General features: G+C 44.7%; 1 protein-coding gene across 3 annotated transcripts; it reads left to right on the forward strand.

Moving 5' to 3' along the window:
* Window positions 1-18151: 18151 nt before the first annotated feature.
* On the forward strand, window positions 18152-59157 carry LOC147115650 (UAP56-interacting factor-like). Of its 3 annotated transcripts, none has more exons than XM_085990083.1 (10): window positions 18152-18260; window positions 37508-37651; window positions 39000-39157; window positions 42686-42798; window positions 43095-43191; window positions 50837-50895; window positions 53508-53543; window positions 54039-54110; window positions 54664-54790; window positions 58666-59157. In XM_085990083.1, exons 1-10 carry the CDS (start codon window positions 18200-18202, stop codon window positions 58759-58761), a joined length of 963 nt encoding a protein of 320 aa, XP_085846209.1. In that variant the 5' UTR covers window positions 18152-18199; the 3' UTR covers window positions 58762-59157. The 3 variants fall into 3 exon arrangements, with proteins under 3 accessions (XP_085846209.1, XP_085846211.1, XP_085846210.1); XM_085990085.1 differs by having other exon boundaries at window positions 18153-18260; window positions 42683-42798; XM_085990084.1 differs by lacking the exon at window positions 18152-18260 and adding an exon at window positions 18272-18356 and having other exon boundaries at window positions 42683-42798.
* Window positions 59158-64277: the final 5120 nt, after the last annotated feature.

The following is a 64277-nucleotide window of genomic DNA, read 5'->3' on the forward strand; positions in this document are numbered from 1 at the left end:
GAGGAGTACCAGGCAGGTGGTGCAGGAGTCCGCTGAGTGCATCTTGCTCACTAACCGAGGGCGATGGTTCCTCTGGGGAGTACAGCCAGAGCCAAGTCCATGGCATCACAGGTGGCTCAGCTGTACAGGAGGGGAGGAGGAAGATCGGAAAGGCAATAGTGGTAGGAAATTCGATAGTTAGGGGAACAGACAGGCGTTTCTGCGGCCACAAACGTGATTCTAGGATGGTATGTTGCCTCCCTGGTGCCAAGCTCAAGGATGTCACTGAGCGGCTGCAGAACATTCTGAGGGGGGAGGGTGGACAGCCAGAGGTTGTGGTCCATATCAGTACCAACGACATAGGTAGAAAAAGGGATGAGGTCCTACAAGCAGATTTTAGGGAGCTAGGAAAGAGATTAAAAAGCAGGACCTTAAAGGTAGTAATCCCTGTGCCACAAGCTAGTGAGTTTAGAAATAGAAGAATAGAGCAGTTGAATGCGTGGCTGGAAAGATGGTGCAGGAGGGAGGGCTTCAGATTCCTGGAGCATTGGGACTGGTTCTGGGGGAGGTGGGACTTGTACAGGCCGGACGGGTTGCACCTCAACAGAGCTGGAACCAATGTCCTTGCGGGGGTGGAGGGGGGAGGTTTGCTCGTGCTGTTGGGGAGGATTTAAACTAATTTGGCAGGGGGATGGGCACCAGGATGTAGCATTAGAAAGGAGAAACAAAGTGCACAAAGGATGGGGAGAGACAGATGGCACTAGAGTAAGAAATAGTGAGGTATTAGGTGGGATCAGACCAAGAATACGACAAGGTCTAAGACAGGTTTACAGTGCATGTGTGTAAATGCACAAAGTGTGGTAAATAAGGTTGATGAGCTGCAGGCACAAATAGCCACATGGGAATATGATGTCGTGGTGATAATGGAGACCTGGCTCAAAAAAGGGCAGGATTGGGTTTTAAATATTCCTGGATATAAGGTGTTCAGGAAAGATAGGGAAGGAAAGAAAGGAGGTGGGGTGGCAAGATTGGTTACGGAGAATGTTACAGTGCTGGCGAGAATGTCCTGGAGGGGTCAAGGACAGAATCTATTTAGTTAGAATTAAGAAACAACAGAAGTGCCATTACACTACTAGGTGTATTCCAGTGGGAAAGATATAGAGGAGCAAGTTTGCAGGGAAATTACAGAGAGGTGCAAGAACTATAGAGTGGTAATAATGGGGGACTTTAATTATCCTAATATAGACTGGGATAGTAATAGTGTAAAAGGCAGAGAGGGGGAAGAATTTCTGAAGTGTGTTAAGATCTTTCTTGATCAGTACGTTTCAGGCCCAACGAGGAAGGAGGCATTGCTGGATCTGGTTCTGGGGAATGAGGTGGGTCAAGTGGAGCAAGTGTCAGTAGGGGAATATTTAGGGAACAGTGATCATAGTATCATAAGGTTTAGATTAGCTATGGAAAAGGACAGGGAGCAATCAAGAGTAAAAATACTTAATTGGAGGAAGGCAAATTTCAGTGGGTTGAGAACGGATCTGACCCGGGTAAATTGGAATCAAAGATTGGCCGGCAAAACTGTAATAAACAGTCGGCTGCCTTTAAAGAGGAGATGGTTTGGGTACAGTCGAGGTACATTCCCACAGCAGGGGAAAGGTAGGGCATCTAAAGCCAGAGCTCCCTGGATGATGAAAGAGATGGAGAGTAAGATGAGGCAGAAAAAGAGCGCATATGACAGATGTCAGGTTGAGAATACAAGTGAGAATCAGGCTGAATATAGAAAGTTCAGAAGGGAAGTGAAAAAGGAAATAAGAGGGGCAAAGAGAGGGTATCAGAATAGATTGACAACTAACATAAAAGGGAATTCAAAAGTTTTCTATAGGCATATAAATAATAAAGGGGAAGTAAGGGGGGGTGCCGATTAGGGACCAAAAAGGAAAGCTATGCATGGAGGCAGAGGGCATGGCTGAGGTGGCAAATTAGTACTTTGCATCTGTCTTCACCAAGGAAGAAGATGCTGCCAAAGTCATAGTGAAAGAGGAGGTAGTGGAGATACTGGATGAGATAAAAAATGATAAATAGGAGATACTAGAAAGGCTGTCTGTACTTAAAGTTGATAAGTCACCAGGACCGGAGGGGATGCATCCTCGGATGCTGAGGGATGTTAAGGAGGAAATCGCAGAGGTACTGGCCATAATCTTCCAATCCTCCTTAGGTACGGGGGTGGTAATTTGCCTACTGCCCAAACAGATCTAGGGATGATGCCATCGCCACTGTACTGCACACTGCCTTATCACACCTGGATAAGAGGAACACCTATGTGAGAATGTTGTTCATTGATTATAGTTCAGCATTCAATACGATTATCCCCTCCCAGGCTTGTCAACAAGCTCAGTGAGCTAGGACTAAACACCTCCCGATGCAACTGGATCCTGGACTTCCTGTCGGGCAGACCCCAGGTGGTGAAAATAGGCAGTAACACCTCCTCCACACTGATCCTGAACACGGGAGCTCCCCAGGGTTGTGTGCTCAGCCCGCTTCTGTACTCCCTGTTTACTCACGATTGCGTGGCCACACACAACTCCAACTCCATCATCAAGTTTGCTGATGACACTACCGTTGTAGGCCTGATCACAGATGGCGACGAGACAGGCTACAGGGAGGAGGTAAGAGCCCTAGGAGAATGATGCAAGTACAACAACCTCTCCCTCAACATCAGCAAAACAAAGGAGATGATCGTGGACTACAGGAAGCAGCAGGGGGAGGGACACACCCCAATCTACATCGAAGGGGCTGAGGTGGAGAGGGTCAGCAGCTTCAAATTCCTGGGTGTATTCATTACGGAGGACTTAACGTGGTCCCATCACATCGACGTAACCAAGAAGGCATGCCAATGCCTGTTCTTCCTCAGGAGACTGAAGAAATTTGGAATGGCCCCCCAGATTCTCACCAACTTCTACCGGTGCACCATCGAGAGTATCCTGTCCGGCTGCATCACTACCTGGTATGGCAACTGCACCGCCACAGACCGCAAGGCTCTACAGATGGTGGTGAAAGCTGCACAACACACTGTAGGAATTAAACTACCTGCTGTGCAGGATATCTACCCCGAGAGGTGCCGGGGGAAGGCCCTGAGAATCATTAAAGATGCCAGCCACAACCTCTTCGCCCTGCTCCCGTCCAGTAAGAGATACCGAAGCATATGGTCTCATACCAGCAGGTTTCGAAACAGCTTCTACCCCCAGGCCATAAGACTCATGAATGAATTATTTATTATTGTTTTATTTATTATTACTGTATTCCTATTAGTATTTTTATCATTGTTATGCCATATTTATTCCAATGTTGGCAAATCAACATTTCATTGTGCAGTACACACGTCTGCTGCATATATGATAAATAAAATAAAAATTGAATTGGTGCCAGAGGACAGGAGAATTGCAAATGTTACACCTTTGTTCAAAAAAGGGTGTAAGGATAAACCCAGCAACTACAGACCAGTCAGTTTAACCTCGGTAGTGGGGAAGCTTTTAGAAAAGATAATCAGGGACATAGTTAACAGTCACTTGGACAAGTGTGGATTAAGGAAAGCCAGCACAGATTTGTTAAAGGCAAATTGTGTTTAACTAACTTGATTGAGTTTTTTGATGAGGTAACAGAGAGGGTTGATGAGGGCAATGCGGTTGACGTGTTTATGGACTTCCAAAAGGCGTTTGATAAAGTACCACATAATAGGCTTGCCAGCAAATTTGAAACCCATGGAATAAAAGGGACAGTGGCAGCATGGATACAAAATTGGCTAAGTGACAGGAAACAGAGTAGTGGTGAACGGTTGTTTTTCGGACTGGAGGAAGGCGGAGTGGTGTTCCCCAGGGGTCGATACTGGGACCAGTGCTTTTTTTGATATATATTAATGACTTGGACTTGAGAGTACAGAGCACATTTTCAAAATTTGCAGATGACACAAAACTTGGAAGTATAGTGAACATTGAGGAGGATAGTGATAGACTTCAAGAAGACATAGACAGGCTGGTGAAATGGGCGGACATGTGGCAGAAGAAACTTAATGCAGAAAAGTGATACATTTTGGTAGGAAGAATGAGGAGAGGCAATATAAACTAAAGGGTACAATCCTAAAGCGGGTGTATGAACAGAGACACCTGGGGGTATATGTGCACAAATCGTTGGAAGATGGCAGGGCAGGTTGAGAAAGCAGTTAAAAAAGCATACGGGATACTGGGGGATAGAGGGATAGAGTACAAAAGCAAGGAAGTTATGATGAACCTTTATAAAACACTGGTTCGGCCTCAACTGGAGTATTGTGTCCAATTCTGGGCACTGCACTTTAGGAAGGATGTGAAGGCCTCGGAGAGGGTGCAGAAAAGGTTTACAAGAATGGTTCCAGGGATGAGGGACTTCAGTTATGTGGACAGACTAGAGAAGCTGGGGTTGTTCTCCTTAGAGCAGAGAAGGTTGAGACGAGATTTGATAGACTTATTCAAAATCATGAGGGGTCTAGACAGAGTAGATGGAGAGAAACTGTTCCCATTGGCGGAAGGGTCGAGAGCCAGAGGACACAGATTTAAGGTGATTGGCAAAAGAACCAAAGGCGACATGAGGAAAAACTTTTTTATGCAGCGAGCAGTTAGGATCTGGAATGCACTGCCTGAAAGGGTGGTGGAGGCAGACTCAATCATGGCTTTCAAAAGGGAATTGGATAAGTACATGAAGGAAAAAAATTTGCAGGGCTACGGGGAAATGGCGGGGGAGTGGGACCAGCTGAAGTGTTCTTGCAGAGAGCCAGCACGGGTTCGACGGGTCGAATGGCTTTCTGTGCTGTAACCATTCTATGATTCTATTAACCTGCGTCGCTACTTTTAGTGATTTGTGTATTTGTACTCCCAGATCCCTTTGCTCCTCTACCCCATTTAGATTCTTATTTTCCAAGTAATATGTGACCTCCTTATTTTTCTTACCAAAATGTAATACCTCAAACTTATCTGTGTTGAAATTAATTTGCCAATTACATGCCCATTCTACAAGTTTGGTAATGTTTTATAATTTGTTTCAATCCTCCTCAGTATTGATTATCCCCCACTGCCTCCCAAATTGGTATCATCCGCAAATTTAGAAATTGTGTTTTTGATTCCGAACTGGCTGGATGTAAGGTGTGAAGATTCGGATTGGTGTATTATGCCAGGAAGCCTTGACATTATTTCGGGACTGATTCCTGTGATAGTGGCAATACCATTGTTGTCTAGGAACATACGAACAGGAGTAGGCCATTTAGCCCCTCGAGCCTGTTCCGCCATTCAATGAGAACATGGCTGATCTGTGACCTACTCTATATTCCCACCTTTTCCCAATATTCCTTAATACCTTTGTGTAAAGTCTGTGGGTTGTGCAGTTAATAAATACACAGACTTTAGAAGTAACAAACAAAACAGGTCTTTACTATTCGAAGGTCCGGGCGAATCTGCCCCAGCAATCCTGCTACAACACTTATATACTGGTGTGGTCACTATCGGTATTACAGTATACAGAAGCCAAACAAATAGTGCCACACCCTTAAAGGTGAACGGTTACATTCAATAGTTCCCTTAAAGATAGACGGGTACATACACTACAATCCTTCCTTTTTAGCTTATTACTTACAGAGTCCCCGTTAAACATACATATCTTCAACTTCCTATAAAACAAATTACAGATATAATCTCGGTGGAGTCAATGTCATATAAAACAATTTACAAATATAATCTCAGTGGAAACAGTTCACAGGTTCAGTCTCTGCGGAAACAGTTCATAGATTCAGTCTCTGATCTTGACTCGTTCCGAACAACATTTCTTTGGTGTAGCCGGATTACCTGGCTAGCGTGACTCCTCCATAGCCTTTTTCTTGACGTAACAGCTTGAACCTTCATCCTGTTGAACCAGCAGTGCGGACTTTTACAACCAACTGGCTGTCTTGACATTTTCCAGTTTTTCAACTAATTTAGCTCCTTTCGTAATGTCCCGCCTGGAATGGTAGAAGTGCTAATATTTTAGACAGTTATTATCTTCTGCTTCTTCTTTTTCTTTTCTGCCTTTTTGAAACTCTCGGAGCTCCTTTCTCGGCTGCCAGCTGTAGCGCCACCAACTCTCTATGTTCCTTAGACCTTAAGTGCTTCATCCGGATTTCAGCACTTTGAGAGTTTTCATCACAAGCTGGGCAGACCACATCCTCGTAATATTCAGTGTCACTCAACAGGTCATGGTAATATTCGGGTTCGTCCTGAGTTAGGTCAGCGAGAGAGACTTCTTCTTCCTCCTCACCCGTCTGGACGTTAGCTGACGGTGGTTCCTTCCCTAAACATCTTTCTTGAAAAGCCTTCTTCATGCATTCATATTCATCCCACTCTTCCTGGGTTATCTGCCATTCCTTCACGGCGGACCTCATTTGTGAGTTCAATACCTTCCTTTCCATCGGTAATTGCGTTATCAGGCTATTTAACCCTTCTACTGAAGTAACGGTTTCCGCATTCTTCTGTTCACCTTGACGTGATTCAACGTACTTTTGGCATCCTTGTAAAATTTGTGTTGCCACCTCAGCTATCTCCGTGACCTTTGAGAGCTCCGAACTCGTTCCCCCTGAAGATTGAAGCTCGTGTTCAGATTGTTCCCCTTGCAGAGTCTTGTCCTTCAGCATATGAAGGAGTTGGCTGACCGTTAACTCTTCCCTGGGAACACGGTGGATCAGAGTCTTCTCCATTTCCTCCACCTCTTTCTCCAATACTTCCACCTTACGTTCCTCTTGAACTTTGGCTTTCAGCGCTCGGAAAAGTTGCGCCCTGATGCTCTCTAGTTCATGTTCAGGGACCATTCTTACAGTGTCCTGTTCTTCCACTGAAAGGATTCCCAGTTGAATCTGTTCTTCAAGTTGTTGAACCTCGGTCATTGCCGCCTCATATTTGTCTTGGGTGTCCTTCAATGTTTTTATAAGTTCTTGGACATCCTGTCTTTCATGCTCTGCCATGAATTTCACCTCTAATTTCTCATCTATGGATGGAGCTCCTACCGATGAGTCTGTCTTGGCCTTGAGCTCATCAAGAATTTCCTGCAGCCTTTGGACTTCTTGCTCATGTTCAACCTTTAGTTGTTCATAAGCTTCTACTGAAACTAGCTTTTCGGAGGCTGCCGAGTTAACCCCCTCCAGAATTGTAGCCTGGGCCTGTTCATACTGTTCTTTCAACTTCTCACACTCTGCTTGTAAGGAGTCGTAGAGAAGAACTGGAATAAAATCCTGGCTCCCTGACGATTCCTCTTCCTTTGGTTCATTCTGTAAATATTCTAGTTCCTGAACAGCATCAGGGGAATGTGATTGGTATTTGGCCACGATGGCTCTATGGTCGCTCTCTGCTTGAGCTAGCTGTCTCTGTAGTCTTTCCAGGTTCTCCCATTCGGTGTCCCAGAACCTTTCCATATTTTTCATCTCTTGTACGAGACGGTCACTCAACTGTTCCAATTGTTGTCGTACTTTGACATAAGTTTGCGTCCGAGCTCGGTGTTCTTCCGTCATGGATGAATCCTTTGCTTGAACAGGCTCAGAATTCTCTGTCAACCTGGAGTTCTGCTCTGCAGCTTTATTCTTCTTGGTACCATAAGTCCTTCTGCATGTCTTCGTTTTCTTTCCCATCGTCGGCAAGTCCCTTTTAGCCTTGTCTTCCATATTCGACTTGGTCTTATCATCATCCATTTCAGAATCTGAGCTAATAGCTTGCACCGAGTCCTCCCTCATTATGGCTTTTAGGTAATGCCATTCCATGTCTATTTTCTTAATCCACTCCCGTCCTAGAAGTGGTGGTCCTCCCTCAGGTAATACGTACAAGTTCATTCTTGGGTGTTCTTTACCCCTATCTCTCACCTTGACTCTTATTTTCCCCACGGGGTATACGTTATGCCCCGTGTATGTCTGTAATACGAACTTGGTATTTCTTAAAGGTATGTGAGAGAATAGCCGGTGGTAGTCCCTTCGGTTGATGACTGATAGAGCTGATCCAGTGTCCAGCTCCATTCTTACTTGGACTCCAGCTATTTTTAGTATGACCCAGATGGCCTGTAGATCTGTTTCTTTACCCACATTGTGGATTCTCAGCCTACCCAGCTCCTGGTTGTTTGGGTCTGAGTCTGAATTCTGTTCGTCTGAACTCTTCTCAGCCACCTTGTGTACCTTGTTGTACTTTTCTTGTGGTGGCTTCCTTTGATTATTGGTCTTTTTCCCGGACCGGCATACCTTCGCGATGTGACCCAGTTTGCCACATTTCCTACACTCTTGGTTCTTAAACCAGCATTGATTCTGGTCATGCGTTGTCTTCCCACAACGGTAGCATTTTGTTGTGCTTGAAGTAATTTGGTCCACCCCGAGTGCCGCCGCCTTTAGTTGCATTTCCGCCGTTCCTTTTGCTGCGGCTTCGTGCGATGCAGCTATAAGGACAGCCCTGTCCAGTGTGAGGTCGTTCTCTTCCAGTAGTCGCTTCTGCGTCCCTTCTTTGGACAATCCGCATCCGAACTTGTCCCGCAGCACTTCTGTCAGATTCCCTCCGAACTGGCAGTATTTCGCTAGCCTACGCAGTTCGACCAAGTATTCCGCATTGCTTTCGTCTTTCTTCTGCGTTCTTGCATAGAATTTGAATCGTTCAGCCAGCATCAGCGGTGTGGGGTTCAAGTGGTCCTTCAGCACAGCCACAATCTCTTCGAAGGTCTGATCCGCTGGTTTATTTGGTGCTATTAGATGCTTCAAGAGCCCGTATGTTTTTGCCCCCATCGAGTTTAGCAATGTTATCGCCTTGTCGTCTTCCTCTATTTTGTTGGCTTCGCAATAGATCTCTATGCGTTCCACGTACGTGGCCCAGTCTTCTATTTCAGAATTAAAGTCGTTAATATTCCCTCGCTTAGGCATTTTTCTTCCCTTGGGAGCAGCACCAGTATTTCTTTAAGTATTCTTATTTATTTGTTTGTTTCTAAGATGGCGGTTTTCCCGCGAAATCGGCGGTTTCCCGCTCTTTCCTTCTCTCCCCGCCCACTTCAATGGCGGTATGTCAATCAAGATGGCGGTTTTCCCGCGAAAATGGCGGTTTCCCGCTCTTCCTTTCTCGCCCCGCCCACTTCAATGGCGGTTTCCCGCTTCTGGCGTCTTCTCCGCCTAATGGCGGCTTCCCGCGTTTCTTCCCGGTGGAAGGGGTACGCTTCCCCCACAGCGGACAGGTTCAGCCGCTGGCTGGCTTCCGCACAGCTCCCCTTACTCGGCTATGTCTTTTCCTCCCGCCCGCACGGCTCTACCGGCGCTGGGTACACCCCGTTAACGGAGGACAGTTCAGCCGCTGGACTGGCTCTCGCGCAGTCTCTCTCTCCGTACCCGGCTCTGTCGCTCTCTCACCCGCACGTTCGGTGCTACCGGCCCTGGGTACCCCGTTGGTGGAGAACAGTTCAGCCGCTGGACTGGCTCTCGCGCAGTCTCTCACCCCGTTTTCGGCTGTGTCTCTCACCCACTCCCGCACGTTCGGTTTTGCCGGCTCTGAGTACCCCGTTGGTGGAGAACAGCTCAGCCGCTGGACTGGCTCCTCGCAGTCTCTCTCTCCGCACCCGGCTCTCACCCGCACGGTTCCCGTTCGCCTCCCCAGCCCTCTCGCAGACCGGTGTTTCCCTCCCCGGCTGCGTTTCTCCTCCCGCGCCTACTCGCAGGCTCAGCGCTTCGTGGCTGCGGTCGCTGCCCGGATTTTTCCCGCCGATCACGGTCCGGCTGTCACCCGACGCCGTTGGACCCGACTTTTGGCCGGCACAGCTCCCCCTCGACCGAGGTCGAGTGCTCTGCCCTTATCCTCCGGATATTCTCTACACCTTCCCCTACTCACAGTCTCTTCGGCCGCCTTGTTCCCTGCTGATCGGCTCACTCCGCACCATGGTAGAAGGGTAGTCAGTGCCTGTTGCAGATGGAAGGTTTTGTTGCTAAAGTCTTCCACCTTTCTCCTGCTGCAGCCTCGTGTTTTCTTCCAGCAGCATGACGAGGGCGGTTGCCTCTCTTCGACGCTCTTCTTGCTTTGGTAATCTTGCCGCAGGGTACGATCGGACTCGTCGCCACTGTAAAGTCTGTGGGTTGTGCAGTTAATAAATACACAGACTTCAGAAGTAACAAACAAAACAGGTCTTTACTATTCGAAGGTCCGGGCGAATCTGCCCCAGCAATCCTGCTACAACACTTATATACTGGTGTGGTCACTATCGGTATTACAGTATACAGAAGCCAAACAAATAGTGCCACACCTAAAGTAGTTCCCTTAAAGGTGAACGGTTACATTCAATAGTTCCCTTAAAGATAGACGGGTACATACACTACGCTTTGGTTAACAAAAATCTATGAATCTCAGATTTAAAATTAACAATTGACCTAACATCAACTGCTGTTTGCGGAAGAGAGTTCCAAACCTCTACCATCCTTTGTGTGCAGAAGTGTTTCCTAACCTCACTGCTGAAAGGTCTGGCTCTAATTTTTAGGCTATGTCCTCTAGTCCTAGCCTCCCCAACCAGCAGAAATAGTTTTCTCTATCTACCTTTGCAAACTTACTTTATGTTCAATTAATATTTCCATCGTATTCTTTCTCACTTTTAAGGGTTTGTTTTTTAACCCTCTAAATTCCTGGACATATAATCTTAGTTTGTGTAATTGCTTCTCGAATTTAACCCTTGGAGTCCAGGTTTCATTCTGGTAAATCTAAGCTACACTCCCTCCAAGGCCAATATATCCTTCCTAAGGTGTGGTGCCCAGAACTGAACACAGTACTCCAGGTGTGGTCTAACCAGGGCTTTGTATAGCTGTAGTATAAGTTCTACCCCCTTGTATTCTAGTTCTCTAGTGTCAGCTGTGGCTCAATGGGTAGCACACTTGCCTCTGAGTCAGAAGGTTGTGGGTTCAAGTCCTACTCCAGGGATGTGAGCACAAATATCTAGACTGACACTCCCGTACTGAGACGTTAAACCGAGGCCCCATCTGCCCCCTCAGGTGGACATAAAAGATCCTATGGCACTATTTCGAAGAAGAGCAGGAGAGTTATCCCTGGTGTCCTAGCCAATATTTATCCCTCAATCAACATCACTAAAACATTATCTGGTCATTATCACATTGCTGTCTGTGGAAGCTTGCTGTGCACAAATTGGCTGCCGTGTTTCCTACATTACAACAGAGACTACACTTCAAAAAGTACTTCATTGGCTTTAAAGCGCTTTGGGATGTCTGGTGGTTGTGAAAGGTGCTATATAAATGCAAGTCTTTTTTTCCTAGATATAAAGGCCATAAGTCTTTTTGATTATCTTGTGTACCTGTCCGTGGCATTTTAATGATCTATGTACATGGGCCCCTAAGTCTCTTTGGACCTCTGCTGTTTCTAGCTTGTCACCATTTAGAAAGTACTCTGTTCTATCCTTTTTAGGTCCAAAGCGGATGACCTCACATTTGCCTATATTGAAATTCATTTGCCACAGTTTTGCCCATTCACTTAATCTATTGATAGCTGTGTAATTTTATGCTTCCATCTACATTGCTTGCAATGCTGCCTATCTTTGTGTAAGACCAATGGAAGTATTTGATGTGGACTTGATAGGCTTGTTGGAGGATGATATACATAAAGAATCTGTAAATTATCCAAAGATATTAGTGAGAGGAAAAGAAGGGTTCTGGATTGCACCACACACTTCATGCTTTTCCAAGTAAAGTGGGGCCTGGTTATGCAGATGTAACATTTTGCAAAGCGCACTGCCAGCTTGTGGTTTCACCCTGGATAAAGAATCCCCTAATTGTACTATTCTAATTGCTCGATGGAAATCTAAGAAGACCAACGTTGTTTATTTACGTGAGAGGAAGGTCTTGCGTTACAACTAATGAGAAGTGCTACACACACGTGGACACTTCATGTCCGGTTTGGCGATCAACATTTTGCCTTACACCAATCAAAATGACTAAAATTAGGGATAACATATTGGTGCCTGTAAGGGCCCACAATTTTACAATAATTCAAGTAAACATTGCCTCCAGACAGAAGCCTTACAAGTAGTTGTAAATTTTGGCCATACGATTCCACACATTTGTTGAATCTTAAATCTATGTTGCAACACTTCTCAGGCACAATAATCATCGTTATGCGACAGGAGAATGATCACATTGAACAGTCTATATCCTGCTTAATCATTAATGGTAGAAGGTTGTATACAATATGGGACAACATCCCTGATTAAGAATGGCCTCAGCGTTCCTACTAGTTATTCAAAGTGGCCTCCTCTTCTTTGAATAGTGCTGTGGGATGTTTTACATCCACCTGAGATGACAAGAAGTTCTTTATTTAGCCAGTTACTACAACAACAACTGTATTTATATAGCGCCTTTAACATAGTAAAATGTCCCAAGGCGCTGCACAGGAGTATTGTAAGACAAAAAATTTGACACCGAGCCACATAAGGATAAATTAGGGCAGGTGACCAATAGCTTGGTCAAAGAGGTAGGTTTTAAGGAGTGTCTTAAAGGAAGAAAGAGAGGTAGCGAGGCAGAGAGGTTTATGCAGGGAATTCCAGAGCTTAGGGCCTAGGCAACAGAAGGCACGGCCACCAATGGTTGAGCGATTATAATCAGGGATGCTCAAGAGGCCAGAATTAGAGCAGCGTAGATATCTCGGAGGGTTGAAGGAGATTACAGAGATAGGACGGGGCGAGGCCATGGAGGGATTTGAAAACAAGGATGGAAATCGAGGCGCTGCTTAACTGGGAGCCAATGTAGGTCAGCGAGCACAGGGGAGATGGATGAACGGGACTTGGTGCGAGTTAGGACACAGGCTGCTGAGTTTTGGATGTCAAGTTTACGTAGGGTAGAATGTGGGAGGCCGGCCAGGAGTGCGTTGGAATAGTCAAGTCTAGAGGTAACAAAGGCATGGATGAGGGTGATGCGCCTCAATAACTTCAAGGCTCAAAGTTAACTGGATAAAACAAGGCTTTTATTAGCAAAGAAAGATGCCTGTGTCTTCACCTAGCATTCTGCTGTTCTGCTGCAAGACAAGCCTGGGCTTGTCTTAAGTAGGGCCAGGTATGGGCGGAGCTGACACACCCAATGGGGAGAAAGGGGGCGGTGCACTATATACAATACAAGGTAAAACACCAGAGCAGGCAATACAATATATGTAGTTAAATACAGAGTCTGATGAATGACATATTTCATCACATTCATCCCTTCTACAGATTTAGTCTGTCCGGGGGTGTGATAGTCCTCTGTGACCGACGTAACGGTTGCGGTGCCGCGGGTGCCGGCTGGGTGTCCCGGGTGACCTCCTGGGTCTCTGCCGGGGGCGCCACTGGGGTTGTTGAAGGAGTAGGTGGTGGGGGTACCGTTGGCTGGTGTTCTTCCGGGGGTGATGAAAGAATAGTGGGTGGAGTGGGTGGGTAATAGTTGTTGTCGTTGTTGCTGTTGTTGTTGTAGTCGTCGTCGTTATTGCTGTTGTTGCCGGCTGGGGCGAGGTCTTTTATGGACACAGTGTCCTCCTGTCCGTCGGCGTGCCGGACATACGCATATTGTGGGTTGGCGTGGAGCAGGTGCACTGGCTCCACGAGAGGGTCCGTCTTGTGGCCCCTCACATGCTTCCGCAAAAGTACCGGACCTGGGGTGGAGAGCCATGACGGTATGGATACGCCCGAGGTGGATTTCCGGGGAAACACAAACATTAGCTCATGAGGCGTGGCATTAGTGGCGGTACACAATAGTGACCGTATTGAGTGGAGCACATCTGGGAGGACTTCCTGCCAGCGGGAGATAGGGAGGCCCTTGGTCCTTAGAGTTAGGGTAACTACCCTCCATACTGTCCCGTTCTCTCGCTCCACCTGACCGTTACCCCGGGGGTTGTAGCTGGTGGTACGGCTCGTGGCAATCCCCTTGGACAGCATGTACTGGCGTAGCTCTTCACTCATGAAGGACGCCCCCCTATCCGTGTGGATATAGCTTGGCATACCGAACAGGCAGAACAGGCTGTTGAGGCATTTAATGACCGTGGCACTGGTCATGTCTGGGCAGGGGAAGGCGAATGGGAAACGGGAGTATTCGTCCACAATGTTCAGGAAGTAAACATTGCGGTCGACGGACGGGAGGGGGCCCTTGAAATCTAAGCTAAGCCGCTCAAAGGGCCGTGTAGCTTTGATTAGGTGGGCTCTATCAGGGCGGTAGAACCGAGGCTTGCACTCAGCGCAAGTGCGGCAGTTCCTGGTCAGGGACCGAACTTCCTCAATCGAGTAGGGTAAGTTGCGGGACTTTATGAAGTGGAACAGCCGTGTGACCCCTGGGTGGCAGAGGTCGTTGTGGAGGGTCTGTAGCCGATCCCCGGTGGCATTGGCACACATCCCTCGTGAGAGGGCGTCGGGGGATTCGTTAAGGGCCCCCGGCCGGTATATGATGTCGTACTCGAAGGTGGAGAGCTCGATCCGCCACCTAAGAATCTTATCATTTTTAATCTTCCCCCTCCGTTTATTATTGAACATAAACGCTACCGACCGCTGGTCGGTAAGTAGGGTGAAGCGTTTGCCGGCTAGGTAGTGCCGCCAGTGGCGCACTGCCTCCACGATGGCTTGGGCCTCCTTTTCCACGGAGGAGTGTCTGATCTTGGGCCCCTGGAGGGTCCTCGAGAAGAAAGCTACGGGCCGCCCCGCCTGGTTGAGGGTGGCCGCCAAGGCAAAGTCAGACGCATCACTTTCCACTTGAAAGGGAGTGTTCTCGTCCACTGCCTGTCGCGTGGCCCGCTCAATATCCTGCTTAGTGCTTTTGAAGGCAGCATAGGCCTCAGCAGAGAGCGGGAAAGAGGATGCTTTCAAGAGGGGGCGAGCTTTATCGGAGTAGTTAGGGACCCATTGGGCATAATACGAGAATAACCCCAGGCACCTTTTCAGGGCTTTGGGAGTGTTGGGCAGGGGCAGCTCCCGTAGGAGGCGCAATCGGTCGGGGTCTGGTCCAATTTCCCCATTCTCCACCACGCTGCCTAGTATGCAGAGGCGCGTGGTGTTGAAAACGCACTTGTCCTCGTAGGTGAGGTTGAGTTTTTGTGCGGTTTTCAGAAACCTCGCGAGGTTTGAGTCGTGGTCCTGTTGGTTGTGGCCGCAGATGGTGACGTTGTCGAGATAGGGGAAGGTTGCCTGCAAGTGGTGGTCATCGACCATGCGGTCCATCTCCCTCTGAAAGACCGAGACCCCATTCGTCACCCCAAAGGGGACTCTGAGGAACTGGTAGAGGCGTCCATTTGCCTCGAAGGCGGTGTACGAACGGTCCTCTGGTCTGATAGGGAGCTGGTGGTACGCTGACTTGAGGTCGATAGTGGAGAACACCCGGTATTGGGCGATTTGGTTCACCATCTCGGATATGCGGGGTAGCGGGTAGGCGTCTAGTTGGGTATAGATGTTGACTGTTTGACTATAGTCAATCACCATCCGCTTCTTCTCGCTACCCCTCACCACCACCACTTGGGCGCGCCACGGGCTGTTGCTGCGTTCAATAATGCGCTCCCTCAGGAGCCTGTCTACCTCGGTCGCGATAAACCGCCTGTCCTCCCAGCTGTACCTCCTGCTTTTGGTCGCTATTGGCCGGCAGTTAGGGGTAAGGTTCGCGAATAGCAAAGGCGGCTTTACCTTCAGGGTAGCCAGACCGCACACTGTGAGGGGTGGCTGGGTCCCACCGAAATTGAGCGTGATGCTTTGGTGGTGGCACTGAAAATCCAGGCCCAAGATCACGCTCACACATAAATCCTTCATAATTAACAGTTTAAAATTATTATATACAGTGCCTTTAACGGACAATCGTACCGCGCAGTAACCCGCAATAGTCGATATCTGGGTTTTGTCGGCCATAGAGACCGTGCCCTGAGTAGGGACTATAGTTAGGGAGAGTCGTTGTACCAGATCAGGGTGAATGAAGCTCTCCGTGCTCCCGCTGTCAATTAAACATTTAACCTTGCACCCGTTTACCTCGATGTCCACCATCGATTTGGATAGTGGGTGCGGTCTGGACTGGTCCACTGTGATCGACGCCACTGTAGGGCCCTGATCGGGACAAGATGGTGGGCCACACGAGGCCGGGTAAGATGGCGTCCACGATGTCTGCTCGCGAGATGGCGGACCCCACGAGGTCGGACAAGATGGCGTCCAAGATGGCCACTCCCACGGCGCGCACGCGGCGGTGGCGGGTTTGCCTGCGGGGTTTCCTCTGCACACCTTCCCAAAGTGCCCCTTCTTACCGCACTTACAGCAGGTGGTGCCTTTCGCCGGGCACAGGTTCCTGGTGTGCTTCGGCTGCCCGCAGAAGTAGCATTTGGGGCCCCAATGCGTCGCGGCGGTCGTAGGGCTTCTGGGGGGAGAGCAGGGCCCCAACGGTGTTGGGCTACCGGGCGGGGAAGCAGAGGCGGCGTGGGCCGCGCGGCCCACATCCAGCGATCGCGCTGTGTCCACAGCCTGTGTCAGATCTAGGCCCGTTTTCTCTAGCAGTCTCTGCCGGATGTAATTAGAGCTAAGGCCTGCGATAAAGGCATCCCGAATAAGCTCGTCTGTGTATACCGTGGCTTTCATGTTTTTGCATTTGCAGTCTTTGCCAAGCACTTTTAGGGTGACTAGAAAGTCCTCTAGCGACTCTCCGGGTCACTGTGTGCAAGTAGCAAGCAGATGCCTGGCGTACACCTCGTTGGTAGGCCGCTGATAGTGGGCCTTTAGAATGTTGCAGGCATCCAGGTAGGTGGCGGCGTCTTGGATGAGTGGAAAAACCCGGTGGCTTACCCGATTCTGCAGGATCCCGAGTTTCACATCTCCGGTGGCTTTAGAGGTTGTGACGGCTTCGGAGTTGGCCATAAAAAATTCCAAGCACTGGAACCAGTGTCCAAACTGTGCCGATGCATCCGAAGCATGCGGGTCCAAATCCAAGCGTTCCGGTTTCAAAAGTTGATCCATCGTTGAAAGTTTGCTAATAAAATTGATCACAGAAACCTCACAGTGCAGATAGAGGCCATTTCGGCCCATCGAGCCTGCACCGACACATATCCCACCCGATCTCCATAACCCCTACACCAACACATATCCCACCCTATCCCCGTAACCTCACGTATTTAATCCCCCTAACACTAAGGGTCAATTTTTTTTTATCATAGCCAATCAACCTAACCCGCACATCTTTGGACTGTGGGAGGAAACCGGAGCACCCGGAGGAAACCCACGCAAACATGGGGAGAATGTGCAAACTCCACACAGTCACCCGAGGCCGGATTCAAACCCGGGTCCCTGGCGCTGTGAGGCAACAGTGCTAACCACTATGCCACCGTGCGCCTCAATAACCTCAAGGCTCAAAGTTAACTGGATAAAACAAGGCTTTTATTAGCAAAGAAACACGCCTGTGTCTTCACCTAGCATTCTGCTGCAAGACAAGCCTGGGCTTGTCTTAAGTAGGGCCAGGTATGGGCGGAGCCAACACACCCAATGGGGAGAAAGGGGGCGGTGCACTATATACAATACAAGGTAAAACACCGGAGCAGGCAATACAATATATGTAGTTAAATACAGAGTCTGATGAATGACATATTTCATCACAGAGGGTTTCAGCAGCAGATGAGCTGAGGCAAGGGCAGAGATGGGCGATGTTACGGAGGTGAAAATAGGCGTTCTTTGTTATGCTGCGGATATGTGGTCGGAAGCTCATTTCAGGGTCAAATATGACACCAAGGTTGCGAACAGTGTGGTTCAGCCTGAGACAGACACTAATCCAAATCTATGTCTTACCCTTAAAGATCACTGAACTTAACTAGTAAAAGGACCTCTCAAGTAGTACTTTTAGAAGTCGAGGTACGTTTGCCCGAGCTGAGATCAGTTAACTCACCCCAGACTGGGAATCTAACCGGGGATCTTATTCCTTACCCAGTGTCATCAGAACTAATTCTTTCTCGCGACAAACTATTTTCTGTCTGGAAAAAAATTTTTTGCTCTATTCATTTGAGTGGGTTTACAAACTTGCATCACTGCTTTTCTTACTTTAAAACAAAAACCCGCAGACACCGAACACTGCACTTCAGAGCTACCCAAAATCTGAGACCTTAAAAAAAACACCAATCGGGGCACGTTTCGACTTTATACGTAAAAGTGCGTGATGAGGTCTGCGCTAAACGTAAACGCGGGCGGTTGGAGCCGGACAGACCTGGTCGCCATGAACGGGAGTGTGGCGGTAATGGGAGACACCGGGCCCGACAAGCTTGACATGTCTCTCGGTAAGTGGGAGATTGCAGCTTGGTGCACTTGGTGCCTGTCTTGGGTTTGAGTTGGCCCAAGGAGAGAAGGATTGATACCCCGAACGGGTGAGACCTGTGAGTATCGAGGCCTTGGCCTGGGCAGCCTCGGGGACCCAGGGACAACATGGGGGATGTGAATGGCAGAGCGAGGGCAATGTGCGAGGCTGATTGATGTGGAAAGATGCGGTCTGAATCCGTTGAAGCTTTTAAGTGTTGCTGAACGGTTTATGTGGTGACACAGGCAGCGCTCCAGCCTTCCTTTCTGTAATCCTGAGATTGAACAGTTTCCTTCGCATTAAGTAATTGGGGGAAAGGGTTATTGGCGTGTACTTCAATAAATGATAAAGAGCATGGTGTAAAATATAACATTAAACATGATGCAATAAAACTGATTGCTTTATCAAGTTTATAAACTCCAAACAATTGTAACTGTGGCAACGTTATAAGTATTATTATGGACTATATATTTGGTCCCATTGATGCTTTCCACCCCCAACCCACTTCCTCAAAACTGCTTATATTACCTATTTCTTATTGTAAAGTAATTGGAAGAATTGGCATGAAGCTAGCTGTATTCTTTTTACTCTTGGGCTTTGCCTACCTTTTAAATTAGTGCTGAAAATTATGACCATGTCAGTAATGTTTACTGTTTTTGTTCACCTTGTATGGTTAGTGAAAGATGCAAGTGGGCTTAGTAGCTTTTGTTAAATATATGGAGCAGTGAACATCATTTGCTATGCTTCAAATATGCCTTCAAACAGCCCTTACATTGCAATGTACTGTATGTGATGTTTTTGTGGTTGACTATGCTTGTTTGACAAGTGAGTGAGTATGGAGATGAGATGACTAGAGCAGATTTGTACTAGTCTAGACCCTATGGCTTCTTCAATACCTAATTTCCTATAGGTGGCCTCCCCAAACTGGGGCTTCCTCTAGTCTTATACCACTCCCTTTTATTAAGTGTCATTTTAGGCTGCAAGCAGATGTGTGCTTTTGAGTTTTTACAGGTTTAAGTAGCATAGACATTGATGCACTGCTGCCAATCTTTCCCAATATGAATCTTGCAACTAAGCTATCTTACAAGGATTTCCTGTGACAAGCTTCCTTAAGATTTCTGTCTGACCATATTTGTAAATTGCTACTTGTATTCATTCCGTGCTGCATCGTGGATGAGTATGACCAACATTCAACGTGTTGTTTCTTGGCAGAACTGCACAGTTAAGCTTTATGAATGTTTACCCTGGGTGAGCACAAAACGAGTTGCGGGTTATGGGGGTACACTTTCTGTATTTGGGGCAGGCACTTGGTATTGCAGCTTTTGGTCAGGTCCGATGGGTTGTACAAATTCTGCTGACCGATTAGCTGAAGCAAATGCATTTTGACGCTGCTTCTCTTCTATTGCAGGTCAGTTCTCCTTTCCCATACTTCATGCCCATCAAATTGAGCAGTACTCCATTCCACAATAATATTGTAGCCCTAAGTCCTGTGCAAATGCAGTTTATTGACTGGTTAAGCTGCCTAATTAGTCCTGATATTCCATTACAGCTGGGAGATCGTATATAGGAACAGGAGTAAGCTACTCTGCCTACTCCACCAGTCAATTAGCTCGTGGCTGATCTGTACCTCAACTCCATTTACCCACCATAGCTGCATATCCTTTGATATCCTTACTGAACAAAAATCCAATGATCTCGGTCTCAAAAGCTACAATTGTCCCAGCACCCACATTCCACAGCCTTTCAGAGAGATCATGCTTCGGCAAACAGAAATATTAGGTGTTAAAGGGCAAGCAAGAATTTTTCCACAAAATTAGTTACTCCCCAGATGGTGCACCAACAGCAGTTTCGAGGCTCTTTTTTTTTTTCCTTTCAGACTGCCACGTGTGTGTTTTTTGAAAATTGTTACGGGAATTCTTCCAAGTCAGTTTCTGGCTGTCTTGAAACTTATTATTACATCAATTTTGAAAGAAACATTGTTCTCTGAACAGCTCTCATGGCTATGAGGTGTTCTATTGTTTTCACTGGCCAGTTGGAGTACTAGGGGACCAAGGGTGGGTGTTGCCCTATATCAACACCTAGATTCAATAACAGCTCTGAAATTGTAATGACCAAGAATTCAGTCACAAATTTCATGTCTTTTTCATTCTGAAGTTTTTCAGTTATATAAAGTTTCAATAATCCTACATGGCACTTAGAAATTTATGTTCTTTGAGTAGCATTACATAGTAGTGGTCTTCAGGTCATTCCTGACTGTGAAGTTTAGGTTGACGATTGGATGTGGATGTAGTTTGTTACCTGGTATGTAGATGTAGTGGGATGTTGGACCATAGGGGCTGAGGACTTCGGAAGGTGATTGGGTGAGTGGCCCTTAGGAAGGGGACCCATGCTGTTGGATAACTCCTTTACCCTTTAAGCAGATTCAAAAAGAGACAGTAATATGTCTGATAATTTACTTCATTTATTATTGACAAAACATTAATCCTAAACACCCATACCGAGCAGCGCACATCAGCCTCGCTTCTAATCTCTCGCGTGCATAGATTTGATGAGGGCCCGTGAACGTGGCTTCTCCAAGCCTGTTCACGCCACTGGGTCTTGAAGGTACCAAAGGTCTTTCTACCCAAGTAAAAACATTGCATCTCCTCTTGTACTACTTTCTTTATGGTCTGCTTCCTGCTGGATGCAACGCGATCTGATGTTTTATGACCACCCAGTTGTTCGAACAGAGATGAGGGCTTCGTGCCTTTTCACACCTCGTGTTTTTCTTTGTTAGAAATAAAAGTAATTTAAAAACATTTTGATATTCTTACATTCCCCACTTTGAGGCTAAAAAAGACCTTTTTGTGGTCTCGCAAATTTATTTTCCCATCAGAGCTAATATTTTTATCATATGCTACTGCAAATCGATGATATTGTCCCTGAGAAGTGCTGATGCGTTGCAATATCGATTTAAAACTCAAGAAAGGGGCAGAATTGGATGGCCAAAATTTACAACTGCTCTTAAGGCTTCTGTCTGGAGGATAATGTTTACTTGAATTTCTGTAACATTGTGTGCCCTAACAGACACCAATATTTTTCCCCAATTTTAGTCATTTGGTTGGTGTAAGGCAAAATGTTGTTCGCCAACCAAACATATGGCGTGTAACGCATTACATTCCTCTCTTCGAACATTAGTTCTCTGCGTTGCATCAATCAACCTGTATCGTGAAGTTAGGGGATTCTTCATCCAGGGTGAAGCTACATGCAACTCTTTGCGTATGTCATCTTCCAACAAGTCTTATCGAGTCACTTTAAATATTTCCATCGGTCTTGCATCAACAGATAACAATGGTATTGCCACTATCGCAGGAATCAGTCCGAAATAATATCACACTGCTTGCACCCATCCGAATCTTCGCACCGTACACCAATCCATATTCCCATTTGATTTCCAGATTCTCATTTGTTTGCCTAATATAAAATTTGGTATCTAATTGTTTTCTGTTTCATTTAGCCCCTTTTTGTATCTGATTTAAGTAGAAACCCTCCATACATAATTGCCTTTGAGATCAGTCCTTAATAGTGTTTGTTGTTGTGATATCATCCCGTGTCTGCATATTTATTCCTTTAAGCAGTCCCTTTAATCGCTTGCGCATTGTTATATCATATTCCCACATTCTCTTTCAGTGCACCCAACTTTCCGAATTATGCACAGTAAAATCGTGTACCATTTCTCTTAGCGACACATGATTAAATTTAGCATACGCAGAATAACATAAATCGAAAGGCAAAGATACAAAAGAAAGTTTTTAATAGTGATTTGCGATTCAGAATTTTTCTCAGTCCAATATTTGGTCCTTTTCCTTGTCTCGGACATTTCGTTGATTTAATACTAGTTCAATTTAGTTTAGTTACAGATGGAATCTTGGTCTTTTTACCTTTAACATGAGTTCGCAGTTCAAACAATTGCCACAATTGATGAGCGTTAATTTATTTGTCTTCATGTCGTCACCAGAAATATGAACAATTTTTAAAGTTTTGGGTGCATCATTCTGCCAGATAAATATCAGCCCACCTTGCATAAGAACATATTGCCCTTCGAGCCTGCTCTGCCATTCAATTAGATAATGGCTGATCTTCTACCTCATCTCCACTTTCCTGCACTACCCATATCCCTTGATTCCCTTAATATTCAAAAATCTAGCGATTTCTGTCTTGAATATACTCAACAACTGAGCCTCCACAGCCCTCTGAGGTAAATAATTTCAAAGATTCACCACCCTCTCTGAGTGAAGAAAGTTCTCCTCATCTCAGTCCTACCCCTTATTCTGAGACTGTGACCCCTGGTTCTAGACTCCCCAGCCAGGGGAAACATCCTCCCTGCAGCGACAATTGTCATTAGTCAGAGAAGTATTCAGGCACTGTATTCACTTCCTGACTGGTTACAACAAAATCCATCAAGAGCAGCAAGGAACACCCACACCATCCTTTCAATCTAAAAAGAAATAACTTTCCGTACAGGTTAGAATTTTTAAATCAGAAATTAACTGAACTATGGACTGCAAAGGGAAGGCCTTTCAACGGTCGGTGCCCCTGAAAGGGTTCAGTGGCAATGGTTTGACCCTTCAGCCATTGGAAACAGTTTCTCTTTATTTATTGTTTCTAAATCCTTCATGATTTTAAACACCTCTATCAAATCTCCTCTTAGCCTTCTCTGCTCCAAGGAGAACAACCCCAGCTTCTCCAGTCTGTCCACGTAACTGTAATCCCCATCCCTGGAACCATTCTAGTAACTCTCTTCTGTACTCTCTCCAAAGCCTTCAGGTCCTTCCTAAGGTGTAGTGCCCAGAATTGGACACACTACTCCAGCTGGAGCCGAACTAGTGTTTTTATATAGGATTAGCATAACTTCCTGGCTTTTGTACTCTGTGCCTCTATTTATAAAGCCCAGGATCCCATGTGCTTTATTAACTGCTTTGTTAACCTGTCCTGTCAGCTTCAAAGATTTGTGCGCAAGCACCCCCCAGGCCTTTAAAATTGTACATACCATTTAGTGTGTATGGATAAAGTATGTATGTGGGCAAAGCAATGGTCGATTAAATTTAATGCTGACGATTAAAGTATTGCACATAAAGGAAAACTGGACTGTCCACTTACTCCATGAATGGTGTTTACTTTAAATTGTGAGATTAGGACAAAGGGGCATGGGTTCAAACAAATAACAGGTAAAGTCAAGACTGATTTCAGGAAATGTTGGAGGCAAAATCCATGGCATCACTTAAAAAACAATTAGATGCTGAAATAGGGGGCCTGTAAGGGTCTTTATGGATGGAAGAATTAATTGGGCTGAATGTCCTTCCTGCACAACAGCAACTTGTATTTATATAGCGCCTTTAACGTAGTAAAACGTCCCAAGGCGCTGCACAGGAGTATTATAAGACAAAAATTTGACACCGAGCCACATAAGGAGAAATGAGGGCAGATGACTAAAAGCTTGGTCAAAGAGGTAGGTTTTAAGGAGCGTCTTGAAGGAGGAGAGAGGTCGAGAGGCGGAGAGGTTTAGTGAGGGAATTCCGGAGCTTGGGGCCTAGGCAGCTGAAGGCACGGTCACTAATGGTTGAGCGATTAAAATCGGGGATGCTCAAGAGGCCAGAATTAGAGGAGCGCAGATATCTGAAATAAAAACAGAAAATGCTGGAAATACTCAGCAGGTCAGGCAGTATCTGTGGAGAGAGAAACCGAGTTAATGTTTCAGGTCAATGACCCTTTGTCAGAACTGGAAAAAGGAAGGTCTGTGATAGGGTGGAAGGCAGGACAGATTAAGAGACAAAAGGGATGATGGTGCAAGGCAAAAGGAGATGGTAATGGGACAAGTTAAGAAACAAAAGATGACTCTAGATGAAGTGTAAATGGCAGAATAATCGACAGCTGCCATGTAAGAGAGAGAGAAAAAAATGAAAAAAGATAGGGGCAGAGGTTATGGTCTAAAATTGTAAAGTGCCTAATCGAAAGATGAGATGCTATTCCTCGAGGTTACGTTGAGCTTCATTGGAATAGTGCAAGAGGCTGAGGTCGGAGTGAGAGTGGAGCGGGGAATTAAAGTGACAGGCGACCGGAAGCTCGGGGTCACCCTTACGGACTGAACGGAGTTGTTCCGCAAAGCGGTCACCCAATCTGCGTTTGGTCTCCCCAATGTAGAGGAGACCGCATCGTGAGCAGCGAATACAGTATACTAAATTGCAAGAAGTACAAGTAAATCGCAGTTTCACCTGGAAGGAGTGTTTGGGGCCCTGGACAGTGGGAAGGGAGGAGGTAAAGGGGCATGTGTTGCATCTCCTGCGCTTGCACATGAAGGTGCCGGGCGAAGGGGAAGGGGTGTTGGGGTGATAGAGGAGTGGACCAGGGTGTTGCGGGGGGAGCGGTCCCTTCAGAATGCTGAAAGGGGAGGTGAGACGCAGATATTTCTTGGGGGTGGGTGGTTGTGTGGGGCTGGAGGAGATTAGAGATAGGGAGGGGCGAGGATGCCATTTGTGACTGAGAGCCGTTTCGGCACTGTGGCAGGGGCGGAAACCTGATTGGAGGGATTCAAACATGGAGTTCTGGGAAAGATGGGCACTGATTGGGAGGCGACAACACATTCAAGGACGTTGGAGATGGTGCGGTAGTTTGCCAGGACGGAGGGGTCAAGGGTTAGTTTTTTGAGGAGAGGGTTGATGATAGATTTGAAGGAGAGGGGGACAGTACCTGAGGGGGGGAGAGAACCGTTAACAATGCCAGCTAACATGGGAGCCAGAAAAGGAAGTTGGGTGGTCAGCAGTTTAGTGAGCATAGGGTCGAGGGAGTAGGAAGTGGATCTCATGGACAAGATGACCACAGAGAGGTCATGAGGGGAGATCGGAGAGAAACTGGAGAAAGATGCTAGGGCAGGGGGGATCCTTAGAGGAAGTTTGGCCCGGTCAGAGGCAGCTGATCAGATGGTCTCAATCTTAAAGACAAAGAAGTCCATGAGCTCCACGCACTTGTTGTTCGAGGTGAGGGTGGAGGAGGCAGGGGCGAGGGGTTTAAGAAGATGGTTAGCAGTAGAGAATAGAAGCCAGGGGTTATCTTTGCATTCCAGAATGATCCTGGAATAGTGAACAGTTTTGGCAAATGAGAGCAGGACCCGATAATGCTTTGTGGTCCAGCCAGAATGGCTAAACCAGTTGTCCACCATATTCGTTCAAGTCTGCGTCTCTTGGAGTTAAGGGAGCGAAGATGAGGGCCGTACCAGGGGAACGGCCAGGGTGAGAGAGAGTAATGGTTTTAATAGGGACGAGAACATCAAAGATGGTGGTGGTGACGGTGTGGTTGAGCAAATCGGTATCTACAGAAATGTCGTGGTAAATGGAGGGCCAAAGGCTGGACAGTTGGGATTTTGTAAGTGCAATTGGGAGACAGTTTTTTTTTCAGGGGCGGGCACAGAAGGAAGTTGGAGGGGAAAGGGGGATGAGAGCAATACAAGGAAGTGGTCAGAAATGGCCTTATCTGTGATTGACACAATGGGAGTCGCAAGGCCACGAGAGGATGGCCATGAAATATGAGTTGGGAAATTTACATGGAGGGAGAGGTTAAGGGAGGATAGGAGGGTAGTGAACTCCGAGCAGAGAGAGCATGATGAATTGAGATGGAGGTTGAAATCACCGAGGATAAGAAGTCGCTCAGTGCAGAGGCTGAGGGAGGAAAGATATGTGATAACAATTTTATGGTATTTGGGTGGGCGATAGAGAACGAGAATTTTAAATGAGGTGAGAGGGGTGGAATAAGGTGAGATGCTCAAAGGAGGAGAAAGTGCCAGAGGAGTAGGGGGACAGACCAAGGTGTGATTTGGTGATGAGCCACACCGCCACCATGGCGGTCTGGGTGGGGCAAGTGGTGGAAGGTATAGCCAGGCGGGGTGGCTTTATTTAAGGGTAAGGTGTCATCGCCCCTCAGCCAGCTTTCCATCAGGGCCATGATGTCAATGCAATTGTCCACGATAAGCTCATGGATGGTAAGGGCCTTGTTCGCAAGTGAACGGACATTCTGGGGGGCGATGAGGAGAGGGTCAGTGATCGCTGATCCGCTGCCAGCATCCAGAGTCCGTACTGGGAGGGGTAAGTTGGACGGGGAGGAGATTGTCAAGATTAGCCCCCAGTGGGTGCGCTGGGCGGGAAGGTCGGCGAGACAGTAGGATGGGACAGTTGGGGTTGCTGCTTGTGAGGAGGCAGCGGTGGGTCCTTTGGAGGATGCCAAGAAAGGCACAGAGGGAAGCTGTAGCCTTACCTAAGAAGGAGTTTTTTTTTCATTCCTTTCTGGGATGTGGGCGTCACTGGCAAGGCCAGCATTCATTGATCCCTAATTGCCCTTGAGAAGGTGGTGGTGAGCTGCCGCCTTGAACCGCTGCAGTCCGTGTGGTGAAGGTACTCCCATAGTGCTCTTAGGGAGGGAGTTCAAGGATTTTGACCCAGCGACTATGAAGGAACGGCGATATATTTCCATGTCAGGGTGGTGTGTGGCTTGAAGGGGAATTTGAAGGTGATGGTGTTCCCATGTGTCTGCTGCCCTTGTCCTTCTAGGTGGTAGAGGTTGTGGGTTTGGGAAGTGCTGTCGAAGAAACCTTGGCGAGTTGCTGCAGTGCATCTTGTAGATGGTACACACTGCAGACATGGTGTACTGGTGGTGGAGGGAATGAATGTTTAAGGTGGTGGATGGGGTGCCAATCAAGCGAGCTGCTTTGTCCTGGATGGTGTCTAGCTTCTTGAGTGTTGTTGGAGCTGCACTCATCCAGGCAAGTGGAGAGTATTGAGATGATTAACCTCCAACAACCACAGTCATCTTCCTTTGTGCTAGGTATGACTCCAGCCAGTGGAGAGTTTCCCCCCCTGATTCCCATTGACTTCAATTTTACTAGGGCTCCTTAATGGCACATTCGGTCAAATGCTGCTTCGATGTCAAGGGCAGTTACTCTCACCTCACCTCTGGAGTTCAGCTCTTTGTCCATGTAATGAGTTCTGGAGCCGAGTGGTCCTGGCAGAACCCAAACAGAGCATCGGTGCGCAAGTTATTGGTGAGTAAGTGCCACTTAATAGCACTGTCAACAACCCCTTCCATCACTTTGCTGATGATTGAGAGTAGACTGATGGGGTGGTAATTGGCTGGATTGAATTTGTCCTGCTTTTTGTGGACAGGACATACCTGGGCAGTTTTCCACATTGTCAGGTAGATGCCAGTGTTGTAGCTGTACTGGAATAACTAGGTTAGAGGCGTGGCTAGTTTTGGAGCACAAGTCTTCAGCATGACAGCCGGGATATTGTCAGGGCCCATAGCCTTTGCTGTATCCAGTGCGCTTAGCTGTTTCTTGATATCACGTGGAGCGAATCGAATTGGCTGAAGACTGGCTTCTGTGATGGTGAGGGCCTCGGGAGGAGGCCGAGATGGATCATCCACTCGGCATTCTGGCTGAAGATGGTTGCAAACGCTTCAGCCTTGTCTTTTGCACTCGCATGCTGGACTCCGCCATCATTGAGGATGGGGATGTTCATGGAGCCTCTTCCTCCCGTTAGTTGTTTAATGGTCCACCACCGTTCATGACTGGATGTGACAGGACTGCAGAGCTTTCTATAGCATGCTGCTTCTGTTGTTTAGCATGTATGTAGTCCTGTGTTGCAGCTTCCCCAGGTTGGCACTGCATTTTTAGGTACACCTGGTGCTGCTCCTAGCATGTCCTCATTGAACCAGGGTTGGTCACCTGGCTTGATAATGGTAGAGTGAAGGACATGCCGGGCCATGAGGTTACAGATTGTGGTGAAATGCAATTCTGCTGCTGCTGATGGCCCACAGCACCTCGTGGATGCCCAGTTTTGAGCTGCTAGATCTGTTCTGAATTTATCGCATTTAGCACGGTGGTAGTGCCACACAATACAATGGAGGGTGTCCTCAGTGTGAAGATGGGACTTCGTCTCCACAAGGACTGTGCGGTGGTCACTGCTACCAATACTGTCATAGACAGATGCATCTGCGACAGGTAGATTGGTGAGGACGAGGTCAAGTAGGTTTTTCCCTCGTGTTGGTTCACTCACCACTTGCCGCAGGCCCAGACTGGTAGCTGTGTCATTCAGGACTCGGCCAGATCGGTGAGTAGTGGTGCTACCGAGCAGTTCTTGGTGATGGAGTTTCACGGTCACCATTACTGATTCTAGCTTTTTATTCTGGATGTATTTAAGGCCGCGACTGCTGCCAACGACAAAGTAGTTGTGCATGCGCAGTTCCAGTGGGTTTTTTCGCCAGACTTCCCTTAGATTGCTGAGAAAGAAAGGTGAGGTGGTAATTTCAGGTATTGAGGTCTGTAATGTGACTTGAAGGTGATATTAGGATGTTGTCAGCTTGTGAGAGTTTTGTGATCTTGCAGAGTGTGCTTATCGCTATCTGGTCCTCTGTCGGTTGTGGTTTGAACACTCAGCTGGTGAGCAGAATGCAAGCGCAGGGTGTTGGGATTTAACCAGCTTGGAAAAGGATGATTGAGAAAGCGAGTAGAGATGGTGCGGAGCGATAGAGAGAGGAGCGCTAGACAAAAAGACTGTGGAGGACAGAGAAGGAACACGAGAAGAGAGAGAGAGTGGCAGCGGTGTGATTAATTCTTCAGAGTGAACTGCTAAAACTTCCAGTACAATTTAATAAGAAAATGTGACTTCAAGGTGATATTGGGATGTTGTCAGATTGAGAGTTTTATTTTCGCTATCCGCTCCTCTGCCGGTTGTGGTTACTTTGTCAAATTTGGGACCTGACATTTATGCACAGAATGCTTATGCGCAGCTTCCGGTAGCTTCCAGTTCATGGGCAGCAGTCACTCCATTTATTTAATTAACTGAATTTAAATTCCACAGCTGCCATGGTGGGATTTGAACTCTCCTCTCCAGATTATTAGGCCAGGAGTCAAGCCTGGGACGGCGGCAGGAGAGTAGGAAGGTCGAAGAGTAATGAAGGGTTGGCGTTGGGATTTGGAAGGGCAGAGTACCCGAGAGAGGAGAGATGAAAGGAGGCATGACGACAGGAGAGAGCGGTCGGGGAGAGATAGAGGGGAAAAGAAAAAGGGGGAGAAAAAAGTGGAAATTTGTAGTTCTCTTGTGGTCATGTGAAATCGGGTTGTACAGGAAACTTTGTGCTATCCGGCACCGACGGGACCGAGCTGTTGCCGTTCCCTCAAAACTGCCGGACATACCAGCGCTAATGTTGAAAGATACGGAAGCTTCTGAGCTCCGTATCTGTCAACAAACCCAACAGCTTCTAAACAGTCCAAGCGTCTCTGTAGCTTAGCAACAGCTTCAGCAGACCTTGCAGAGCTTGACTGTTGAGGGGAAAAGCAACGAGAAGAAAAAAAACTTAACGAAAATGGCTCCTGATTTTTGCCGGTGGCTCGAGCATTCCGGACAGTTAGCCTCCGGATAACACAAAGTTTCCTGTACTCGGTTGATTGTAGCTTCTTGCTTCTAATGGAGCTCTAATAGTTTATGAACATCAGGAGTCTCCTGGTAGGACGTCCAAGCCTGAGGCTGTCTGGGGTGAGGGACAGGTCAGTTGTTTGCTTGAGTGGCCTCCGACCAGAATGGTTGGAGGCTGGCATGAGCAGAACCTGTCCAGTAGCTTGCTTTTAGTTGAAACTCCATCAGCACTTCTGTCAGGATGAGAAGAGTTTTTTGTTCCAATTTTCTCGCCTCTCCTAAAGCTGGTGTCACATTTTGGGTGATGGCCCACAGATGCCAGGAGCCCTTCAGTGCGTTTCTCGAATGGTCATTCTTCAAGCAGGAACCTAAACAGTGTTTGTTGGCAGACTGTTAAACTGGGAAAAGTGTGTCACTGACCTCATCTCCTCCGGAGATCTTCCCTCCATGGCCGCCAACCTCATAGTCCCCCAACCCCGCACAGCCCGCTTCTACCTCCTTCCCAAGATCCACAAACAGGACTGCCCTGGTAGACCCATCGTTTCAGCCTGTTCTTGCCCCACGGAACTTATCTCTTCCAATCTCAACTCTATATTTTTTCTCCCCTTGTCCAGTCTCTTCCCACCTACATTCGCGACTCTTCCGACGCCCTCCGTCACTTTTCCAGTTTCCTGGCCTCAACCGTCTCCTTTTCACTGGACGTCCAATCCCTCTACACCTCCATCCCCCACCAGGACTGCCTTCGGGCGCTCTGTTTCTTCCTTGAACAGAGGCCCAACCAGTCCCCATCCACCACCACCCTCCTCCGCCTGGCTGAACTTGTTCTCACATTGAACAACTTCTCCTTTGACTCCACTCACTTCCTCCAAATTAAAGGTGTTGCTATGGGAACCCGCATGGGCCCCAGCTATGCCTGCCTGTTCATGGGATATGTGGAACATTCTTTGTTCCAGTCCTACTCCGGTCCCCTCCCTCACCTCTTTTTCCGGTATATCGATGACTGTATTGGTGCCGTTTCCTGCTCTCGCCCTGAACTGGATAAGTTCATTCACTTTACTTCCAATTTCCACCCTGCCCTCACCTTCACATGGTCCAACTCTTCCCTTCCCTTCCTTGACTTCTCCATCTCCATTTCTGGCGATCGGCTTTCAACAAACATCCACGACAAACCCACCGACTCCCACAGCTACCTGGACTACACTTCCTCCCACCCCGCTTCCTGTAAGGACTCTATTCCATTCTCCCAGTTTCTCCGTCTCCGCCGCGTCTGTTCTGACGATGCCACCTTCCATACTAGTGCTTCTGACATGTCTTCCTTTTTCCTCAACCGAGGATTCCCCTCTACCGTGGTTGACACGGCCCTTGACTGTGTCCGTTCTATTTCCCGCACTTCTGCTCTCACCCCTGCCCCTCCCTCCCAGAACCACAATAGGGTTCCCCTTGTCCTCACCTTTCACCCCACCAGCCTCCACATTCAACAGATCATCCTCCGCCATTTCTGCCACCTCCAACGTGATCCCACCAGCAAACACATCTTCCCCTCACCTCCCCTTTCAGCATTCCGAAGGGACCGCTCCCTCCGCGACACCCTGGTCCACTCCTCAATCACCCCCAACAGCCCTGCTCCTTCACCTGGCACCTTCCCGTGCAAGTGCAGGAGATGCAACACATGCCCTTTTACCTCCTCCCTTCCCACTGTCCAGGGCCCCAAACACCCCTTCCAGGTGAAACAGCGATTTACTTGTACTTCTTGCAATCTAGTATACTGTATTCGCTGCTCACGATGCGGTCTCCTCTACATTGGGGAGACCAAACGCAGATTGGGCGACCGCTTTGCGGAACACCTCCGTTCAGTCCGTACAGGTGACCCTGAGCTTCCGGTCGCCTGTCACTTTAATTCACCGCTTCACTCCCACTCTGATCTCTCTGTCCTCGGGCTATTGCATTGTTCCAATGAAGCTCAACGTAAGCTCGAGGAACAGCACCTCATCTTTCGATTGGGCACTTTGCAGTCTGCCGGACTCAACATTGAGTTCAACAATTTCAGATAATTATCCCTGCCCCCATTTTTCATGCAGTATGATTTTTGCCATTCCCACTTGTAACATTTCATCTTTCCTGCCTCTTACAAAAGTACAGGATGTTCTTTCTATTCCTTCCTCCTCTCCTAACCCCGCCCCCCCCCCCCCCCCCCCCCCCGGTCTGTGCACCTGCTTAATATCTGTTACATCTCCAGCTTTTTCCAGTTCTGATGAAGGGTCCCAGACCTGAAACGTTAACTCTTGTTTCTCTCTCCACGGATGCTGCCTGGCCTGCTGAGTACTTCCAGCATTTTCTGTTGTTATTTCAGATTTCCAGCATCCGCAGTATTGTGCAATTATGTGGGAAAGGTTGGGGATGTCCTGGCTCAGCCGAATATCCATGTGCGCTATGGGAGGCAAGTATCGGTCAGGGTTCCGATTCTGATCACTGGAGGCTGAGCATATGTGGGTATAAGATAGGGAGGTCCTACAAGCTGAATTTAGGGAGTTAGGAGCTAAATTGAAAAGTAGGACCTCAAAGGTAGTAATCTCTGGATTGCTACCAGTGCCACGAGCTAATAAGTTTAGAGAGAGTAAGATAGATAAGCTAAATACGTGGCTTGAGCAGTGGTGCAAGGGAGAGGGATTTAAATTCTTGAGGCATTGGAACCAGTTCTTGGGGAGGAGTGACCTGTACCAAGGGGACGGTCTACACCTGAGCTGTGAGGGAGCCGATGTCCTCGGGGTAATATTTTCTAGGGCGGTTCGGGAGGATTTAAACTAATTTGGCAGGGGGGGTGGGAACCTAGGTAGTGGAAAAGAGGGAAGTCATATGAAGTCAGAAATAGATGGTAGAAAGGTGAGAAGCAATAAGCAAAGGAGAGAAACACAAAGGGCCAAACTAATTCATAATGAGAGTGTGAAAAAAGCAAGCCTGAAGGCTTTGTATCTTAATGCTAGAAGCATTAGGAACAAGGTGGATGAATTAGTTGTGGAAATAGAGGTAAACAAGTATGATTTGATTGGGATTACAGAAACGTGGCTGCAGGGTGGGCAAGGCTGGGAACTTAACATCCAGGGATATACAATATTTAGGAAGGATCGGCAAAAAGGTAGGGGAGGTGGGGTAGCATTGCTGGTAAAGGAGGGGATTAATGCAATGGAAAGGAAGGATATTAACTCGGATGAAACGGAATCTGTATGGGTAGAAATGAGAAATAGCAAGGGGAGGAAAACGTTAGTGGGTGTGATATATAGGCCTCCAAATAGTAATATGGAGGTGAGGGAAGGCATAAAAAGGGAAATTAGAGAAGCGTGCGATAAGAGCACAGCTGTCATCATGGGTGACTTTAATTTACATATTGATTGGACTACCCAAATTAGTAAAAATTCTGAGGAGGAGGAATTCCTGGAATGTTTTCGGGACGGTTATCTGGACCAATATGTCGAGGAGCCGACTCGAGATCAGGCCATTTTAGACTGGGTATTGTGCAATGAGAAGGGACTTATCAACAATCTTCTTGTACGAGGCCCCTTGGGTCAGAGCGATCATAATATGATCGAGCTCTCAGTCGAGATGGAGAGTGAGGAAATTGCATCAGAGACTAAGGTCCAGAACTTAAATAAAGGGAATTACGAGGGTATGAGACGGGAATTGGGTAAGATTGATTGGGTGGTGTTTCTGGGGGGATTGACAGTGGATAGACAATGGCAAGCATTCAAAGATAGAATGGAAGAATTCCAGAACATGTTTATACCGGTTTGGCATAAAAATAAACCTAAAAAGGTGGCTCAACCGTGGATAACGAGGGAAATTAGGGACAGCATAAAATCAAAAAAAAGGGCATATCAACTGGCAAAAAAAAGCACCAGACCGGAAGATTGGGGGCAGTACAGGATACAGCAAAAGAGGACAAAGGGATTAATCAGGAAGGGGAAAATAGAATACGAAAGTAAACTTGCAGCAAACATAAAGACAGACTGCAAAAGCTTTTATCGGTATATCAGGAGGAAAAGACTGGTAAAATCCCAAGTCGGTCCCTTGCAGTCCGATTCGGGAGAATATATAATGGAGAATAAGGAAATGGCAGACCAATTAAACTCATACTTTGGTTCTGTATTCACAAAGGAGGACACAAATAACCTCCCAGGAATATCGGCAAACATAGGGACTAATGAGAGGGAGGAGCTGACAGAAATTAGTATCTCTAGGGATATGGTGTTGGGTAAGTTGAGGGGACTGAAGGCCGACAAATCCCCGGGGCCTGATAAACTACATCCTAGGGTACTTAAGGAGGTGGCCCTGGAGATAGCAGATGCTCTAAGGATCATCTTCCGGAACTCCATTGACTCGGGAACAGTACCCGTGGATTGGAGGGTAGCTAATGTTACCCCAATATTTAAAAAGGGGGGTAGAGAGAAAGCAGGGAATTATAGACCAGTAAGCCTTACATCGGTTGTGGGCAAAATGCTAGAGTCCATTATTAAGGATAAAATAGCGGAGCACTTGACAAATGGGGAAAGGATCCGACAGAGTCAACATGGATTTACAAAGGGTAAATCGTGTTTGACTAATCTGCTGGAATTTTTTGAGGAAGTAACTGGTAAAATAGATGGGGGAGAGCCAGTGGATGTGGTGTACCTTGACTTCCAGAAAGCCTTCGATAAGGTTCCACACAAAAGATTATCATGCAAAATTAAGGCTCATGGGATTGGGGGCAAAGTATTAACGTGGATAGAGAACTGGCTGGCGGATAGAAAACAGAGAGTTGGAATAAACGGCTCGTTTTCGGAGTGGCAGGCAGTGACCAGCGGGGTGCCGCAAGGATCTGTCCTGGGACCCCAGCTGTTCACAATATATATAAATGATCTGGATCAGGGAATTGGATGCAATATTTCCAAATTCGCTGACGACACTAAACTAGGAGGAGGGGTGGGCTCTGATGAGGATGTCAGGAGGCTACAGTGCGATTTGGACAGGTTGGGGGAATGGGCGGATACGTGGCAGATGCACTATAATGTGGATAAATGCGAGGTTATCCACTTTGGGGGTAAAAACAGGAGGGTAGATTATTATCTAAATGGCAATAGATTGGGAGATGGGGAAGTGCAGAGGGACCTGGGTGTTCTTGTGCACCAGTCACTGAAGGAGAGCATGCAGGTGCAACAGGCGATTAAGAAGGCAAATGGTATGTTGGCCTTCATATCAAGGGGGTTCGAGTATAGGAATAGGGATACCTTACTACAGCTGTACAAGGTGCTGGTGAGACCGCATCTGGAGTATTGTGTACAGTTTTGGTCGCCCCATCTGCGGAAGGATGTTCTTGCCATGGAAAGAGTGCAGCGGCGATTCACCAGGCTGATACCTGGAATGGCGGGAATGACCTACGAGGAGAGATTGAATAGTTTGGGCTTGTACTCACTGGAGTTTAGAAGATTGAGAGGGGATCTCATCGAAACATATAAAATTATGGCAGGCCTGGACAGGCTGAATTCAGAGAGAATGTTTCCAATGGCAGGGGAGCACAGAACCAGGGGCCACAGTCTAAAAATAGCGGGCAAATCATTTAAAACAGAGATGAGGAAGAATTTCTTCACTCAAAGAGTGGTGAGCCTGTGGAATTCCCTGCCACAGAGGGCTGTGAAGGCTAATTCAATAAATATTTTCAAGAGAGAATTGGATATATTTCTGAAGGCTAAGGGGATTAAGGGTTACGGAGAAAAGGCGGGGACGGGGTACTGAACTGGTAAGATCAGCTAAGATCTCAGATGAAGATCAGCCATGATCTCATTGAATGGCGGAGCAGGCTCGAAGGGCCGAATGGCCTACTCCTGTTCCTATCTCTATGTTTCTATGTTTCTAAGATGATCAGCCTTCCCTAAGATTGCTCCTGCAGCTGTACACCCAGCAGCATTCACTGCCTGGGCTCATATATGAATACCGTTGGTTGAGTGACACTCAGGAAGTGGAACTACACTATGTGGTAGGGAATTCGCTTTCAATACAGTTAGTTGCATTCAGTTCTAGTAAAGCTGTTGTAGTTTACAGGGTTGCTTGCTGTCCTGGTAGGAGACCAAGCTGGTATGAAGCCTAATTGGTGGTGGGTTGGTTGGGAGGGATGAAGGAGGTTGGGTATGAGAGAGAATGGGAATTCTGTTGTGTAATGTGGACCTTGTAGACCAGCTACTGAGGTCCCAATCTGGCCTTGTGCAATTCAGCAAGTTCCTTTTCATGCATGATTTTGAATGTATTTATAGCAAGAGCATTTGGAACTCACAGCTAGGTAGCCTTGGGAGCAGTGTAATATGCCAGCAGCATTAATGATGTGTGCTGTTTCTGGATTTCTGTTGTTTTTTTATGAAGTTCTGCAGGGGACTGGTAAAAGGATCTCCTCCTGTAGTCACACTACATATTTGATAACATTTTCTTGTCTGTAGTGGAAGTAAGTATCCAGAGTCATTCTTTACCCTATTACTACAGGATTTAAAGGCATACTACTGTATAAGAAGAGGCCCTAAAAAGGACTTGGTCACAAATATAGAATTATACCTGCTTTTCTTGCGCCCCCCCCTTGTACGTGCTGACTCTTATTGGGTACTGTTCCTCAGGCATGGTAGCACTTTAGTACTTAGCCCAAGTGCTCATTTATTCATATAAGGGCCTAGATAGTAAGCATTAATAGGGCCTAGATAGTGAGCATTAATAGGGTATTACAACTTTTGGTACATTACAAGTTGAGATGAACCCTGCGCTCCAATGGATGCCCCTGTACGCACAATTTCCAACATGGGTCTTTGTCTAATCAGAAGCGGGAACCCTAGATCCTTGTTTTATTCAGTGTTTGAGTTTTTGATCTGTCACACTGTGCGCAAGTAAATACCACAGTACAAAGATAATACAGTAATAAGGGAATAATTCAATTAGTGGGATATGGGAGCAAGATTCCCTCTCAAAGGGGTGTCTCTGGAAGGCCCTAGAATTGTGTTAATACAGGAAAATTTGAAAGCCACTGGAATAGATCACTGACTCCATGTTGTGATCTAAATTTTATCAGCATGCTTTTTCTGGAAGTTATATGGCATAGAACAGACTCGGTAGCAGAGAACTTCTGTTTCCAAAACCCCACCCCAACTGTCTGAATGGGAGTTCTCAGATGTGCTCGAAGTCCGCAAACTAGAACATCAAAGTATAAATCTGTAAATTAATTGAACTTTCTATTACTCATCAGCTGGGTAATAGATATTTTTAGACTTTGACCAGAATTTGCATGTGGTTTTTAAACTGTACTGAGATGTTTGTTCCTGATTCCCAATTTTCTCTCCTCTTTTCCTGAAGATACTGACTCTTGCTAGAATATAACTCCCTGGGCGCCAGGCGCCTTTCAGTACCTTGTCCAAGTTGTCATTCTTCATATACAAACCTGAACCACAAGCATTACCTGGCTATTTGAGATTGGGAGGCATCACAGCCAAGCCTGATGCTGTCCTCCCCTAACTAACCACTATATTTGCATTTCCACCAAAAATCACTGGATGGATTAGAACAAGAATTTTAGGAGATTTTCCCTCTCCTTCCCAGTTTGGGGCGCTGAAGCCATTTGCAGCATCCCAGCTGCTGCCTTGGTGGAGATCCGATAACTCGGTGGTTAAGCTGATTTTAAGGTAGTTACTATAACTTAATTAGTGTTTCCAAGTTAATAGTTCTTTCCATTGAATATAGCCTACTTTGTGGACCATCCTTTAATTGTTGACCACATATTGTGTCACAACAGATGATATAATTAAACTGAATAAACAGCAGCGGAATGTGAAAAAAGCTGTGCCACTCAAGGGAAAGCAGGCATTAAACGGATCTTCCCAGTCCAAAATGCAACAGAAGAGGTCAAGCAGTTGGCGTGGAATCCCACAGCGATTTGGTAAGTTTAGAACTTGTGAAGCTGCTATTCAGTCAGGAGCATTAATGATCTTAAATAACCTCCTCAGTAAGTTGAGATTCCTGGAACGCTGGAGCATGCATGAGTTAGGCAAAATCGGTGACTTGTCATTTCGTATCCTAGTATAACTACTATGTCCTTCTGTGCTCTTAAATACAAGGATAAAGTTCGTGCAATGTGCTTTTATTAGATTTGTGTCTGCATTCACCTTGTTGTCTTGCTTGCAAGTAGTCTATTTGTGTCAATGTTCCTTTTAATTCCAGTGCTCGAGAAAATTAAAAGACATTTTAAACAATAATTATAAGTTATCTTTTAAAACTTTCCTGATGGCTTAGTTGATAAATGTGTGTAACTGAACTATACAGACCAGAAAGGTTCCAGGTTTAATCCCAGCCCAGGGCCGCGTTTGCTGATCTTTGCCAGAGCAGATGCAAGGGCTTTAAAGTTTACCACTGCACCCTTGGGTTAGAGAATGGGGACAAAAAAGCAAACTAGTCCTACTCCTACCCATTGGCCAGTGCCGGAAAGTACACTTGTGGATGTTGGGTGAGGATAGAATCTGGATTGGCTGTAATGCTGCACGTGGACAAATGGGCTGTGGACGCTCTTGAGTCCAGGTTTGTCGGACCATGTGGGTGAGATACTGGCGGGTTCCTGCCATCCATATAATTGGTACCGTAGTATGAACTGGTGATGTGGAGAGGAAGAAGAAAATTGTTTCTGAGAAGACTGAATCTGGATTATTTAATGGTGTTTGGAGAGTCTTTTAAACTTCTCATGTGGCCTTGAACCATCTATATTAGAAAGTCTTGAGAAGGCACTCTGAATGTGGAAGTGTTGGTTTTCAAGTGTCATAAAATTGAGAGGGTAAGGGACTGCTGCATCAGTCGGCTATTGCACTGTTTATAAACTTCTGGTGTCAGGTTTCAAGATCAGCTTAGATGACAAAAGGTGACATTTAGGTGGTGCATGGATTTCGAATTGTCTTGTTGATTTCTGAGATCTGTGTTTGTGTCTTGTACAGTATAGACAGGATTGATGCCGCAAAACTAATGTGTGTGTGGTCTTAAATTCGTTCCCATTGTACTTGGATCCACAGCATGAAACTGTAATTGTTGTGTTCAAATTTACCATTCTTAATCAAAAATGATCATATGATGGAGTATGGGAGAAGGACATTCAGTGGAAGTGAGGCATGTTGTGGTGCTAATCTCCTGTATTCCCTCAGTCCAACATGATCTGAGAATTCTCCATATTTGATATTAAGCTGAGCATGTCTGATTTGAAAATGTAAAGTAAAAATCAGCAATGCTTTCATAAACCATTACAGGAACAGCTGTGAACAGACAGCTGCCAATGGGAAAGAGGAGAGGTTCTGGACCATGGAGGAGACGGTTTCAGGGTGTAATAACTGGCCTGGCAGCAAGAAAGGCTTTGGTGCTACGGAGGTGGATCAGCCCACTAAACAAGTCGGCCCTAAGTCAGAAGGTAAATTGTACAGGATTTCATTGCTCTGCATTTTTTATTTATGATGCATTCATTTGTTAAGATTAATTATCTGTGCAATAAAATCTGCATGTTTTTGATTGGTTGCGATTTTTTGTGACACCAGTTCATTGAAATCAATGGGAATGGCTATTCACACTTCATCCAGAAGATGGAGCAGTTGCCTTTTTAAAAAGTTTTATTTAACAGGAATGCCTATTCTAGTTTGCTCCAGATATGAGTTGTAACCTGTCTCAGCCTAGAACATAAGAACTAGGAGCAGGAGTAGGCCATTCAATGAGATCATGGCTGATCTTCTGCCTCAACTCCATTCACCGGCCCTATTGCCATACCCCTTGATGCGCTTACTAGTCAGAAATCTATCGACTTCTGTTTTGAATATACCCAATGACTGAGCCTCCACAGCCCTCTGGGGCAGAGAATTCCAAAGATTCACCACCCTCTGTGTGAAGAAATTTCTCCTCATCTCAGTCCTGAATGGCCTACCCTTTATCTTGAGGCTGTGGCCCCTGGTTCTAGACTCCCCGGCCAAGGGAAACATTCTCCCAGCATCCACCCTATCAAGCCCTGTAATAATTTTGTTTGCTTCAATGAGATCCCCTCTCATTCTTCTGAATTCAAGAGAATACAGGCCTAGTTTACTTAATCTCTTCTCATACGACAGTCCTGCCATCCCAGGAATCAATCTCGTGAACCTTCGTTGCACTCCCTCTTTGGCAAGTATATCCTTCCTTAAGTAAGGAGACCAAAATTGTACACAGTATTCCAGGTGTGGTCTCACCAAGGCCCTATATAATTGGAGTAAGACTTCTTTACTCCTGTACTCAAATCCTCTTGTAAGGAAGGCCAGCATACCATTTGCCTTCCTAATGGCTTGCTGCACCTGCACATTCACTTTCAGTGACTCATGTACAAGGACACCCAGGTCCCTTTGAGCATCTGCATTCCCCAATCTTTCACCATTTAGAAAATACTCTGCCTTTCTGTTTTTTCTACCAAAGTGAATAACTTCACATTTATCCACATTATATCCCATCTGCCATGTTCTCGCCCACTCACTGAGCCTGTGGAGATCCCCTTGAAGCCTCTTCACATCCTCTTCGCAACTGACACTGCCACCTAGCTTTGTATCATCAACAAATTTGGAAATGTTACATTTAGTCCCCTCATCCAAATCATTGATATTGATTGTGAATAGCTGGGATCCAAGCACCGATCCTTGCGCTACCCCACTAGTCACAGCCTGCCATCCTGGAAAAAAAAACGTTTATCCCTACTCTTTGCTTTCTGTCTGTTAACCAATTCTCAATCCATGCTAGTATATTACCCCCAATTCCATGTGCCCTAATTTTGTTCACCAACCTCTTGTGTGGGACCTTATTGAAGGCCTTCTGAAAATCCAAATACACCACATCTACCGGTTCCCCTTTGTCTACTCCACTAGTTGCATCCTCAAAGAACTCCAATAGGTTTGTCAAACAGGACCTCCCTTTTGTAAATCCATGTTGACTCTGCCCAATCTTACTATTAGTTTCTAAGTGCCCAGTTATTGCATCCTTTTATAATAGATTCCAGCATTTTCCCAACCAATGATATGAGGCTAACAGGTCTGTAGTTCCCCGTTTTCTCTGTCCCTCCTTTCTTAAATAGCAGGGTTACATTTGCTATCCTCCAATCTGCAGGAACCGTTCCAGAATCTCTAGAATTTTGGAAGATGACAACCAATGCGTCCACTATTCCAATGGCCAACTCTTTCAAAACCCTAGGATGTAGGTCATCCGGTCCTTGGGATTTATCGACTTTTAGTCCCATTAATTTTGCTAGTAGTTTTTTTACTAATAAATTCTTTAAGTTCCTCATTCTTGACACACCCTTGGTTTTCTTGTATTTCTGGGAGGTTTTTTGTGTCTTCCGTGAAGACAGAAACAAAGTATTTATTTAATTTCTCTGCCATTTCCTCATTCCCCATTATAAATTCTCCCGTCTCTGACTGTAAAGGACCTACATTTACCTTCGCTAGTCTTTTCCTTTTCACATACCTATAGAAGCTTTTACAATCAGTTTTTATATTTTTCGCTAGTTTGTGCTCATATTCCATTTTTCCTTTCTTTATCAATTTCTTGGTCCCCCTTTCCTGATTTCTAAAACGATCCCAATCCTCAGGCTGATCGCTTTTTCTGGCAACTTTATACGCTTCCTCCTTTGACTTAATACTAGCTTTAATTTCTTTTGTTAGCCATGGTTGGATCACTTTTCCTTTTGAGTTTTTATGCCCTAGAGGAATATATGTTAGAACAAACACAGCTAAACAATCTACCCATGAACAAGGCCATGGGGAGATTCACTAATAGTTCTATAACTGTTTGAGTTTTCTTCAGTAGCCTTTTTTTTGTAGCCACCATAATCAGGAGTGGCAGCATCCACCATCCACACTTCCCAACCAAGGTTGTTCAATATTGATCAGGGGTGGGGACCAGAGCTGTTTTCTGTTTTTCCCCCCCATTGAGTTAATTTAGGGACACTGATGCCAATTGTGGAATATTTTATGTTTGTTTTTTGCATTGTGTTGTAGTATTTTTCTGCCTCTTAATGGTGCAGTGGTAGAAGCTAAAAATTAATGGTACCACTGGTACTAGTGCCACTCAATTTCCCAAAGACTTGTTACTGTAGAAATCAGGCAGCAGCTGCATGAGGCAGTACTTTTTTTGAATTAATTCTCCGGATGTGGGTGTCGCTTGCACAGCTGGTACTTATTGCCCATCCTTAGTTATCCTGAGAATGTGGTGGTGGGGCTCCTTCAACTGAGTAGCTTGCTGAGCCACTTCAGATAGCAGTTAAGTCAACCACATTGGTGTGGAACTGGAGTCACAGGCCATGCCGGGTAAAGACGGCAGGTTTCCATCCCTGAAGGACATTAGGAAGAAAGAACTTGTATTTACATAGCGCCTTTCATGACCTCCGGATGTTCCAAAGCGCTTTACAGCCAATTAAGTACTTTTGAAGTGTAGTCACCCGAGTTAATATTAATGAACCAGTTGCATTTTTACAGCAGTCGGACAGCCTCTGGATTATGAGTCCAGTGACATTACTGTGCCGGATCGTGTATTGTAGTAAAATAAACTGAGGTTAAAAAAAAGTAGTAAATTAAAGTGAAACTTTGTGTAGGAAATAGCTGCAAGTTATCAATGCAGCAAGAAAATGAAGAATGGCTAATGTTAAAATAAAAGACGCAGGAGATTTAATAAAGGATAAGGTAAAGATGTTGAACTGATAAATACATATAAGGTGCAGCAGTGACTTTTAAAGCAAAAATTGAAATTAAACCAATTAAAATACAAAGGCAAATGTAGATTTAGAGACACAAAATTCAATCTTATGTAAATTGGTGCATTTTGGTGTGAGGTTTGAGCATAAGAAATCTGATGACAGCTCTCTCCTCCCTTCCCCCTCCCACCCTCTCCTCTAGGCTGTCTGTATTTGGTGTTGATTTCTTCTAAATGATTTCAGCAGGCTAGACAAAGACCAAGAGCTCCACTCCAGAGAAGCACATCAGTATTGAGGCAGAATGAAGGACCATGGAGTGGCATGCCAACACTGAGGCATTCAATGCAGCTAAAGAGGAGGTGAGGAGATGGTTGACAGTGCTAAGGCGGGGTGGGTGGTAAGAAGAAATTGAGAATGAAGTTGCCAGAAAAAGGGTAATCCATTAACAAACAGATCTTTACTTGTCAAAGTAATTCCACCAAATTGGGACTACAGATGTTACTGTAGCTGATGGAGATTGAGATAACTGACCAAAAATATCTGAAGTAATTATGCTTCAATAAGGCTGAAGTGAACACTTTTGAAATTGTATTAGATTCTTCATTCTGTAAAGACATTTCCTTCTTGTTGTCCTAATCTTCTTTCATATTTTCAGGAATCCAGTGCAAACCAATTCTTCCAGGACTCCCGCACAGATGCAGCAAAACAAAGAAGCGCGACAGGCAACATTTATTTTCAAAAGAGGCCTAAAGGTATGGAAGAGTCCACCTGAAAGAAATAGCTCAACACTTCTAGTTCAGAATATCCTGTTGTTTTCATTTAACATGTTGATATCTATGAATAGACATTGATTACAGAGGCAATTACTGTGGAGGTTCAATTTAAGTAGTGTGTGGGTCTTGCATGGTAGAAATATTGCACTTATAAATGTAAGAGCATAAAGTATAGAATGACAAAGGGTTTTTGCCCTATCAATTTGAGAACTTAAGTCTTTCCATATCTCATATACACTCTACTCCTGTTTGTTACCTCCTGCAAGAAAATTCTACAAAATTTGATTTCTCTCCCAAAGGTAGTCAGATAAAATTCCTCAATAATCATCTATTATTCAGCCCTTACCTACTCCCCTCCATAGACAACTTCCTCAGCAGCAAAAGAACCAGTGTATCTGGTGGGGTGCTTGTGTGTTTACCAGCCTTCTAAACATATATGCTAATTTTGTGCTGAGCCTTAAATAGCTTGAAGTTAATTTGCACTAGCATTCAGTTTTTTTTTTGAAAGTGGCAAACTCTAAAATGAAAATCCTTCAGGCCATATTTTGAAAGCTGTTCTTTATTGATTTGATTATCTTTTGTATGAATATTTGCTCCATGTGACATTTAGCTTTTTGGAAGTCACTGTTTTTCTTCTTCGATTTCCCCATCCCTTCCCCCAAACTTTTTTCATTCCTCTCCTGATTGTGTTGACTTGTGCTGGAGTACAGTTCCAAACAGACTGGGTATTCTTTGGTACATTTTGCCTAAGTGGCCATTCTGGTGGTGGGAACCTGGATTTGGTGTCAACAGTTTATTTGACCTTGGGGTATTTTAGTTGACACATTTTATTTTCATTGTGGAACACTGGATAGTAATAAGGAGTGGGAACCATGTCTAATTTCCTCCCCCTTGTTCAGGGATTCTGGGCCAATTGTGATGCTCTTCTGCCGAGCTGGTGGCAGAATTTGTTTTAAATCTCATTCTCAACACTTTTTGCTAGGCGATCTGAGATTTGCTCATGTTTCTTTTCAATTTTATTTAGTAAATACCTGAAGCCACTATGTACAAAGCTTAAATTTGAATAAACCTTCACATGAATGTGGGTGATGGTGGACAGGCCACATTTATTGCTCATCCCTACTTGCCCTGATGGTGGTGATTTGATCTGTTATACAACTGAGTGGTTTGCTCGGCAACTTCAGAGGGCAGTAAGAGTCAACCACATAATGTTGACTAGTCACGTATAGGTCAGATCAGGTGGATTCCCTTTTCTGAAGAACATTAGTAAACCAGTTGGGTTTTTACAACAATTTGGCAGCTTTTATGATTATTTTCTTTCTGGTGTTAACTAGATTTATTATATTCAATTTCACAGCCTGCTATGATGGGATTTGAACCTATCTCTGAGTTCCTAGTCCAGTACCATATTTACTACACTATTGATCCTGCATGGCAGCATTGAGGAAGAGTTCATAGAGTGTATTAGGGACGGGTTCCTTGAGCAGTATGTAACTGACCAACCAGAGGGCAGGCAATCTTAGATCTGGTCCTGTGTAATGAGACAGGATTAATAAAAAAATGTCCTAGTAAAGGATCCCCTTGGAATGAGTGACCATAATATGGTTGAATTCCAAATTCAGTTTGAGGGTGAGAGTTGGATCTCAAACCAGCGTACTAAGCTTAAATAAAGGAGACTATGAAGGTATGAGAGTAGAATTGACTAAAGTGGACTGGGAAAACAGGTTAAAGTGTAAGACGGTACAAGAGCAGTGGTCTACATTCAAGGAGATATTTCACATCTTTCAAGATAAATATATTCCACTGAGGAAAAAGGGGAGTAAAAGAAAAGACAGCCATCCGTGGCTTAGTAAAGTAATAAAGGATAGTATTCGACTGAAAACAAGGGCATATAAATTAGCCAAATCTAGTGGGAGGATAGAAGATTGGGAAGCATTTAAAAGCCAGCAAACAATAACTAAAAGATTAATTAAGAAAGGGAAGATAGATTATGAAAGTAAACTAGCAAAAAATATAAAAAAAGTAAACTAGCAAAAAATATAAAAACAGATGGCAAGAGTTTCTACAGCTATATAAAAAGAAAAAGGGTGGCTAAAGTGAACGTTGTTTCCCAGTCCCATCCTCTAAGGGACCTAGTGGTGGGGAACATGGAGATGGCAAAGACGCTGAACAAATATTTTGTATCAGTCTTTACAGTAGAGGACACTAAAAATATCCCAACACTGGACAAATAGGGGGCAATGGGGGCGGGGGTGGAGGAGCTAAACACGATTAAAATCACTAAGGAGATGGTACTCAGTAAAATAATGGGACTTAAGGCGAATAAATCCCCCGGACCTGATGGCCTACATCCTAGGGTCTTGAGAGAAGTGGCGGTAGGGATTGTGGATGCATTGGTGATCATTTTCCAGAACTCCCTGGACTTAGGAAAGGTCCCGGCAGATTGGAAAACTGCTAATGTAACACCCTTATTTAAGAAGGGAAGTAGACAAAAAGCTGGAAACTATAGACCACATAGCCTAACATCTGTGGTTGGCAAAATGTTGGAGTCCATTATTAAGGATACAGTAACAGAGCATTTGGATAAACATAATTTAATAGGACAGAGTCAGCATGGTTTTACGAAGGGGAAGTCATGTTTGACAAATTTGCTCGAATTCTTTGAGGATATAACATACAGGGTGGATAAAGGGGAACCAGTGGATGTAGTGTATTTGGACTTCCAAAAGGCATTTGACAAGGTTCCACACAAAAGATTACTGATCAAGATAAAAAAATCACGGGATTGGGGGTAATATACTGGCATGGGTGGAAGATTGGCTATCTTAACAAAAAACAGAGTTGGGATAAATGGTTCGTTCTCGGGCTGGCAATCAGTAACTAGTGGTGTTCCGCAGGGGTCAGTGCTGGGACCCCAACTCTTTACAATCTGTATTAACGATTTGGAGGAAGGGACCGAGTGCAACATATCCAAGTTTGCCGACGATACAAAGATGGGAGGGAAAGCAGTGAGTGAGGAGGACATTAAAAACCTGCAAAAGGACATAGACAGGCTAAGTGAGTGGGCAGAGATTTGGCAGATGCAATATAATGTTGGAAAGTGTGAGGTTATGCACTTTGGCAGAAAAAATCAAGAGCAAGTTATTATCTAAATGGAGAGAAACTGCAAAGTGCTACAGTACAAAGGGATCTGGGGGTCCTGGTGCATGAAACACAAAAAGTTAGTATGCAGGTGCAGCAGGTGATCAGGAAGGCCAATGGAATCTTGGCTTTTATTGCAAGGGGGATGGAGTATAAAAACAGGGAAGTCTTGCTGCAGTTATACAGGGTATTGGTGAGGCCACACCTGGAATACTGCGTGCAGTTTTGGTTTCCATATTTAAGAAAAGATATACTTGCTCTCGAGGCGGTTCAGAGAAGGTTCACTCGGTTGATTCCAGAGATGAGGGGGTTGACGTATGAGGAAAGGTTGAGTAGGTTGGGACTCTACTCATTGGAGTTCAGAAGAATGAGAGGCGATCTTATCGAAACATATAAGATTGTACTGGCCGCGCTAGACGTGCTCCTATCTAGTTATCCAGCAAGTTAAACACTTATTCAAAATAATTCTTCGTGAAGCTGTTTGCTGTTTGAAGCCTTTACTTGAACAAATTTGTGAAACTGTAAACAAAGATAAAGTATGTTTTGTACATAAACTGAGTACTATACATTCGATATTACATAAGATATAACATATTTACAACAGTAGAATAGATTAATTGTATAACTAACATACATTTGGACTCACTTCTGTAACTATCAAATATTAACCTTTTATAAACATATTGGCCCAGTAATTCCGGGCACAACGCGTGAGTACAGACTGGGTACTCACGCGTGTGCCCGGAGGAATTGCCGGTTTTCAGCATGCACAGCGCATGCGCTGAAAACCGGCATTTCCTGTCCATTATTGTCAAAATACTACTCTGACAACGTTGCTATTATGCTAACAAACAAAGATACTCAGATATTGCGCTTGGCCTAACATATGAAATCAGATTACATTGGATTGTGAATCCCTTATGGAATCCTCCATTACTGCCAGGTTCTTCCTGGAATTCTACTTCCTGGGTTACACAGGAAGAAAGGTACGAAGGTCAAATGACCTCACACAGGAAGAAAGGAACAAAGGTCAAATGACCTCTGTTTCATACAAACACACTGCTAACACAATAACCACCACCAGAGGGTGCTACTGCATGTAAAAATGTCCAGAATGTCACTGCAATACGATAGCTACCACCAGAGGGTGCTATCTGCATGTAAAATGTCCAGAACAAAGATTGTGAGGGGGCTTGATCGGGTGGATGCGGTGAGGATGTTTCCACTGATGGGTGAGATTAGAACTAGGGGGCATAATCTTAGAATAAGGGGCTGCCCTTTCAAAACTGAGATGAGGAGAAACTTCTTCACTCAGAGGGTAGTAAATCTATGGAATTTGCTACCCGAGAGAGCTGTGGAAGCTGCAACATTAAATAAATTTAAAATGGAGATAGACATTTTACATAGATACATAGATACATAGAAGATAGGAGCAGGAGTAGGCCATTCGGCCCTTCGTGCCTGCTCCGCCATTTAATGAGATCATGGCTGATCCTTTAATTCAGTATCCCGTCCCCGCCTTCTCTCCGTAACCCTTAACCCCTTTTGCCCGTAGAAATATATCTAATTCCCTCTTAAATATATTTAATGAGCTGGCGTACACTGCCCTCTGTGGCAATGAGTTCCACAGGTTCACCACTCTCTGAGTGAAGAAATTCCCCCTCATCTCTGTCCTAAATGGTTTAGCCCTTATCCTTAAATTATGTCCTCTAGTTCTGTTCTCACCCGCCAAGGGAAACATTCCTTCTGCATCCAGTCTGTCTAGACCTGTCAGAATTTTATACACTTCTATGAGGTCCCCTCTCAATCTCCTAAACTCCAGTGTGTACATCCCTAAACTACATAGTCTCTCCTCATAGGTCATTCCCGCCATTCCTGGTATCAGCCTGGTGAATCGCCGCTGCACCCCCTCCATGGCAAGAACATCCTTCCTCAGATGAGGCGACCAAAACTGTACACAGTACTCGAGGTGTGGTCTCACCAGTGCCCTGTACAGCTGCAGCAAGGTATCCCTGTTCCTGTATTCTAACCCTTTTGCTATGAAGGCCAGCATACCGTTTGCCTTCTTGACCGCCTGTTGCACCTGCATGCTCGCCTTCAGTGACTGGTGTACAAGAACACCCAGGTCTCTCTGTACTTCCCCCTCTCCCAATCTATTGCCATTTAAATAATAATTTGCCCTCCCGTTCCTGCACCCAAGGTGGATAACTTCGCACTTGTCCACATTATAGTGCATCTGCCATTTATCCGCCCAATCGCCCAGTCTGTCCAAATCGCTCTGGAGCTTCCTGGTCTCTTCCTCTGAGCCCACCCCACCTCCTAGTTTAGTGTCGTCTGCAAATTTGGAAATGCTGCATCCGACTCCCTGATCCAGGTCATTAATGTAAATTGTGAACAGCTGGGGGCCCAGGACAGATCCCTGTGGTACCCCACTTGTTACTGCCTGCCATTCAGAAAATGAGCCGTTTATTCCAACTCTCTGTTTTCTATCTGACAGCCAGTTCCCTATCCACGCCAAAACTTTCCCCTTTATCCCATGAGCCTCAATTTTCCATGCTAATCTTTTATGTGGGACCTTATCGAAGGCCTTTTGGAAGTCCAGGTACACCACATCTACTGGCTCTCCCCCATCTATTCTACCAGTTACTCCCTCAAAAAATTCCAATAGATTAGTCAAGCACGATTTACCCTTTGTAAATCCATGTTGACTCTGTCCTATCCTGTCCCCATTTGCTAAGTGCTCCGCTATTTCATCCTTAATGATGGACTCCAGCATTTTGCCCACAACTGATGTAAGGCTTACAGGTCTGTAATTACCTGCTTTTTCCCTACCCCCCTTTTTGAATAGTGGGGTAACGTTAGCTACCCTCCAATCCATCGGCACTGTTCCCGAGTCTAATGAATTCTGAAAAATCATCCTTAGTGCATCCGCTATCTCTAGGGCCACCTCCTTCAGTACCCTAGGATGCATGTTATCAGGCCCTGGGGATTTGTCCACCTTCAATCCCTTTAGCTTCCTTAACACCATATCCTTAGAGATATTGATTTGCGTCAGTTCCTCCTTTGCCAATGTCCCTATTTTTCCCGATATCCCAGGGAGGTTTTTTGTGTCTTCCTTCGTAAAGACTGACCCAAAGTATGCATTTAGTTGATCTGCCATTTCCTTATTTCCCATTATATATTCCCCCGTATCTGACTGCAATGGACCAACTTTGGTTTTCACCAGTCTTTTCCTTTTGATATATTTATAAAAGCTTTTGGAGTTAGTTTTTATATTTTCCGCCAGCTTGTTTTCGTAAGCTATTTTGCCCCTCTTGATCATGCCCTTTGCCCTCCTTTGCTCTATCTTAAACTGTTCCCAATCTTCCGCTCTGGCGCTTTTTTTGGCTATTTTATACGCCCTATCTTTGGATTTTATGCTGTCTCTAATTTCCCCTGTTATCCACGGTTGAGTCACCTTTTTAGATTTCCTTTTATGCCAGATTGGTATAAACAATTTTTGCAATTTTGTCATTCTATCTTTAAATGTTTGCCATTGTTTATCTACCTCCAGTCCTCCCAGGAACGTTGTCCAATCAGACCTACTCAGTTCCCGTCTCATGGCATCATAATTCCCCTTGTTTAAATTCAGGACCTTAGTCTCTGAGTCAATTTCTTCGCTCTCCATTTCGAGTGAGAAATCGATCATGTTATGATCGCTCTGACCCAAGGGTCCCCGTACAACAAGATTACTGATTAGTCCCTTCTCATTGCACAGTACCCAGTCCAATATAGCCTGTTCCCGAGTTGGTTCCTCGACATATTGATCCAGATAACCATCCCTTAAACACTCAAGGAATTCCTCCTCCTCATTATTTTTACTGATTAGGCTAGTCCAATCTATATGTAAGTTAAAGTCACCTATGATGACAGCTGTGCTCTTATTGCACGCTTCTCTAATTTCCCTCGTGATGCCCTCCCTAACCTCTATTTTACTATTTGGAGGCCTATATACCACTCCTATTAATGTTTTTCGCCCCTCGCTATTTCTTAGCTCCACCCATATAGATTCTGTATTAACTGAGTTAATATCCTTCCTAGCAGATAAGGGAATTAGGGGTTATGGGGAGAGGGCAGGGAAGTGGACGTGAGTCTGGGTTCAGATCAGCCATGATCCTATTGAATGGCGGAGCAGGCCCGAGGGGCCATATGGCCTACTCCTGCTCCTATTTCTTATGTTCTTATTATGTTCTATCTAAAACCTTGGTGTGAATTCAAAAAGTTGGACGTTTTTTCCACAAATGTTGACTGGTTGATTTTTCACTGACAGTCTATGTGCCTCTGGACTTCTGGTCCTATTTCTTTTTGACTACTGTTAGCAGAACATTGACTACATTTTTTCAGAAAGGGAGATCTGGCTAACCATTGCTTACATTTTCATATTGTTGGCCTTGTTTATATCTGAAAGCAGTAATCTTTGTCTGATATGTGCTATTAAACCCAGGTGCATATGCAAACTGAACAAGGGATGAAAGGAGCAGCTACTAAGAAAAGAACACTACCGTAAGTTTAAACATTGAAGAAACTATTAACTGCAGTAAGAACTGTTTAACATTGTTTTCCACATTTAGATGTGACGTGTTCAAGTTAAAAGATGTTTAAGCACATCCAGTCTGATGCGGAAAAGAGTTCCACATTCTTAAATCACAAGATTGTACTTGATTAATTTGGGTGTATCCTTAAATGTCTACCATGCATTTTTTCCTTTTTGTAAGTTGAGTTGGTGCCCTCAAGCCAAATAACCTTTTGGAATAGAGGTTTTCAAAAAACACAAGCGTCTTCTGGAAGTGATACAAGAGATACATTAGGCCGGATTTTGCTCTCTGCGGCGAACGAATGGTGCCAGCTGTTCATTGCACTACCACTTACTCACAGACTTTCTATGGGATTTTTCACTGCAACTTAATGTAAATTAGAGAGCGAAACAGCGCAGGGATCTGTGAACAAGAAAAGCAACTGTGTATCTCCTTAACCAATCAGATTGAAGAATCGTTGATGAGCAGCGCAGAGTCTGAACCAGGAAGTGTAAGTTTAGAATATTGAATTCAATGTCAAATCAGGTACAGTAAGCAAAATAAAGAGAGGGAAAGAAGTATGGGATAAAAAGAGAGAGGTAAGAGACAGAAAAAGGTTTTTTTTTATTACTTTTAAAAAATAATTTAAATCTCCAACAATAAACTTCTAAATGTTAATTTTCAGTGCCAGAGGGGTTTGTTTGGCAGTAATTAAGACTTATCACACTGTTAAAAGGGTACTTAGACTGGAATGGACAAGACCTAATTTTTTCTAGCAAATTTAGTTCCTATCTCTGAGGCACATACAGCAACTTCGCACCATTCCATGTATTTGAACGGTGAGTCAGACAGCAAGATGCCATTATAGTACAGCTTCTAAAGGAACCGCTCATTGGACTGCACATTCCAGATTTTTGCGTTTAATTGTGCATGTGCGGTCGTCGGAAATTGCTGTCCGATTTACACTTTAATAACAGTGAGCGCTGTTAGCCTCACCGTGCTTTCTACAGCAGATTGTGAGGGGGCTTGATCGGGTGGATGCGGTGAGGATGTTTCCACTCATGGGTGAGACTAGAACTAGGGGGCATAATCTAAGAATAAGGGGCTGCCCTTTCAAAACTGAGATGAGGAGAAACTTCTTCACTCGGATGGTAGTAAATCTATGGAATTTGCTACCCCAGAGAGCTGCGGAAGCTGCAACATTAAATAAATTTAAAATGGAGATAGGCAGTTTCCTAGCAGATAAGGGAATTAGGGGTTACGGGGAGAGGGCAGGGAAGTGGACGTGAGTCTAGATTCGGATCAGCCATGATCCTATTGAATGGCGGAGCAGGCCCGAGGGGCCGTATGGCCTACTCCTGCTCCTACTTATGTTCTTATGTAAAATCCAGCCCATTATATTCTGGTTTTGGTGCTGAAGTAATGGTGCAATTCTCAAAAGTGTCTGTTTCAGTAATATGTAGATCAGAAATGCTTTTTTTTTACCATAATCCACAAATGTTGAAGTTTTTGTTTTCATGGGCAACGAAGTGGCATTCTTTGGGGTGGTGGGCAGCGGCACTTATAAGGTGTAAATCATATAGCTGCTGATACTAACAGATCTGTGTTCTGATTTAGGATTTAACCCCAGTGAGGCAGCAGTGCTAAGAGGAGCCCTTTCGAAACCTCCAGGTTCATGCAATCCACACCAACAATTAAGCACAAATGTTGCCTGGGTTTCATCTGGATTGTCAGGGCTTGGCTGTATGTGGCCTTTTGGATGCCCTAACCCAGTCAGATCTCTGATTTGTAGGCTTCTTAAAGTTTTCTGAGCGGCATTTCTGATAACATAAGAAATAGGAGCAGGACTAGGCCATTTGGCACATCGAGCCTGCTCCGCCATTCAGTAAGATTATGGCTGATCTTCTACCTCCACTCCACCTTCCCGCACTATCCCCATATGCCTTGATTCCCTTAATATCCAAAAATATATTGACCTCTGTCTTGTACATACTGAACGACTGAGCATCCACAGCCCTCTGGGATAGAGAATGCCAAAGATCCATAACCCTTTGAGTGAAGTAATTTCTCCTCATCTCAGTCTTAAATGGCCGACTCTTTATTCTGATACTGTGACACCTAGTTCTAGACTCTCCAGCCAGGGGAAACGTTCTCCTAGCATCGACCCTGTCAAGTCCTGTCATTCTTCTAAATTCAAGGGAATATAGGCCTAGTCTCCTCAATCTGGCCTCCTAGGACAATCCCCCTATCCCAGGAATCAGTCTGGTAAACCTTCGCTGCATTCCCTCTAAGGCAATTATATCCTTCCTTGATGCAAGATGACTGTTGTACAACAAAAATATGTATGTGGGAATTACTAGGTTACCCCCCTTTCTAAAAATGTATTTCAAATGCATAACAATCAAATATTTTAAATTTGCCTGCATTATGGCTCGTGTGCTTGATCTCTAAGCCAGAAATTGCTGTATGATTCAGGGAACCTGAAATGATTGAGAAGCAGTATTTACTCGTTATTATGTTGCTCTATGAAATAATTCTATTTTTGTAATAAAAATTTGATATTTGAGGGTAGAGAATCTGATTTTCAATTTTATTTTTCAGGTGGTTAGCCAATTCTAGTGCTACTACAGTTGACCAGTAAGTCATTAAACTGTGAAGATTGGTGAACACTACACCTGTATGTGCTAAGTGAATTAATTACTGATGGGTGGGCAAGGGAATTCATTATTGGAGGATGTGTGAAACAGTACAAATTGGTACTTCTAATTAAGTCTTGTCTACACAAGTGCAGTTTGGAGTGTAATGTAGCTAACCCAAGTACAAAAAAGGAGCTTCCATATTTGAGCATGGCCTAATTCATGTTCTTTTCACATACTAATGGATCTGTTTGGAGTAGATTCTTAAAATTACAGTGGGGATTTAATATTTTACAATTTATGGATGCAATATTTCTTTGATGCATTTGTGGACAGAAGTGCCAGCCAGATATTTTCATATGACACCATGCAAAATATTTTTGGAATTTAAGGAAATAGAATATATAATTCCTTTATGATTAGCATCTGCTGTCAGTCACTTGGATACTTTATAACACTATCTACTAATGTTTAAGCTGTTTCTCCTCTCTTTCAGAGCTCGCATTCCCAGTACCAGCGGAGGAATTTTGACTGTGTCCATTCAGAACCCATCTGCCAAGAACACAGAGTATGTGTCTCTTTCTTTTGATCATTATTACTTTTATGTGCTTCATGACTGTCTTCTTATTGTGTTTACCTGTCAAGCTAGCTGTGTTCAAGTTGTGTACTGGAGCTCAGTCGTTTGATCTATCTTCCGTAACATGTATTAAAATGTGTATTCTCCTTTCAAACTGCCCCCCCACAAATTTTCACTTTCTGTGGTACCTTTCCATTCCCTTGACTGGCCTTTGTGCATCCTCCCTTCCCTCCACCGCACCATTGGCAGCAGTGTCTTAGGTGCCTAGTTCACAAGATCTGGATTTTCCAACCTAACCCTCTCCGCCTTTCCACTTCACTCTCCTCCTTTAAGCGCCTCCTTAAAACCCACCTCTTCGGAAAAAAAACGTTTGGTCTCCCCTCTAATGTCTCCTTTGGCTTGGCGTCCATTCTTTCCTGATTACGCCTTTGTGAATACAGTGTGATTTTTTTTTTTACATTAAAACGCTTCTATAAATGCAAGTTGTTGTATGAAAGGAAGAGAACTTATTTTGTTCTGTTTAATCTTGAATTTTTTCCCATAGTTCTCAACAGTTCCGGAGCAGACGTCCCCCTTTGATTCCATTTGCAGTTAAAAAGGAGACGGATGAAAAGAAAGGGCCACCAAAAGGAGTGCCTCTGGAGTTTGACATCAACAGCGTTGGCAGACAGGTAAAAGTTTGCAAAAGGTTTTACCAAATTGTTTCGATCAGCTTTCCTTTTTGTGAAGGGCCACCGTTCCAACCGGTTTCTCGATGGAGAGCCATGCACTGCACCTTGAGGGTTGCTATTCCCTACATATCGAACTCTTGATTTGTCACACCGATGCACACATTTGCCAAAAGTGGCATTTCCACTCCAGATGGGATGAAAAACCCTACCTGACTTGGTGTTCCATTGAAACTCGTTATTTGACTTGCTTTATCCATTTGGTGGTAGCCTCATTGCTTTCGCTTGTTGGAAAGCAGCAAGAGGGGAGAGCACTGATTCCAAGTTACTCGTTGTTAAGAATTCAGGTACAAGAATATCCAGTTCAGGTTACAGTAGTGTTAGTCGCTCCCTTAAGCGAGTGTCTCATTTTTGTAGGAATTGCCTGGCACACCCCTGGATCATACATCATACAAGCATCCCCCCATAGCCTGAACTGGATATTCTTGTCTTGTACTCCTTCAATAGCTCTGAAGGTGGACTAAGCAAACTCTTGGTGAGATGAGGCCAGATATGAATTGCTAAGCTACTTTATTTCACAGTAACAACCATTCTGACTAGACTCGCAATTCAATCTGTACAGCTTATATTTGCATAGTAATACAAAATAAACACATCCCGCTAGCCTACATCAGTGAGTCGTCTTTCTTGACTTAAACTAGATGGTTTATAGCGTTTCTAACTTGTTTGTCCTAGCAAATTCCCCCTCCGCTTTCCCTTTAGTAATCTGCCTCATAGCCTTTGTTTCAAGCTGCTTTTCTCCCTATGTTGAGACAGTCAACGTAACATAGTCAGGCAAGAATGAATGGAGACTGAGATACACCTAAAGCAGCAAGTCTGCTGAGGGCCACAGATGGAGAGGTGGGTTGCAAATGGCCCTAGTCCATGCTTTAAATACTATGGATCTTGCTCAGTAGTACTCCGTACAATCTGGGAAACATTTGAGGGCCCCCTTCCTTTCACTTAGGGCCTTCAGTAGATCACCTCGTTCCTGTGCCTCTACTTCTGCTAATATGTTATATGACTGTGTAATGTTGTCCAAGCTAGGATTTAGTTCTGTTCCTTCTGCTTTTCTTGCTCTGCAGCAAAAGAATGCAAGGGGTTGCTCTTAGGAAGCAGGGTTATCTCAACTTTCTACTAGCATGTGAAGAGGTCTTAGAAAATAAGAGGTTTTGGCTCTGTTGAACTTCCTTACAATTGTCAGCAATGTCATGTATGTTGTCAGTATTTCCTGGATCACCAGCTCTTTAATCCCATATATCTTAGATTAATCCACTTCATTTGGCATTTTTCATATCAAACCTAACTTGGTTTCCCCAGATTCATTCTATATCGCATCAGTTCCTCATAGCAGTTCCAGTTCCTACTTCCCTGAGGGCACTTCCGATTATGCCAGAAGTGTTCTTTCATGATGTTTCTGGGAGCCTCTTTGGTGGCTTGCTAATAGGTCCGCTGTGTGGTCCTTGGAGTGTACAACTCAAATGTGGGCAAGTATCTTTGCTACCAGAGATCTCCAATTGCCATAGTGAGATCGGCTGGCATTGGATTGTTCCTCTAAGGTCTCCAGTTATAGAAAGGAGACTCTAACTTTGATTTTGAACTTGACCTCCAGGCATATTTCAGAATAACAGTCCTGGGGTTCTTATGCCCAAACGGTTCTGTTAATCTTCTCTCTTTCTGATCATTCTTACTTCCTTTAAACAATTTCAACTGACTGGCTTCCTTTGCACTCAGCACAGCAGCTGGCAAAAATGTTGTAAATATTCAAGCAAATGTGAAGATCGGAGTTTAAACTCAATCATTGGCATTAAGACATGAGACGTAGGAGTATGTCATTTGGCCCCTCGAGCCTGCTCCGCCATTCAATAAAATCATGGCTGATCTGATCTTGGCCTCAACTCCACTTCCCTACCTGTTTCCCATAACCCTTGACTCCCTTATTGTTCAAAAATCTGTCTATCTCCACCTTAAATATATTCAATGACTCGGCCTCCACAGCTCTCCGGGGAAGAGAATTCCAAAGATTCACGACCCTCTAAGAAGAAATTCCTCCTCATTTCCGATTTAAAGGAGTTTCCCCTTATTCTGAAATCATGCCCTTTATTTCTAGATTCCCCCACGAGGGGAAACATCCTCTCTGCATCTTACCTGTCAAACCCCTTCAGAATCTTATGTTTCATATAAAATAGGACATGCTTCTTTAACTATAAATCTGTAATTCTTTAAACTCCTTTTTACTCTTTTTTCTTACTTCATGTGTATTTAATGGTGGTATATGTAAAAACTGCTGCAATCAAATCCATATAAAATGAATTGCACAAAGATCATGCAGTTGAAGTCAACATGTATGGTTTGCCTAATCAAGTGCATACGAATTCTGCATATAAATTTCAGATTAAATGGACCTAGGCTACTCATTGTTAATATTCAGTATAGGACCAATTTTGGACACTATTGAGACAAAAGTTCCTTGATATTACCCCAATTACTAGTTTCACAGAGATGCTCACTATATTACTTATTTATCACTGACATTGCTACCTTAAGTGATAGCACCACAGGTACAGGGTGAACACCGGTAATCTGGCACCCGACGGTCCGGCACCTTCAGTGGTCTGGCACGAGGAAGGTCCTGCTGTCACATTCCCTCCCTGGGATGGGTCCGGCTCGGGTCCCGGGACCGCCGCCGGGTCAGGATCAGCGCCTGGACCGAGCAGCATCACCCACGTTTGTTAATTCTTTTTCTATCCTATATTTATTTATTTTTAGTTCCTTTTTATCCAGTGACTTCTTGTTCTGGGTGCTAACAATTAAATAAATTCCTTGGTGTTGAGGGAGCCTGTGCTCACCACACATCCACCAGATTGTACCAAAGATAATTTGTTTAAATGATATTTGATCTGTAAGACACCCGCTCCGGAGCTATTTAATTGGAAAGTGTCAACGGTCTGATTCTCATTTAGTTTGAACCTAAAAACAGATGAAGTTACTGGGTTTCATTAATCTTCAATATTTATTAAGTTACATAATTAGTTATTAGTAAACCTTGGCTGAATTCACTTACCACAACTTGCATTTCACATGAAAGTTGTGTCCACTTAACAACTTCCAGGAGGTATTCACTTTTCAACCTCAATATACAATAAATGCAATGTTTTGTCTTTTGACACTTTTCTACATTTGATTCTCTAAAGCAACTGGTCACATATTCTCATGGATCACAACAAGATCCTATATTAATCATTCCATTTAGATAGTTCCTCCAATGTTTTAATTGGTAAATGCATTGCCAGGGCTGGAATAAAGCGATGAGATTTCCCCACATAACGTGTTGCTAAAATTTCAAAAATAATTTATTTGGTGAAGCGCTTTGAGATGTTTGACATGAAAGGGTACTCTACAAATATAAATATTTGTTTAAAAATGCACACTAGGAAAGTCGCCAATTTAACTATGGGCTGTACTGAATTGACTGATTTCCGCTGAGGGCTGCTATAGTTGGCCTCGGCACCCCTGGGTAGGAAACATTAGCCGGCTGCCAAATGTGCAGATGGATGTCGAGGGAGGACAGGATTAGGGTTGTCTGTGAATTCCACTCTCTCTCGGCTTGCATGTGAAAAATGGCAATGGAGTGAGGTATCAGAGGGCTGCTGGTGACTGGGAACATAGTCCAGCATAAGCCTGAATCCTCAGCAGGAGAGCGGGGATTACAGAACTTCAGATTTATAATCTTTTTTTTGCCCTATCTTTGTGGAAGTTTGTGTTTGGGAAGATAGTTATGCAGACAGAATGCCTTGACACATGTCACAGAAAATAATTGTATTTTTTTCTTCCTGTAGACTGGCATTACCTTAAATGAACGATTTGCAATTCTGAAGGAGCGGAGAACAGCAGAGGCACCAAGCAAAGGAGGACGTTTTGTGACTGTGGGATAGATGAGCTGAATGACAGTTGATCTGGCAGAATTGTTGGAAGATTGTTCACAGGCACTCTGGAGTGATTTGCTGTCACAAACTGACTACACGTATAAGTGGATCTACTTGACTGTACTTTAAGGATTGTACAGTAACTATACAGAGGAACTGCTGACATTCCGATTATGTTTTAAAGTTTTGTTTTTGTCTGGAGAACAGTAGTTGGAGCTGATATTGAACAGACTGTTTTAATTGTCTCATTGCAAAGACTGAACTTTGTTAATTTCAAGAAACAATTCATTAGGTAAAGAGAATGTTTAAATCCAGCACAGACGTTTGACCTAAAATTCAGTATTTTTGATGACTTGTTGAAGTTTCAATCTAAACTTTTTTTTAAATTAAAGTTTACCAGTTTCACAGTTTTGTAAGAAGGATTATGTCTATTGAATAGACTTCTTGTCAAAAACTCTACAGATACTTTTTCTTAATTGGTGATGACAGGTGTTTTCAATCCTTTCCAGCGAGAGTAGCCATAAAGCACCATAACTATTCTCAAAGGTGGCTGCATAAAACCTCCAGACTTAAAATGCAGCTTTGTGGTAATACAAGACTGTAGTAGTTATTTTCTTAATGTTGGCAATGATGTGAGGTTGTGCATTGTATAGTCTGAGGAAATTGAGGTGCAGCATTTGAACATCAGTTATGGGAAGGCATTACATTTCCTTGAAGGTGTCTGCATACTAATTAATTGAGTACTATTTTGAGGTATTTTGTATTAAATCTCAATGGGAACCTTTTAGTGAAGCTCTCCTACTGAGATGTTTAGATGTTTAACTTTAGGTTTCTAATATTGAGTACAGTGTTTAAAAGGTTTAATTTGATTCTCACATAAAACAGTAGGTAATGCCATGGATCATTTGATCAGAGCATGTCCATTTTGTAATGGACATGCTGTGATCACATGTCCCAGTCATTCCTTTAAGAAATTAAAATCCTCTGCCATATGCTACATTACATGAGTGGCATGAGCATAATTTTTCATATATAACTTGTACCTGTTTTACATTAAAAATAGATATGAAATCTAGTTGTGTGCCACATGTGAAAACCTTTACAAAAATGGACTCCCAAATCCAGGTACGCATTGTATGAAAATTCTGAGGTTTGGGGGTGGGGGGCATTGTCTAGATTTAAATAATTTTAGCACAGCAATGGGCTCTAACATGGATCCCATGCAGACTGTTTCTCCCTCCTCCCTGGTGAGGTACCGACAAAAAAAAAGACAGGAAAAAATTAACTGGTCCATCAAGTCCACACCCCATCCTGCCATGCAGTCTCCTAAGAGAGACAAAAAAACAGGCCAATTTAGAAAACAAACTAGGAAATTTCTCTCTGACCTCTGACGGCGACCAAACAAGCTCCAGGAGACCATAGTATCTGGGCGACACAATGCCCAAAGACAAAGCCACCTTCTACATGTAGAGATTTGCCACTCGAGCAATCGAGAGGTTCCCCCTTGAATGCTTGAAGTAAATCTGTATACTGCATGTGCTGGCAACTTATTCCAGAGGTTGACGACTATATGCAAAGAAGTAGGGTACCTACTAGTATTTAACCTAGTTCTATGCTTTTGTAACTTATACTGATGTCCCCAGTCCTGATTATCTCATTATTACATTTTAAAGATCTGAAGCATATCTCCTCTAAATCTATGCTTTGCCAAAGTAAAAAGCCCTAATGCTCTCAGCCTCTCTTGGTAACTGAGGGCCCTTAAACTAGTTAACAAGCTGGTGTTCCTTCTCTGCACCTTTCCTAAGGTCTCTATATCCCCCACCATGTGAGGAGACCAGAACTAGACATAATGGTCCAGATGTGGCCTGGCCAGGGCTTTGTACAGTATTATGGAGCAAAAAGAATGAAGGTTAAATTATTTAATTCACTGTTGACCACTCCTTACATTACTTTGCTGATGATCAGATGTAAGCTGGGTTGGATTTATCATGCTTTGTGTGGACAGGACATACCTGGGCAATTCTCCACATTGTTGGACGGATGCCATCTATTGTAGCTATACTTGGAGCAGTGTGGCTGGAGGCACAGCTAGTTCTGGAACCAAGGTCTTCAGAACTACAGCCGAGATGGTGTTGGGGCCTGTATCCTTTGCTGTGTCCACTAAACTCGGCTACTTCTTAATGTCATGCGGAGTTGATCGCATCGGCTGAAGACTGCCACCTGTGATTGTGCCATCTGCGATAGTCTAAATTTTTGCACTCAAGTGCTGTGCTTCACCATCGTCAAGGATGGGGATGTTAATGGAACCCTCTCCTCCTGTTAGTTGCTTAATTGTCCTGATCTATAATTGTGGGATCGCTTAGCTTGTCTATAGCATGCTGCTTCCATGTGTGTAATCATGTAATTTCACCAGGTTGGACCTCATTTTTAGGTACACCTGGTGGTGCTCCCTGCATGCCCTTTGTAAGCAAGGAAAATCTGGATGGTAAAACAGAACTAACAGACTCAGGTGTTAACCCCAGATCAATAGTTTATTACGAGTGCACACGGGAGAACCACCTCAGCCAGCCCCAGCTGGAGGCACCGTTCTCAGAGGAAAAGTGACAATACAGCTTAGTTTATACAGTTTATTAGACAACACCCACTTATTACTAATGGGGTGTATACATGGGAATATTGATACTTCATTGGTTTACATGGTTAATCAATCAACTACTAAGCCTGTCCTTCGAACTCGAGTACCCCTGAATAAGTCAGTAAAAAGCTTGTCGACTGTAGGAGGCTTCATATTCATGAGCTATCTCTTACTCTTGTTATTGGTATGGAAAAGTATTTTCCAGCAGATACATGGCTAGCTGGATACAAAGCCACATTGAATTATGCAGCTGGCTGACTACTTCTTCAAGGCCTTATTTGCTGCTGCTTCTTAATCGTGCCTTTGTACTCTTATCTCTTCCAAGAACAGGCTCTTTCTAAACAGTTACCAAGTTGTAATTACAAGCAACATTTCAGAATGTCAGCTAATTTTCATTTATGTTAGTCCAAAAAGGGTTAATATAGCCAAGTATCCCATGGTGCTTTGTGTTTTGTCTTCCAGCTAACAAGACTAAATGGTACCTTTCATATAGTTTTATACCGGTTGAATATTGAGGACCCCTTTATATCCCTTCAACCAAATTTTATCCTAACACCCTTCTACACTCCTCATTGAACCAGGATTGGTCATCTGATTTCCTGCTGATGGATGAGTAAGGGTTACGCAGGGCCATGAGGTTACAGATTGTAATCGTATACAATTTTGCTGCTGCTGATGGTATACAGCACCTCACAATACCCAGATTTGAGCTGTTTGATCTGTTAATCTATCCCACAGCACGTTGGTAGTGTTGAATGCCACGATGGAGGGTGTTCTCAATGTGAAGATGGGACTTTGTCTCCATGTGGTGGTCACTCCTACCAATGCCATTGTGGATAGACGCATCTGAGACTGGTAGATTGATGATAAGGTCAAGTCGTTTATTCCTTCATGTTGGTTTTCTTACCAGTTTAGTCAGTGGTGGTACTACTGAGCAACTCTTTTTGTGATGGTCAAGTCCCCCACCCAGATTCCATTCTGTGCTCTTATGACCCTCAGTGCTTTCTTCAAGAATGGTATTCAATATGGAGGAGTACTGATTCATCAGTTGAGGGATGGAGGTAGGTGGTAATTGGGAGGTTTTCTTGCCTGAAGCCATGAGACTTCATGGAGTCTGAAATCAATGTGAAGGAAAAAAGAAAGACTTAACATAACATAAGAATTAGGAGCAGGAGTAGGCCATACAATAGGATCATGGCTGATCTGACTCTAGACTCACGTCCACTTCCCTGCCCTCTCCCCCTAACCCCTAATTCCCTTATCTGCTAGGAAAATGTCTATCTCCATTTTAAATTTATTTAATGTTGCAGCTTCCACAGCTCTCGGGTAGCAAATTCCATAGATTTACTACCCTCTGAGTGAAGAAGTTTCTCCTCATCTCAGTTTTGAAAGGGCAGCCCCTTATTCTAAGATTATGCCCCCTAGTTCTAGTCTCACCCATCAGTGGAAACATCCTCACCGCGTCCACCCGATCAAGCCCCCTCACAACCTTATATGTTTTGATAAGATCGCCTCTCATTCTTCTGAACTCCAATGAGTAGAGTCCCAACCTACTCAACCTTTCCTCATACGTCAACCCCCTCATCTCTGGAATCAACCGAGTGAACCTTCTCTGAACCGCCTCGAGAGCAAGTATATCTTTTCTTAAATATGGAAACCAAAACTGCACGCAGTATTCCAGGTGTGGCCTCACCAATACCCTGTATAACTGCAGCAAGACTTCCCTGTTTTTATACTCCATCCCCCTTGCAATAAAAGCCAAGATTCCATTGGCCTTCCTGATCACCTGCTGCACCTGCATACTAACTTTTTGTGTTTCATGCACCAGGACCCCCAGATCCCTTTGTACTGTAGCACTTTGCAGTTTCTCTCCATTTAGATAATAACTTGCTCTTGATTTTTTCTGCCAAAGTGCATAACCTCACACTTTCCAACATTATATTGCATCTGCCAAATCTCTGCCCACTCACTTAGCCTGTCTATGTCCTTTTGCAGGTTTTTAATGTCCTCCTCACTCACTGCTTTCCCTCCCATCTTTGCACTCGGTCCCTTCCTCCAAATCGTTAATATAGATTGTAAAGAGTTGGGGTCCCAGCACTGACCCCTGCGGAACACCACTAGTTACTGATTGCCAGCCCGAGAACAAACCACTTATCCCAACTCTGTTTTCTGTTAGATAGCCAATCTTCCACCCATGCCAGTACATTACCCCCAATCCCGTGATTTTTTAACTTGATCAGTAATCTTTTGTGTGGAACCTTGTCAAATGCCTTTTGGAAGTCCAAATACACTACATCCACTGGTTCCCCTTTATCCACCCTGCATTTATATAGAGCCTTTCACGACCACCGGACGTCTCAAAGCGCTTTACAGCCAATGAAGTACTTTTGGAGTGTAGTCACTGTTGTAATGTGGGAAATACGGCAGCCAATTTGCGCACAGCAAGCTCCCACAAACAGCAATGTGGTAATGACCAGATAAACTACTTTTTGTTATGTTGATTCAGGGATAAATATTGGCTAGGACACCGGGGATAACTCCCCTACTCTTCTTCGAAATAGTGCCATGGGATCTTTTACGTCCACCTGAGAGAGCAGACGTCTCATCCGAAAGATGGCACCTCCGACAGTGCAGCACTCCCTCAGTACTGCACTGGCGTGTCAGCTAGATTTATGTGCTCAAGTCGCTGGAGTGGGACTTGAACCCACAACCTTCTGACTGCGAGGTGAGTGTGCTACCAACTGAGCCACAGCTGACTACAAGGAACACTCCTCCCTGACTGTACGACTATGCCCCCAGCTCTGATGGGACAGGATATAAGGTGATGGAGGAGTCTGGGACATTGGCTGATGGGTATGATTCTATGAGTATGACTGTCAGGCTGTTGCTT

Source organism: Somniosus microcephalus, chromosome 6 (genome assembly GCF_052327205.1).
Source record: "Somniosus microcephalus isolate GS21.2 chromosome 6, FLI_Smic_1.0, whole genome shotgun sequence".
Classification (NCBI taxonomy): Eukaryota; Metazoa; Chordata; class Chondrichthyes; order Squaliformes; family Somniosidae; genus Somniosus; species Somniosus microcephalus.

Bases quoted from the DNA above. Each gene is read 5' to 3' on its own strand.
- LOC147115650 (XM_085990085.1), top strand. From the start codon at position 18,200: ATGAACGGGAGTGTGGCGGTAATGGGAGACACCGGGCCCGACAAGCTT. The intron at 39,158-42,682 runs GTAAATTGTACA...AAATGATTTCAG, and splicing joins AGTCGGCCCTAAGTCAGAAG to CAGGCTAGACAAAGACCAAG. The intron at 54,791-58,665 runs GTAAAAGTTTGC...TTCTTCCTGTAG, and splicing joins TCAACAGCGTTGGCAGACAG to ACTGGCATTACCTTAAATGA.